A 72,089-nucleotide genomic window follows, 5' to 3' on the forward strand; every position below is an offset into this window, starting at 1 on the left:
GGTTCTTCCACAGTCTGCATTTATACGGATGTCATTGAACACCTTGACAAGAGCAGTTTCTGTACTGTGGTAACCACGGAAGCCTGACTGGAAGGCATCGAAGCGGTTGGTCGTTGTTAGGAAGTTGTTTAACTGCTGAAACACAGCTTTTTCTTTTATCTTACTGATGAAGGGGAGGTTTGATATAGGCCTGTAGTTATGTAGTAGCAGCTTGTCCAAGTTGCTCTTTTTCAATAGAGGTTTGATAATTGCTGTTTTTAGGGCCTGGGGGAAAACACCTGACAAAAGGGACGTGTTTATTATTTGTGTTAAATCAGATGTTATTACAGGCAAAGCTTTCTTAAGGAAAGCTGTGGGTAAAAGATCGAGACAGCAGGAAGAAGAGCTTAGTTGCTGTATGATTTCTTCTAAGATTTTGCAGTTTATTTGGTGAAATTGGGAAATTTTGTCAAAATCAGTTCTAGTTGGAGACAACATTGGTACTGGAGTTGATGTGGATGTTCTGACTGCCCCTCTGATCTTTTGGGTTTTTTCAGTAAAGAATTTAGCAAATTCATTGCAGGCCCTGGTAGAGTGGAGTTCAGATACTACAGTTACAGGAGGGTTTGTTAACCTGTCGACCGTGGCAAATAATGCATGAGCATTGTTAATGTTTTTGCTGATGATCTCAGAAAAGAAGGATTCCCTTGCATTTTTCAGTTGTAGGTTATATCTGTATAGTCTCTCTTTATAGATAATATAGTGAACCTGGAGTCCAGTCTTTCGCCACCTGCGTTCAGTTTTTCGACACTCTTTTTTTTCACTTCTGACTGGTGGAGCACTTCTCCATGGAGACATTTTCTTCCCAGAAACGACTTTCACTTTAATTGGAGCAATTGAATCAATGGTGTCTGAGATTTTAGAATGAAAGTTATCTACCAGCTCATCTACAGTGTTACAGGGCAAAGTGGAGGTAGACGAGTAAATGTGGTTAAAGGTTTCAGCAGCTCTGTCCTTAAAGATGCATTTTCTTATCATGTCTCTTTGGCAAACTGAGTCATTGCAGATGATGCTTTCAAAAATAACCGAAGGAAAAACGACAGGTAAGTGGCACAGTAAACAAAACCGGAACTTCAATGTGAAATGCCTCTTACTAAGAGGGAGTAGACAATCCGCCAGGAGAAGAGGGATTCGGACTGGAGAAGAAGTGAATATGGAGTCAATGATAAGTCCGATGATTTCTTAGTTACTTGGGTTAGAGCTTGGAGTGCAGGCGAAGCGTCAGCGGAGAGGTTGAGGGTGGACAGGTTAGGTTGAAAGGTCTCTGGAGAATCCGGGTCCGGAAGCAGCCAGCCAGGGAAGTTCCAGAGTTTGGCGTCAAGTAGGTGTGTGTGGAAGATCCTTCCTGGGGAGATCCTAGGAGCGAGGCTAGTGTGAAACAAAGTCACTGGGGCCAGCCTGGGTAACCTCCAGGTAGTCGGCGGTATAATTCTTGGAAGGTCCTGGAAAACGTAGTTAGTGTTTGAATGAAGCCACTGGGGCCAGCCAGGGTAACCTCCAGGTAGTTGCCGGTTCAGTTCACTAAGAAGAACAAAGAACAAGTTAAATGTTGTCGAAGACAAAGTACACATAGACTTAGTTAATATGAGGCTGGCTGAGTAGCTACCACAGAGCCTAATACTCGAGCGACGAGATTCTGGCTGCCTCCTGCTTAAGTACTCCAGGACTCAGTCACAGAGATGGTAAACACCTGTCTCCACCACTGCTGAGCACTAGCGCCTACTAGGAGTCAAAAAACACAGACACAAACATACAACAGAAACTCCAGCCCCGACATTACCCGAGGGTACAGCCACGTTGACCTCGTCAGCCGCGATCAGAGGTGGCTGGTACCCTAATGAGGCTTCAAAGGGGGAAACTCCTGTAGCAGATGAGACCTGTGAGTTGATAGCATACTCAATCCACGGGAGATGCTCGACCCAGTCTATTGGGGCAGAGGAGGTCACACACCGAAGTGTGGACTCGAGCTGCTGGTTGAGTCTCTCTACTTATCTGTTAGATTGGGGATGGTGGCCTGAAGACAGTGATACCTTGGCTCCTAAAACAGAGCAAAACTGTAGCCAAACCTGGGAAATAAACTGGGGCCCTCGGTCAGACAGAATATTCTGTGGTATACCGTGTAATCGAAAAACATGCTTGACCAAAAGTTTGACAGTTTGCAACGCAGAGGGAACCTTTCCAAGAGGCACTAAGTGACAAGCCTTGGAGAAACGGTCAACAATAGACAAAATGACCATCATACCCTTGGAAGTTGGTAGCCCAGTTACAAAATCTAAAGCTAAATGTGACCAGGGATGCTTAGGGATGCTCAAAGGTTGTAGTAGACCAGCTGGGGGTTGGTTACTACTCTTGTTTCTTGAGCAAACTGTACAAGCAAGCACCCATTCTCGGATGTCCTGGTGCAAAGAGGGCCACCAGTAATGTCAGGGAAATGGTGTGGCTTACCCCGGGATGTGCAGAGAACCTAGCTGTGTGGAACCACTGAATAACCCTAGACCTTACCGCAGCAGGGACATACGTACGGTTGGTAGGCCCGTTACTAGGGTCAGGCTCTGTCCTTAGTGGTCGGGAGACCAGTTCCTCAATCTCCCAAGACACAGATCCGATGGTCGAGGCAGGGGGCACAATAGGTTCAGGTAGCTTCTCAAAGTCATCTGGTGGGAACTGCCGGGAAAGAACATCAGGATTGATCCCAGATCTGAAAGAGATGGTTAGATTAAACCAAGAAAATATAGAGACCAACGGGCTTGTCTTGGGTTAAGTCTTTTAGCAGTCTGTAAATAACCCAAGTTCTTGTGGTTGGTCCAGACTAAAATAGGGTGAATGGCACCCTCTAACCAGTGTCTTCACTCCTCTAATGCTAGCTTAATAGCAAGGAGTTCCCTGTCACCCACATCATAATTCCACTCAACTTGGCTCAGTCGATGTGAAAAATACCCACAAAGGTGCAGTTTGTCGTCGTCAGAGGAACGTTGTGAGAGTACTGCTCCCACCCAGTGTCGGAGGCGTCGACTTCCAAAATGAACTGTCTGGAGGGATCTGGATGTTTTAAGATGGGTGCCTGGGCGAACTTCTCCTGAAGAACACGGAAGGCTTGATCTGCAGCGGAGTTCCAAAGGAAGTGCACTTTAGTGGAAGTTAGTGCAGTTAAAGGTGCTGCCGTCTGGCTGTAGTTCCGGATGAAGCGGCGGTAGAAATTGGCGAAGCCAAGAAACCTCTGTAATTGTTTCCGTGAGTCTGAAACAGGCCACTCCAGCACAGCTGGGTCTGGGTCTCTGGGTCTGCACGGAGCTGTCCACCCTCTAGAATAAAACCTAAGAAGGTTACAGAGGTCTGGTGAAATTCACATTTCTCCGCTTTCACGTACAGTTTGTTCTCTAAAAGTCTTTGTAACACCAGATGAACGTGATGCTGGTGAGTCTTCAGGTCCTTAGAATAAATCAAAATATCGTCTAGGTAGACAAACAAAAATGTTCAAAAAATCCCTGAGGACATCATTAACAAGTGCCTGGAAGACAGCAGGGGCCATTGCAGAGGCTGAAGGGCATGACTAAGTATTCCAAATGTCCGAGTGGATTCTTAAAAGCTGTCTTCCACTCATCCCCCTGGTGGATCCTAACTACATGGTAGGCATTCCTAAGGTCAGGTTTGGTGAAAACTGTGGCCTCGTGGACAGGTTCAAAAGCTGAAGAAAGTAAAGGAATACTTGTTCTTAACCGTAATGTTATTAAGCCCCCTCTAATCAATACAGGGCCTTAAAGAACCATCCTTCTTGTTGACGAAAAAGAAACCTGCGCCTAGGGGTGATGAAGAAGGCGGATAAGGCCGGTAGCCAGGGACTCATTAATATATTTCTCCATAGTCTGCTGCTTGTGTGTAGAAATGGGATACAACCTGCTGGTGGGCAGGGAATCCCCTGGAAGTAAGTCAATGGCGCAATCATAGGGTCGGTGTGGAGGTAACGAAAGCGCCTTAGCTTTGTTGAACACTTGTTTAAGATCATGGTATATCAAAGGTACCCGGGTAAGATCTGGAAAATCGCTCTCCTCAACAACTGAGTCAGGGGGAACGGGAGTGACTGCAGACTGAAGGCAGGTAGTGTGGTAACTGGTGGACCAGGACTCAACTCTGCCCTTAACCCAATCAAGGTGAGGATTGTGTTTACTAAGCCAAGGAAAACCCAGCACCATAGCGTGCGTAGCTACAGAAAAAATGTAGAAAGAAATTAATTCTCGATGATTGCCAGATAACAAGAGGACTATAGGTTTAGTTTGGTGAGTAATACGAGACAATTCCTGACCATTGACGGCTGTCACAAGACGTGGTGCTGTTAAAGCCACAGTCTCGATCCCAGCTGCTTTAACTAGATCCAAGTCTATAAGATTCTGTTCACTTCCTGAATCAACAAGTGCAGAGAGATTGTGGACCTGTTGGTTAAGTAGTAACTTGGCTGTCAAACAAAATCTGAGGAATTCGGTTGAAACAGTCTGGTCCGCCGGTATGTCCCTATCTACCGATGGACCTGATCTTTTGGCCGAGGAGGACAAGTAGGACAGTCGGCTACAAGATGCTCTATGGAGCGAGAATAAAAACATTGCCTAGCCTGCCAGCGCCTCTGCCTTTCCTCGCTAGTGAGGCGCGCCCTACCCACCTGCATGGGTTCAGTTTCTCCTGCCAGTTCTTGGGAAGGGGGCTTGGGGTTAACAGTAGGCAAAAGCGTTGGCTGGGTCCTAACATAACTGCGTTCATTTCTGGGCTTCCTCCTCTCCCTTAACCGGCTATCTATTCTAATGGCTTTAGCAATGAAATCCTCCAATAACTGGCTCATCCACCAAAACGAGCTAATCCTTTAAAGTCTCATCTAGGGCATGAAAAAATACAGATTTAAGGGCCCGGCTGTCCCAGCCAGATTCTGCTGCAAGGATATGAAAATCTATAGCAAATTCTGTTAGTGTCTACCCTGCTGCTTAATAGTCCATAACTTTCGACCTGAAGCCACATAATCAATAAAGAAAGAAAAATCTCTCCTAAACTCCTTCTCAAAATCAGAAAATGTGCAACCAAACCGGACACAACTACAAAAATGGGACTCAGCCCATCTTAGTGCTTTTCCTGACAAAAGGCCAATAACATAAGAAATCTTAGAGTCATCATGGGGGAAAGAGTGGGGGGAACAATTGAACATTAAAGAACATTGTAACAAGAAACCCTTACAGTCACTGGTCTCACCTGAAAATTTCTCAGGACTGGGGGAAATGACGTCATGGACAAAAGGAAGACGCTGGGTCTCTGAAATGGCTGCAGCGGCCTCTAACGGCTGAGTGGGGGTCTTGTTCATGGATAGCTGTAACATGGCGGTTACCTGTTCAAGCTGTTGATTTGTCTGACGTTGCTGTTCGGCTAGAGAACGTAAGGTGGAACCGTGAGACTGAATATGGTGAGTATGATCAGAAAGAATTCCCTTGAGCGCCTCTGCTGGGTCGGGTTGGCTCGAGTATTCTGTCATAGTGTTACGTATGGCTTTGACCCACATGCAGAATCATGCTCAAGGGAAACGGGTACAAGTTTGAAAAAAGGTTTATTTAAGGAGAATGGATCGGTATGGTGTGCAGGAACAACTGTAAGGAAAAACGACAGGTAAGTGGCACAGTAAACGAAACTGGAACTTAAATGTGAAATGTCTCTTACTAGGAGGGAGTAGGCAATCCGCCAAGAGGAGAGGGATTCGGACTGGAGAAGAAGTGAATATGGAGTCAATGGTAAGTCCAATGATTTCTTAGTTACTTGGGTTAGAGCTTGGAGTGCAGGCGAAGCGTCAGCGGAGAGGTGGAGGGTGGACAGGTTAGGTTGAATGGTCTCTGGAGAATCCGGGTCCGGAAGCGGCCAGCCGGGGAAGTTCCAGAGTTTGGCGTCGGGTAGGTGTGTGTGGAAGATCCTTCCTGGGGAGATCCTAGGAGCGAGGCTAGTGCGAAACGAAGCCACCGGGGCCAGCCTGGGTAACCTCCAGGTAGTCGCCAGTATAATTTTTGGAAGGTCCTTGAAAACGTAGTTAGTGTTTGAACACAATCACCGAGATGGAAAACATCTGTCTCCACCACTGCTGAGCACTAGCGCCTACTAGGAGTCAAAAAACAAAGACGAAAACATGCAACAGAAACTCCAGCCCCGACACTAATAGGTAGTCTAGGCCGTGTAGGTCTTAGTGTGGTCTAATTTTATTATATCTAATGGTGTATTATTGTTAGATTTTTACTATGAGCGAGTGAACATAGAAAGGACAGCCATTGGCAAACTTCTGAAACATGCAAACCTTTGGTCACTACTACTTAATTTACTTTGCTTCTTGTGATCTCAATTAGTTTTGCTTAGTTAAACATTCCAAATGGGATACTGGTGATCAGGGGGTCTTCACAGTTTTTAGTTATGCTCTATTAAAGGCAAAAAAGTATAGTCAAATAGTTGTAAATGCTTTATCAGTTTTCCTCTACATCAATTGTTTACTCTGTCAGTAAACCTTTAGATGAGGAATTTTTACAAAAAAAATGCTAAGGTTAGGATTTTTTGTATTAAACCTACATTGATTAATGCATATTTGTCTTATTTGCTTAAACAAATGATCTATATGTTTTTTAATGAATATTCTAATTTCAGGAATGGAAGCATGAAGTGCTCCAAAATCTCCTGATAGCTAGCTGCATTGACCCTGCCCTTGATAAAACACAGTGGACCAACACCAGCAGCTGACACGGCACCCCAGACCATCACTGACTGTGGGTACTTGACACTGGACTTCTGGCATTTTGGCATTTCCTTCTCCCCAGTCTTCCTCCAGACTCTGGCACCTTGATTTCCGAATGACATGCAGAATTTGCTTTCATCCGAAAAAAGTACTTTGGACCACTGAGCAACAGTCCAGTGCTGCTTCTCTGTAGCCCAAGTCAGGCACTTCTGCTGCTGTTTCTGGTTCAAAAGTGGCTTGACCTGGGGAATGCGGCACCTGTAGCCCATTTCCTGCACACGCCTGTGCACGGTGGCTCTGGATGTTTCTACTCCAGACTCAGTCCACTGCTTCCGCAGGTCCCCCAAGGTCTGGAATCGGCCCTTCTCCACAATCTTCCTCAGGGTCCGGTCACCTCTTCTCGTTGGGCAGCGTTTTCTGCCACACATTTTCCTTCCCACAGACTTCACACTGAGGTGCCTTAATACAGCACTCTGGGAACAGCCTATTCATTCAGAAATTTATTTCTGTGTCTTACCCTCTTGCTTGAGGGTGTCAATAGTGGCCTTCTGGACAGCAGTCAGGTCGGCAGTCTTACCCATGATTGGGGTTTTGAGTGATGAACCAGGCTGGGAGTTTTAAAGGCCTCAGGAATCTTTTGCAGGTTTTTAGAGTTAACTCGTTGATTCAGATAATTAGGTTCATAGCTCGTTTAGAGACCCTTTTAATGATATGCTAATTTTGTGAGATAGGAATTTTGGGTTTTCATGAGCTGTATGCCAAAATCATCCGTATTAAGACAATAAAAGACCTGAAATATTTCAGTTAGTGTGCCATGAATCTAAAATATATGAATGTTAAATTTTCATCATGACATTATGTAAAATAATGAACTTTATCACAATATGCTAATATTTTGAGAAGGACCTGTATATGCTTCCAATAGGTCAAATTATTAGGCAGCATGGGATAAATTTTCACTGTTACGCTGATGATACTCAGCTTTACTTATCCATAAATCCTGATGAGCCCAACCAGTTAGATAGACTACAAGCATGTTTTGAAGATATAAAAACCTGGATGACGTTACATTTTTTGCTTCTAAATTCAGACAAGACAGAAGTTGTCGTCTTTGGACCGGAGTCTTTAAAAAAGAAACTGCTTAGTCAATCACTTAACCTGGATGGCATTAAATTGACCTCTGGTAATAAAGTAAAAAACCTTGGTGTTATTTTTGACCAGGACATGTAATTTAAATCCCATATTAAACAGGTTTCTAGGATTTCCTTCTTTCATCTCCGGAACATTGCCAAAATTAGAAATATCCTATCTAGGAGTGATGCTGAAAAACTAGTCCATGCATTTGTTACTTCAAGGCTGGACTATTGTAATTCGTTACTATCAGGATGTCCACAAAATGCAGTTAAAAGCCTTCGGCTGATTCAAAATGCTGCAGCAAGAGTTCTGATGAAAATTAAAAAGAGAGATCATATTTCTCCTATTTTAGCTTCCCTTCATTAGCTCCCTGTTAAGTCCAGAATATAATTTAAAATTCTCCTCCTCACATATAAAGCCCTTAATGATTTAGCTCCATCATACATCAGAGATCTGATTGTTCCATATGTTCCTAACAGGGCACTTCGTTCTCAGACTGCAGGTTTACTGGTGGTTCCTAGAGTCTCTAGAAGTAGAATGGGAGGCAGATCCTTTAGTTATCAGGCTCCTCTCCTGTGGAACCAGATCCCAGTTTGGGTCCGTGAGGCAGACACCTGTCTACTTTTAAGGCTAGGCTTAAAACTTTCCTTTTTGATAAAGCTTATAGTTAGAGTGGCTTAGTTTATCCTGAGCTATCTTCCTTATTTTTTACCTCCGTCTTCGGCCCTCCCTGTTGGTTGGAGTAAGGGGGAGTCAGGTTTAGCCTAAACCGGCACAGTTATGGTTGAGGTGCAAACACACCCTCCATTTCTGCTACCTGTATGACCGCTTCTCTTTTCCAATGGTTATAATCAGTCTGACAGAGAGAGGTATCCCAATCATTGTGGTTTTTAGTATAACAATGACCATCAGTGGGACCCTTTGTGAGGTGCCTTGAGATGACATTGTTGTAAATAAGCGCCGCTTAACTAAATAATCTGAACTGAAACTATCTGTGTAGTTATGCTGCTATAGGCTTAGGCTGCTGGAGGACATAATGACCACTTTCACCCTCTTCGCTACATTCTCACACTACTCTCCAATTTTGCACTGTTTGCTGTTATTTCAGCTTTTAACCTTGTTCTCTCTTTTCTCTTCCTAGAAGCTGTGACACCTTTCTGGAGAGGGGAATCGTCCGAGCTTCTGCTGGCAACAACTTAATGCTCACCCTCTACCGATGATCCACATAGCCCTGTCTTTTAGTGTTTAACCCTTTCTCTCTCCTAGACATGGAAATTGACTGAGCTTTTACTGTAACTAATTATATGTGCTTTCTTTCAGACTCTAACCTTGAAAACTGGCTCAGAGTTTATCTGTTCTTTCTTTCTAGGTGAAACGACTAAAGGAGCTACATCCGTTAACATTTACTTTTCCTTCCCATAGAAAGTACTTCTGGATCAGTGCTTCTGTGTTCTTTTTGTGTCTCTGCTCTGTTCTCTCAAACCCCCAGTCGGTCGTGGCAGATGGCTGCTCACACTGAGCCTGGTTCTGCTGGAGGTTTCTTCCTGTTAAAAGGGAGTTTTTCCTCTCCGCTGTCGCTACATGCATGCTCAGTTTGAGGGATTGCTGCAAAGTCAACGCCAGTGACTGTCCACTGTCTCTACATGCTCATCCGGGAGGAGGGAATGCTGCAAGTCACTGACTGGATGCAATCTGCTGGGTTTCCTTAGATAGAAAAACTTTTATCCAATTTGAATAAAAATCTAACTCCGACTGCACTGTTCAATTGTTAGGATTAATTGGAATGTATGTATCTGATTGTTGTGAAGTGCCTTGAGATAACATGTGTTGTGAATTGGCGCTATATAAATAAAACTGAATTGAATTGAATTGAAATATTGAAGGAGACTGTTGTGTCTGGATGGACAGTAATGGAGTGTAGTCAAGTTTGGATGCAGGGTGGACTTTTAAGTTGAGGCTCTTATACTTTTCTAAACTTGTCTAACATTTGAAGGCATGCTGTAAGGGAAGTTTTATTGATGTGCAGATATAAGTGAGCGTCCATGGTAAACACAATGCAATACTGAGCTGACATTTAAAGTTAAATGAAAATTCAAGCTGGAAAGATTGAAGCAAATGTGTGGATATGTTGTGGATGCAGAGTAATGCAGGTGTGAACCAATGGGTCTCAAAAAGGTGGCCTACAGTTTCTCTACATTCTATAAAGAAGACATTACTTTGGAATACTGTCTAAACACTGTGTGTGAATTCAACATTCATCCTTCAAGGGCATGAAGATTGAATGTTTTCCTCCTCTACAAGCGATGAAAAAAGCTTTTGACCCAAGTCTTAAGGGGAACATATTGGGCACAGCTGCAGTTCTTCTCAAGCCAGATACTTTTTTTCCTTATGTGGGTCACGGCATAAAGGCCTACAACATTTCCCTCCTTTTCCAGCTTTGCTCTTTGAGCTTAATCAAAAGGCACAAACTGCTTCTAAAGATATACATGAACACACAATACCGGTCAAACTTTTTACAATGCCTTTCTAATTTTAATGATTTTCTTAATGTTTATGACTATTTACATTGTATGTAGATTCTCTCCAAAGGCATTAAAACAGTGAATGAACACATATGGAGTTATGTATCAAACAAAAAATTGTAAAAGAACTTTAAATATGTTTTATATTTTAGCTTCCTTAAAGTAGTCACCCTTTGCTGTGATGACTAAAATATTAACCCTTGGACGTCTCTCAATACACCTCTGGGAAGTTCTTTTAAGACTCTTTGGAAAACCATTTGAGGTGACCATCTCATGAAGCTAATTGAGAGAATAAAAGAGAGCAAAGCAGTCAACAAAGTAAAGGGTAAAATATTAAAATGTTTAGAGTTATTTCACACTTTTTGTTGCTACATAATTCCATGTGTGTTCATTCATAGTCTTGTTGCCTTGGTGAAAATCTATAATGTAAATAGTCATGAAAATAAAGAGACCCATTAAGTGAAAAAGTGTATCTGAAACCTTTGACCGATTGTGTATATATAATGGCAAACCCTTTAGCTGACCAAGGAGAAAAAGACTGTTTGAAACATGTTCAGTCACTTCTCAGTTCTTTCTATTTTATTTAAAAAAGGAAAATGAAAATCATTTGCTGAAAACTTAAATAAAAATGTAACATGGCAGACAAAACTGGAGAGCAAGAAGCTTGACAGACAATATTTGGCATGAACTTTTTATAACAGCGTGAACTCACTTTCAAAATTTTTCTTGTTAATTGTTTATGAAGTCCTGTCAAATACTTATCCTGCTTTTTTGTTTTTTCACTTAGATACTGACAGCCTTTTTTTCCATTTCTTTATCAAGAAGACCTTTTATGGTGTTGTGGAGCCAACACAGGACTGATTATGTTTTGTCATGTGTTTTTCCGTTTCAGGTTTTCTTCAGTGCAGTGGAACTTCTAAAATCTAAAGCAGGTGCCAAACAAATGGTTTCCAGATGTTTTTTCATGATGTGTGGACAAACAAGAGTTCTCTGCATTTATAATTCTTCCAGTTTTGAACATCAATGGTTAGACCTCAGCTGAAAACTTTGACAAAGTCTGCCTTATGTTTCACATATAGCTATGCACAGTCCCCTCTTGTACAGTTCTTTGCTGATCTCTTTTACACATAATGACATAATTCAAAGCAAAACACTAAGGCACATGATGTCATTGATTTTACGTCCTGTTTTTGTGGAATTTGATATATTTTCGTTTCTTTAACAGTTTGTTGACAGCTACTCATCAATTCAGCATAATTTCTTTATTTCTTATCAAATTTGATGAAAAGGAAATGGATAAAAGAAAGATTAGGTGCATACTTCAGATTTTGCACCTGGCTTAGGGTTGATTTTTTTTTCCTGTTTTTCAGATATTAAAATACATTTTAATATCAACAACAGCCTGTAGTAAATAGAAAATGCAGTTTTCAAAGGATAATTTTATTTATTAATAGTAAAAAGCTATCCAAACCACCCTACCCTTATGTGAAAAAGTAAACCACTAATAACTGGTTGTGCCACTGTTGGGGGTCATCCTTTGTGCTGGACAGACTGGCTGGGCTGCACAGTTCGACATGCGCAGCTCAACAGACATCGGAGCTCAGACGGCACCCAGGATTATAAAACCTGCGGGAATCAAACTTTTGTTGCCATTTCCAACGTGTCTCATGGGACGACGCAACAGAGGCGCATATCTGGACAGACAAAAGCGCACAGGCAAACTTTTCCTCCACACGGCCATTCCTGGAAGAGCTTGATGGCTGGAAATCTGTCTGATACAAGAAGGTCAGAAGATTCATAACTGATCGAAGACCCCGCCGACACTCTGGCGTAGGTGGAAACCCACAGAGGTTTTATTTCCAAGGAGACCCCTTTTTGATTCAGTTGACTTCAACGGGTCTTTCACATTATCCCTGTTCTGGAGGAATGAAACGTTGACCGTTTTTTTTTTTTTTTATTGATCACAGACGCGTGATTCCCCCACTTCCCCTGTTTTTCTTCAGACCTGACCCATCAGCCGGTGGAGAGAAGAAATCAATGTCAAAGTAATTTCGTTTTTTTTTTTTTTATATTAAATTGGATAGGTACATTTAGAGGTCTTGGCAGATTGAAGCATAGTTAAGTTGTTGCATGCAATACTGATTGAAGTGTTTTATGCTGAGCTGTTTTGATTTGCTGTGCGAGTGTGCACAGATGCAATCCACAAGGTGCGTGTGGTTTGTCTGGCTGATCCCAAATCAGCCAGGAGATAGAAGTTGGACTTTTAAAGTTTTTCATTTAAAGCACCTGTGGTCTGGGCCTTGTGGCCTGACCACTCCTTTGTCCCAGTTTTATTACTGGAGTTTTTCCACTTAGTTCCCGCCCCAGAGTTTTATGACCTTTTATTCGAGATTTGGGGCAATAAGCTGCTAGTGGTTAAGGGCGCAGCCCACCGTCTACCAGCCGATCGCCGGAAATCGAGACATCAGTACACCAGGAGGGCTTCTCTTTCCAAGTTAACCCAAAATGCAAATTTTTTCCATAAAACTGCTGGTTTGATCTTCATAGACACTCAATGCGCATATATATTCTTTTATTATTATTGTGAGGTAGTCATTTTTATCCCCTTTGTGTAGAATAGTTCTTGTTAGTTAGGTGAAGGTTTTTGGACCAGAGTAGTAATTATATCAGGGCTATATGGTTTAAATAAATTTTATATATATATATATATATATATATATATATATATATATATATAGAAGAAGCATTTGTGTTTATTTCGTGTGAGAGTGATTTATCTGTCAAAATAAGGTCAAAGTTCCCCCACCTTCGATGAAGCGGTTGAATAAACAGTGACATTTAATATGGTTTTGGCTAATAATTATCAATTATTAATGATTATTTAATAATTGTAATTATTCAGGGCTTTGAGCCCATAATCACAACACCAGAGGACATCTCTGATTTCTATTTGTAAGTAATGATATTTGGTTAAGAAATAATTTTTCTTAATTATGATTTTTTATTATAATGTTTGATACATATTAATTAATCAATACTCATAATCCTTACTCCACCCTTGGCTGCAAAAACTGCCATCAAGCATTGAGTCTTACAATACTGAGAAGTAATTTCTGTCCAATTGTCATTGCAGAATTGTTTCAAATTCAGCCACATTGGAGGGCTTTTAAGCATAAATAACCTGTTTAAGATCATACCATCGAATCTGAAACAGATTTAGGTTTGAACCTTGACTAAGCTACCCCAAAACTCAAATATCTTTAGCCATTCAGAGGTTGAATTGCAGGTGTGCTTCAGGTTATTGTCCTGCTCCATAACCCAAGCTTGAGCTGAGGGTCAGAAACTTCCTATGAAACACTCTCCATCAGGATTTTCTGTTCATGATTCCATCAGTTATAGCAAGTTGTCTAGGACCTTAGAAAGCAAAGCAGTGCAATACCATCGCACTACCATTACCATGCTTCACTCAAGAGCATTATTCTGAAATGCTGTGTTACTTTTACAGTAGATGTCACAGGCTGCAGACCTTGTTAAAACTTTTACTTTTTTTAATTTGTCCACAAATTATTTTCTTAAAAGTCATGGTGATGACCAAGACGTTTCTTAGAAAATATGAGATGGCCTTTATTTTCATCTTGGCTAGCAATGGTTTTTACCTTGAGGCTCTCTCATGGACACAATTTTTGCCCCATCTCTTTCAAATTGTTGAAATGTGAACACTGCTCTTAAGTGAGGGAAATGTGATCTACAGTGATTTAGATGTTGTTCTGTATTCTTTCATAACTTCCTGAGTTGTCAATATGCTCTTGGATTAATTTTGGTAGACCAGCTTCTCTTTGGGAATGTTTGTCATTGTTGGATGTTTTCCTTTTTTGTGAATAATCGCTCTTGGCTCAGGTGGAATCAGATTATTTATTTATTTATTTATTATTTGTGTGCTATTTAAATATGTTTTATGGTGTAAAACATTCTAAGACACGAGGACAAAATGCAAAAACAGAATAAATCTTAAAGGGACAATTATTTATTTTTTATCAGTGTCTGAGAGTCATGGGAAGGGACAATCATTAGTCAAAGGTACACGAGGATATAAACACATTTAGCCAACTTCTCCTGTATGTATCCATATATGTGGTCAAGACAATGACCACTTTCTGCAGCTTTTTTTTATTTTTTTTTATCCACGCTCATCTACCATGCACCTCAGCAATCTGTGCTTAGTTCTGCCTCCTAGCTTTCTCCAGCTGAACACATAGACGGAAACTACAGAGCAGAGGTGAGGCGTATAGAGGATTGGAAGAGTCTGTTTTTAAAGGTGTCAGCACACCTAACTTCTGCATAATTCATATCACACCTCAGAGATGATCCATTAGCAGGTCACACCAAGAGAGCTGAGCAATAAGTTGGCAAGATGCACCTCTGGAGGACATATGCAGACTGACGCATCTCACACAAGTAGATGTACATGAAATATCTTACGAGCCAGAGAAGAGGGTGGAATTTTCCATTTGGGGCAGCATCTAGTGTGGCTACATTTTCAATCCCTTTACAGAACTGACTTCTGGGCTTTGACATTCGCGTTGCTCAAAGAGAGTGCTAAATCTGTGACGAAAAATGAAAAGAGAAATAGGGTGAAGGATAAAGACAGAGAAAAAAAAGCATGGGGAAGGAGAAATGCAAGCTACCACACCCGTCTGCACTTCCAGACGCTGATTTATAATTTTAATATCTCTAATTTCCACAGCAGCACCCGTTTTCCAAATGTCATTTTCCAATTTATGTCAAACCATGTGACCATTTTTCTTAATACAGTTTATGACAACCTCTGTGGCAAATCGGATATGCGATTCAGATTGAGTGTTTTACAGGCATAGTGGCAGACACACTAGGGTGTTTATGTGTTTATCTTTATCAGTGTCTGCTCAGTCTTTTTTTTACACCAGGAAAAATTAGGTTTGCTGCAAAATATGTGCCCTCAGGGAATAAAGCCATAATTCGGTCATAAATCTAATAATTGCGGTTAACATGATAAGAATTATAATAGTAAAAATGATAACGTATTAAAATATGAATAGGAGGCTAAAATTAAATGTGGGCTACTATTTAGACTATTATATGAATATTGATGTTAATTAAAACAGAACACATGCATAACACTATGTCTTGTTGTAATGATCTTCAGCTGCTCAAAATCTTGGCCCAGATGGAGGAACCAGTCATTACTGGTGTCTCTACTATACAGAAGTCTTTCGGAAGGATTTTAGGCTAAATTGGTAAAGAGCTTTTTTAAGCAGTGATACTTTTAAAATTGTGTTAGTCCAGAAGGTATTGACAACAGAAAATAACTACACATTCATATTTTAAAAAGAGAAAGGCCTCAGTGATTTGCATAGTAATCTGGTGATTAGTACTCTTACCTTACAACAATATTTTACTGCTTGAAACTCATTGTTATCAGTTGTTTTCTAATCTTCCATGGTCTACTCTGCAGCTGTCCTGCAACCATTAACATTTATGAATTAAAAATAAATAAAATATAGAGCAATACAGTTTTTAAAACTACTGCCTTTCGGCATTAAGAAAAACATGTGATGACTTTTTTAACATATGTGATTGATAAGTATTGATTGGACTTCAGTAGGACTGCAAGAGGGCTCATGATAGAGTCTAGTCTTACCAGCATATTTCAAATATTAATATGTACTTTGGATTTCAGTTTGTCTTGCTGTTTTATTCTGTAAGCAATGCTGTACAGTGAATGTAGATAAGAGCAAAACTTTAATACCTAAATACTTTGTAATATCCTGCTTAGTTTACTAGAACAGAAATCTACTACTATAATAATAATAATCATATACACACAAACAAATTGCTCTACAATAAGTCAACTCTGTTCAGGAGAACGTCAGTAGTAAACACCGGTATAAATTTTAACCTGATTACAAAGTGTCACATTGCTATATTAACAATGAAGCGCCAGTATATTTACGTTCCATATAGCAAACGACATCATTCCTGTCCCCATGTCAGTCAAGTACTTGGCAGCAATGTGCTTTTTCAGTTTGTTTTTTAACACTCAGAAGAGAAATAACCACAGTAAGAACATAATTTACCTTTTTGACTGTAATTCATGTGGCAATACAAGTAAAAAACATTTGGCATTATGTCAAGCAGTGTTTAGTGTAGTGCAGGCATATACTGATAGCAGCTATACCACCAGCCTGCACTCAAATCCAGCAACATGTCTGATAAAAGCACTGGCCTAGTGACATACCCAAGGTTAATGGACATGCACATAACAGAAACAATCGTTATTGGACACCCGCTAAACCTATAAATTCAGCATACCGATCATTAGAGAGAAAACATTGCATAGTTTTTGTGTTATTATCACAGTGCATGTGTTGTATAAATTTCGTTCACTTAAAAACTACAGTTCTACTGTATGACTGTTTAAAAAGGTGCACCCTTCTACACATACCCATTTCTTGTAGCTTTACACTTTTGCTCTTGCATCCAGTTGTTTAACTTTGCGTTACATTGCATCACTATTACCACTGTATTTAACTAAAGGTACCTTATTTAGTAAGTCAAAATGTACAACATCATCATCATATGGATATATGTTAATTAGAAAAAGCTGGGTAAAATGTTATCAACACACCAAGATGACATGGTGAAGGTCGAAATGTCATTTAGCTTCTGGAGCAACTTCAATAATATCACAGTGGATTGTGTTTGAGAGGACCAACCTGCAACAAAGCGTAGTATCCAAGATTTAAAAAAAGGCTGTACCCCTTATTTCCTGCAGTAATACAGCAAACACAAATAAATCTTATTTAGCTGTATAGTTGTAAATTTTGTTCATGCAAATTTGAGATTGTAATTTAACTTTGAGTAAATATCACAAATAGCAAATGACCTTTACAAATATGTAAGTCAGTTGATCAATATTTTTATTTAGGTTGGATGGTTCAACACCACATCTGTTTGCCAGAATAACTGGAAGAAATGCCTGTCTGACTACAGGGACACATCTTTAGGGTAGCTGTGAGAATGGTAACCCACTTGCTTCTCCTTGATAACTCCGACCAACAAAAGCCCCAAATTCCACAAACATGCTGGTAACTGAATGAGAAAGCATATTGGTCTTAAGACGTGACTAAAGTAATCTAAAGAGTCTCACCTTTATCCCTTGACTCCCCTCTGAGCCAAACACTTATCGACTCTGAGTAGCAGCCTGCCAGCGCATGTTCCCAACTATTGAAAGAAAGGGTAAAAATAACAGGAACAAGTTGTTGGAAATGAAATTTCAATTCATCCAGTCCCTTTATACACTGGTGCGAGAGCCTGTCGTTGAGAGGGGGGATCAATAGTGTTTAGACAGCAGGGCAGATTTTCTAAGCGCCGGATCAATAGGAAGGAGAGAGGAAAAAATACCCTGGCTTTTCTCTGGCTGTTGTAGTAAATACGAACAAATCAGTGGCCTTAGGCTAAATGGATTGACCAGCTGTTTCCGAGTTCTGTGTTGTAAGTAAAGATCCATTCGGAGGTGTGAAACTGAGGCCCAAAGGCACAAGTGCTACTTTACAGGTTGGACTTCCATAGGATGAGCAAGACCACACAAATGTCTTGATCAAAAGGTGAGCTGTGATGGAAACAGACAGAGGAATGGCCAACTGTCTGTGGGGAAAGCATCAAATTCAAATGCTCCTGTGACACTATTGCTTCATTAATGTTTTTGAACTTCCTGTCAGAAATACATAAGAGATCACAATATTTATATGCCAAAAGGTTTTTAGAGAATTTATTGTTTTTATTTTTTCAGGAATGTTTTAGAGAAACCCAAAACCTGAATGAGACTGAAATTCTTTTTTTTGCATATGTATGCGTCTTAAGTCTGTCCCCAAATGCTCCTTTCAGCTGCCTGAAAGGACATAAAATATCATTTAAAATTCAAACACATAGCAGACCAGCAGACCAAAACACCACACCTATTAGTGCCAGGTAAAACAAAAAGCACAGCAATCTTAAAAAATATAGGATTTTAGCTGAGTAATGTAAATCATTGAATGAGGAATAAGACGCGTTCATGAGGTAGGCAACTATAGCAATCAGACTGTTAGATCCAGACAGTATGACTGATGGTCTGCTTGCTTTACTTCACCTTTGTACTTATTAAAGAAAAACACCACAGGCAATGCAATCACAGAACTCATTGGTCAACCATAGTGGCAAGAATGATAGGTGAAATCCATCACAGAAAACCCTTCAGACCAAACAAAACAAACACCGGTGAACGAAGTGACATGAAAGTGTGTGGGCATTACAGTGCTGATTGCTTCAAACTCAGGGACAAGAGATTTCATAGGACATTGGTTTATGGAAAAAGATAGCTGCTGACTCAGGCTTCGGGGCTGACAAAGAAAATTTGGAGTGTGTGTGAAATCTGAGGATTATATCGTTTACTGGGCAAAGACAGCAAAAAAGGCCCCTCATCATAGCGTTTGCTTCTTGCATTTAGAGTAATTGCTAATCAGGAACAATAGAGCTCTTTTGTTCTGCATAGATAAATAACACTATTCTGGTTAAAGAGTTAATTTAACAGCATTCTATATGGATAGAAAATTAAAACAGCTTGACAGTTTTCGTGCAACAACTGCACAGACAAATCCCATACACAATGCACATCTGCTTACTTTTGTAAGCAGATGCAAGAACACAACCTCTGCAAGAACAAAAATGGCTAGGCACGTCATATGGCTCATTTGAGAGCCATTTCATAATGTAATTGAAGCATTTTGTGTATGTTTGTGAGTGCTGCATCTCACTGATTAAGAGGTGACCTTACATTGTGCACTTACTGAATCTCAAGCTGAGCAGCAGAGGTTAGAGCACAACTCATTGGTTTCCTGAACACATTACCTCAATGATGCCATTCCTCACACCTCCATTTTAACACATTTAGCGACAGAGAAGTTACATCTATCAAGACATTCAAATGTCTCCCCCAGCTATTTATGCACAAAAGGGTAACCAGATTTAACAACATTGCTGACATGCCTCCTATTCCAAATGCACAAAATATATAGACAATGTCATCATGTAGGAAGGGTTATTAAAAATTTAGATAACACTTTTCTTCCTTTCCTGAAAACTCCTATATTTCTCTGCTTGTTAATGTGGTAAGATTAATATCAAGCTGTTCATTATGACATGTGACAAGAGAGTCGCTCTAAAGGCTAGGCTGGTTGTTCTTCTGTGCTTCTGCTCCTGGCATCTAAAGGAAAAGTGCAATTATTAACCCCATGTCTACCTCTTGTAAGGAGAAGAATGTCTGCCACCTACACATTGTATATTTGGCGCAACACAGTACAAAATGTAGTTTTCCATGTTTTGGATGTCAACAATGCCAGTTACACACATAAAAAAACAACATGCAGTAATACAAATGCTTTGAGGCATTAAATGTTGGTTACTTTCTTTTCCTCAAGCAAGAAAAAATGTTTTTAGTACTGATGAACATTCAGCAAAATGCAACTACTTTCAATACTTTTGTGGTAAAATAATTATACACACATCTTGATGCAGTGGTTACAGGTTCCACCATGTATAAAAAAGTCAAATGCAGGACAGATCATCTTCCTAATCTTGACCTTTTGTCTTTCCTATCCAATGAACTTTGCCAGCAAGTGACTGGTCTTTAAAGGGGTATGTCCCACTAGACTATCTGTTCTATATTAAAGTCTGTGTAATAGGTTTTTTCACCATTTTGAGATATTTGGGCTATTCTTGAGAGGAGACAAAGGCTACTGAGAATGTTTATGTTTTCTAGTGAGTACAGCAGCTTCTAATGTGTAACGCAGGGCACTTCAGCATTCAGACGCCTGGGGCTATTCTTTAAGTGGTCTTTACTTTGAAAATGCAGGTGCCCTCCAGGGGTTAAAGAGTGGTTTGTTGCGTGCATGTGTCTGTGCATGAGAAGACAGTGGGCTGGGAGGGGAAAAAAAAGAGCAGCATCGTTCCAAGGCCTATGCAGTGCACTGAATTATATATCCATACATCATCAGCCCATGTCAGACTTTGATTCAGTGCGTTGGTCTTACAGAAACCACTGTGCTATCATCTTTAATAATGCAAACTGGGATTAGGTGTTTACTCTCTTCTGGTAAATGCGGGCAAATGAGTTAATTCTACTGATGCCCTCTAAGCCCCCACAGGACTCACATAGATCTAAACACTAAGCTTAAATTTCTTGTTCTTCTTCTGTATATAGCAGAACTGTTTTTACGTCCCAATCTGAGCTAAAGCAATTTAAAACACATTCGTTGCTGCTGTGTAAGAATTCAACGTGACTTTTGATGTTTGACAATCTAATAAGTTCTTGAGGAACCAAATACTTTCTTTATCCAGCTTACTGCTGCTTTGTGCTGTATAACAAAATAAATATTTTTTCATAAATGTAATAAAAACATTAGGCATGTCTCTCACTTTAATTACAGTGAGAGACATGCAACCCAGCAACTATGAGAAAGTAAAGAAATAACACTGTAACATGTATGCACTTGTCATGTATATACAATGTAAATATGTCATTTTCTGACAGTGCCCTTTTGGAAAACCAGCTAAAATGAGGATTATTAAAGAAAATAAGATATTGGTGTGCACTTCAGAGAATTTATGTCAATGTAACACTGACAGCAAGGCCTCATAGGCATTTTTAAAGGCATTAAACCACTTAGCATATTTCAGCTGGTCCCAATGCCAGTGACCTTGGTAATGAGGAGCAGCTGGTACAACAGTCATTAGGCTTCGCTTTCTCTGCCTTCAGGAATCTTTTATTTCCATAAAACCTTTTATCCATTTCTGTCTGTGCTGCTATACAGTCTCAAGCCAACCCATGTGAGGCCATTAACGACTACAGCAGTATAGTAAATGTCATTACATTGCTTGTATCATCAATACTTCTAAAAACAGAACATCAATAGAAATGGAGGCAGGGCTGATACAATGTGTTTCTGGTAGTTCCACAATCTTGTAGGTCTAATTAAGCTGGGTTTTACAGAAAGGCAGAGCATAAAAAGAGAAGGAAAGGAGAGGGTGACCCAATTAAAACCAAAATGAAACTCAGTCACTCTAAGAGAAACCTGAAAAAAACAATGGAAACAAATGTTATTAGTTCCTAGTCTAATAATAGACTAGAATGCTAATGCATACCTTCTTTTTTAACTTATCAATATCTTTTTACTATATATATAGATATATATATACTTTAGATATGTTTTATATTTTAGATTCCTTAAAGTAGCCGCCCTTTGCTCTAATGACTGAAATATTAACCTTTGGCCGTCTCTCAATGATCCTATCAAGAATTAATAAATCACTGCAGAGAAACTTTTGTGAAATCTGACATAATAACCTTGTTTAATTTTTTTGTATTTGCCTGACCAAAAATGTCTACCTGAGATAACACTTAAATAATTTTATTAAGTGAATCACAAAAAAATCAAAATTGTAATTGACAGTGGATAAACGCTAAGGTTATTATCATTGCTATTATAATAATTAGAATATGTGAATATGCTTTTATATTATTGTAACTTACAAAAAGGTAATCAAAGGTAAAATGCAACATACAGAAACCCAGGGTTGCCATTGATTGTAATGCTGGAGTAAAATATGCAAACAAAAGCATGCAAATAAAGAAATAAGACCAAACAAACTGAAAAAAAAAACATCCCTGTAGAACAATCATGGATGTAATCAGAATTTTCTGGATGAAGGTACAGCTCTCCTCTCTCACCACCGTTTGCATCATAACAGGGTGTGGGAAATTAATTTCTGAGTTTACTGGCAATTGGAAGTTCAAACTATGAAAACCATTAAGGACCCAAACAGGAAAGCAATTTGCTGTCACATGGATTTGCCTCTATTAAAAAGAAACATCTTGTTAGCCATTTGGAATTAGAGTCATTTGGCAAAAGGCTGCCTGCTGTTGATCTCTGGTAAAATAAGTAATTATGCTATTTCTTTCTTCTATCCCTCTCTTTCTTTAATTTGTGCGAACAAAGTGGGGAGTGGTGGATGGAGCGGGTGACTGGATGCAAAGGTAAATAAAGTAGTTGGCTATCTGTTTGGTTAGAGTAGGGATCAAGCCTGTTGAGAGCTTTAGAGACAAAGAGCAAGATAAGAAACAAGTCTACCAGCTTCCAGGGTGCTCCAATCTAGTCTATTTATGAACTATTTCATTCTGGCAATCAACAAACTAAAACCAAAACAATCAATCCAGAAAAACTCGGATTAACATTTGTTACAAGCTTATCTCACTTCATTTTGGGTCGAATGAAAAAAATCTTGTTAGAATATGACATGATTACTGTTTAAATTAACCCACCTCTGAAGATGTTTAAGCAGATTACATTGAAATTACTTTGCCTGCTGTGCATTTGTAGTGACCACGACCTTTCACACAGATTTAACTGTTTAACCATTAAGTACTTTTAGCATGTCTTTTACAGTTAGCCATGAAAACCTCTTATAAAATTATGGCATAAATCAGTCTTATGAATGTTATTATGACCCTGAACTGTTTTAATTAAAAAGTCTTTCTGAAACTTTCTACATCTTAAACTATCTGGTATATGAATGGTTTTATTTTTAATATTAGAGAAATTCAGTACTCGATTATAACAATTCAATAAACAAATTCTATTAGATAATTTCTGGGTTTGGTTTATATACTTAAGTTCCACTTAGGGACCTACAAGAAGCTGCTGTAAAACAATTTGTTTTACATTTTCATTTACAATTAATATCAACAGTCAAATAAACCAAAAATAAACAATAGAAATGCAGTTATTTATTTTTCTCAGGTGACTTATTTTAAACAATTATATATTTACTTCCCACTCTAACTGTAAGGGGATCAGACAGTGGCGGCTTTGTGCATGTATGATATATTTATAGTTTGGACATGGAGGGAGCTGGTCTGGAACCAACTGGCAAGCGACGTCTCAGTCGGAGAGAAGAGTAAGAACAACACATGCTTTCTTAAGTCTCCAGTTTCCAGTAGCACCACAAAAATAGGGATCTAAAAAGGTACTAAATATAGCAACAAAGTTGTTGAGTTGGCTACTGTGTTTCAGTTGTCAAAAGAAGTGGAAGAGAGCATCAGTCAGGAGACATTACAATGTTGGGATTATGATTATTGATTAATTAATATTTATCAAGAATTATAATTAAAAATCATAATTTGAGAAAATTAATTTCTTAACCAAAAATCCTCATTTATGAATCGAAACCAGATATGTCCTCTGGTGTTGTAATTGTGGCCCAAAGCCCTTGATAATTACAATTATTAAATTCTCAGTAATACTTGATAACTATTATTAGATGTCAGTGTTTAATCAACTGTTTCTGCCGAAACGTGGGAAACTTTAATCTTATTTTGACTGACAAATCACTCTTGCACAAAATAAACACAAACGCCTTCTCTTTATCTACGTGAATATTTATTAAATCAACAGCCCTGATACAACTTGCTCTTCTGATTCAATAATCTTCACCTAATCAAACATGCAAAGTTCTACACGAAAGGGTAAAATATCTAACTAAACAAAATAAAACAACAGCATTGCATGTGTATGAAATCAAACCAGCAGTTATGGCAGTTATGGCAAAAATACAAGAGGAATATGGTGTTGAAAGAAGCTTTGGAAGCGCCACTTCCAGAGAGAGAGAAGGGGGTTAAGAGTTTCCATGCATCCGTGGGTAACTCAGATGGGGATTGGTCTGTCTTCGTCCTCTCGGCCTCCTTGCCGGAAAGGTGAAGAATATGACGGACTGTCACTAGTCAACTGAAACAAAAAAAAACAAGGAGAAAAAATTGCGACTCCTTGAAACCTCCGTGGTTTTTTTTGGTTACCTGTTAAATCCACGCCTTCGATCAGTAAAGTTGAAAACTCCGGGCCTTCCTAGTCCTGGAGCCTCTTTTATGAGTTTGTTCTCATTGGCCAACGGGGAGAATGAATGAAAGTCCACATGGGATTTCCTTCTCCAGAATGATGCGCTTCAGATGCCGGTAACCGTGTCTCGGTTCCAAGCTGAAAAGCAATGGTGGGCCGTCTCACACTCTGTTATACAGTTGACTGTGGCATCAGACCTGCGACGCCCCCATCCTATCGGCCGCGGTGCCCGCTGGGATTTGTAGTAGCGGACTGTCCTGGGATACAAAATGGCCGACGATGCCATAAGGCCTGGTGGCGTCAGGCAACATGCAAATGGTCCAACATTCAGCAAACAAAATGGTCCAACAACAAGATAACAGCATCCCTGGTAGTCTGTAATCCATCTCAAAGAACTATTTTGCAGTATTTCTTTTTTTTGCAGTTTTCATCCCCTTGAAATATTGATTTTATATTTCAAAATCATTCCTCGAAAACCCTTTCTTTAAAGTACAGAGAGAGAGTATGGAAAACCTAATGAAATTACAGATTTAATACAATAATATTTTTTATATTATATTTCCTACCGTAAAACTCCCCCTCTTTTGTTCTGACAGAAAGTAGCCTGTGGATTCATTTAATTACTTTTCTTTCATTTTATTGATAAATAAATCTTTAGGTAGATAATATCCAGAGTCTTCCCGCTTCTTTAAAAGTGTGATAAAATTACCAAACTGAATGATACAAATGATTAATTAATTATTATTTAAATTGAAAGATTTCACCAAGCCCAACCCTCAGTATAATTTAACTCTTGTTTTCCTCGACGTTCTTTTCTGCAAGTTCCATTAGTTAAACATAAACATATGTGATATCCACAGAAATAGTAGAATCCTGGTTAAAACTGAAATCCAGTAAAAACTGAAAGGCAGTTGAATCAGAAAATAAACATTCGGCACAAAATGACGTAACCACAAAACTCAGTCTCAGTTGTTCACCACACGGCGTCTACACACAACCAGCATGTCTGCTGTAAGCAGAGAGCTCACAGATTCTAAAAAATACATTTTGTCTCAATCCACCCTGGTTTACTCAAGAGCAAAGGAAGGCCAGAATTATCATTCCCATTTGAAAAACATAATTATTAACATAGTGATTGTTTAGATAGAATATGTAGATTTTCAGAAATATTCTGTTAGATTTGCACACGTTATTTTGAGCTCAAACTGCACAAAACCCCTTTGGGCTTAAGAGGTTAAACTGAAACACAACAATGTGGGCATAAGTCCTATAAGACACACAGTAGTTTTTAAACATACATTTTATAATTGGGCTGCACGGTGGTGCAGTTGGTAGCACTGTTGCCTTGCAGCAAGAAGGTCCTGGGTTCAATTCCCAGCCAGGGGTCTTTCTGCATGGAGTTTGCATGTTCTCCCCGTGCATGTGTGGGTTCTCACCGGGTACTCCAGCTTCCTCCTACAGTCCAAAGACATGCCTGTTAGGTTAATTGGTCTCTCTAAATTGCCCTTAGGTGTGTGCTTGGTTGTTTGTGTGTTGCCCTGTGATGGACTGGCAACCTGTCCAGGGTGTACCCTGCCTCTCGCCCATAGACTGCTGGAGATTGGCACCAGCTCCCCCACAACCCACTATGGAATAAGCAGTAGAAAATGACTGACATTTTATAATTTTGAAATTGATAAAAAAAAAGCTTAATACAAACAAATTAATAGTATTCTGAAGGAAAAAGAAGCTTTGACATTTCAGCACTCGGTAGTTCTTCTTGTCCATATATTTAAATGATTTATTTCCTACAATTTACATTTAAATAATGATTTAATTTGCAATTTGCCAATTGCATATATAAGTTATTCACCTTAAAAAATAAACCATTATCTACTCATAATGGTTTTCAAAACATTTGTTTTCCTGTACTAATTTAAAAATAGATTTTTTAAGTAAGGTTTTATGAATGTATTATTCATAACAGTTCCCTTTCCTGTAGAACACAGATGACATATTTCAGTAAGTTTGTAGGAAAATAGTGGAAGGCTAAAAGCTAGTGTGACAGGATCCCCTGCTTCAACTCACTTTAGCGACTTAAACAACTTAAACTGAATATGTTCATTCCAGTGGAATACAACGCTAAATTAGGAGGACACTAGTGGATATTACCTGTCGATACTTTTACTAGAGACCGTTAAGTTTGTGTTGTTTTGAAAGCTGAATGCAGTCCATTTAATTGTGCAAAATTACACTGGTGGAGGCTCCCAGCTGTATCAATAACCTGATCAGCTGCTTAAAAACAACTACAAGACCTGGAAAAGGACCGTAATGCATCACATTCATTGCTATTGTACAACGTTAGTATTTTAAAAAATCCCAAAGTTTACTTTTGGTCGACTTAGAGCAGACTGAAATATTCCCACTGATGAGGTGGATTCATACAACTGGCGAATATGGCAAAAATACTTTGGCGTAGTACTGCAGACATGGTTAACCTGAGAAAACTGTGACAAAATTAATAATAGTCTTATGTAGAAGTGAAGAACGTTAATATCCTTTAATACAGTGTTGTGTTCCACTGATATATTTAGTTTGAGTTGTTTTAAATTGCTAGAAATGTTTAAATTTGATCAAATCAGTCTGACAAGCTGATACCCCTTAACTGCACAAAAAACATATTCACTATTGTAAAAACCCATGTTGGTATGACATTTGTCTATTACATGCAAGAAAGGTACTACTGGTAATTTCACAGAACTACATTTCAAGTAATCCAAACTATCTTTTAAAAGTCAACTGCTACACTGAACTAGATCAGTAGTATTTTCTGTGGAGTGTCATGACCATTACCAATTACAATAATACCAGCTCAGTGGGTTTTCTGTGCAACATACACTAAGCTCACCTAACTCTTTCAAAGGACTAAGAAAAAAAGGGATTTATTGGGTTGCATGTACAGCCTCTAAGGTGTTTTATGGTTGGACCAGGAGGACCCATTTACAGTGAACTGCATGCTCAGTCTTGACCACAGGTATTGATCGCCAGCAATGGTCATGGCGTGGCTGACTAGTTAAAGCCGTGCATGTGCCCTCAGTGGGAGATGAAAATGAGGTCTTTGTGTGTAATGATCTGTGTATGAGCAGGGAGAAGAGGCCACAGAGACAGAGAAGAAGAGAAATGAAATGATTCCCTTACTCTTTCAAGAGAGGACCTGCACTGAGCCATGCATGGCTGCTTAATGTGAGATTTTGTTTTTGAGAGGAAAATTTAAAAGAGAGAATGGAATGAGATGCAGATAGGAGGAAAGAGATAAATGCCTAGATATAGAGGCAATAAATGAGAGCATGCAATTGGGGACAGAGCTGCCTGGAAACTGACCAATAAAGGTCCCTGCATTTCAACCCATCACATGTTGTTTCTGCTGGTGGAGATACAACCACAGTTAATGCTAATTGACACAAAACAATAGTCCCTAACAAGAAGAAAGGAAGGGGAAAACAATGAATCAAAGACTCCTTATAAAGTATTTTTCTTGTTTTTAAAGTACCAACTGCAAATGTTTTTCTCTTTGATATGAAACTAAGTCACAACTTACAAATACACCATGAACAAAAGGACTGAGTCCACATAAACCGTGCAGCAACACCTAAATCTAGTTACTCCATGCTATCTGGGCAAGCTTCACTACATCACTACTTTACAGTAAGATTGCAAGTCACAAATAAGCAACACAATTCCACTGTGAATACCACTTCTATTCATGGTCTGAATTTGTGAGTAGTCTGCAAGATGTGCGAATTGGACAATCACGCATTGTCAAAATCACTTGGAAATGGGCTGTGTTCAAGAATAGAGTAGCACTTTCTTTACAACAACTGAATGAAACAACTTAAACAGCAGTGATGATGGGTGTGAAAATGCCAATCACAGAGAACTACTGACAGTTGCTGTACCCACGGAAGAAAGTCAAATAAGGCAGAAAAAACACTTCTGCTAATCTGGAAATAAACAAGTAGAAATTTTCAAAAGATCTGCAGTTAGCTTAATGACACTGCAGGGAAAGAGTTTATTTAAAGACAGAGTTAACTTTAATGTAGCATAGGAAGTGTTACATGACCTCATCCCTAAAGCCTCTAACTTCCAACCCACAGGGACAAGTGCCTGTTCATTTCACCACAAAGGCCTCATTAACACAAACCCTTGCCATCATTAAGACATTTGCAGTAAAACTAATTGAAAGACAGATTAAAAATAAATTAAGAAAAATGCATCGCAGAATGCCTACGTGCACTTCATAAATCACCCTGGCAAAGCCAGGAGCTGGCTCCCCATAATTAACTGCAGACTATTTATTTTATCCTGACGGTATAAATTAGAATTCAGACGCACTGATTATATTAGGGCTGTCTGCCATGCGGAACTGCTGAGGGGTGTGCAGAATATTTTAAGGATACAAAGAGGAGAACAGAAAGAGTATAGGAGAGGGAAAGATAATATGCAGAAAGGCAAACAATATGTAAATGCATACAAAGCAGAAAGATAACATTTGCGTCCCATAGTGAAAGTATTTATTCAGACACTGCATAAAGAAACAGGAGACAACACAATTAAGGGTGACAATCAAATGCGTGATTAAATGAAACAACACACGCTTGATTAAATGTTCCATCAACTCCTTATCGTCAAGAACAAGATTCAAATTCTGCTGCAAGTTTAAGGAAGTTTGAGGAGTGTTGCTAGCATGAAGTCAGTGATCAGTAATAGGCTAGTGACATAACACTGCCTGGGAAATTTCTCTTCATTCATCCCTGCTGCTTCTTGCTCTACTCTCCTGCTGCATTACAACCTGGCCATTTCACATGCAAATGCAGACTAAACCTTTCCTGCCATTCAGCCTCAGACACCCCCCTCCCTCCCACAGGCACACTTGTGATCTACCAGCATCGCTCTTGCTATCTGTACACCTCTCAGTATTACAGTCAGCGTTGACCACACACTGCCTCCTCGTGGGCACATTGCCCATACTGGCACAGAGCCAGAGCTGCTGTGCCACACTTGACGGGCAAAACACACCCTCAGCTGAGATCAACACTTTGAAAGTATGCCCTCCAACCAGCCTGAGAAAAAATGCTACCACTCTAGCACTAGTACTGCAAGGGAACCAATAAAGCCTATTTGAGTTTGTGGCTATTATGCAATCACGCAGAACATGACACAAAGTTACCTTTGAACAATGTTACACCAATGCATTGAATGAGGTTTCAGGTGTGGAGATGGGTATTGTTAGCCACTGAGAGGAAGTCAAATTTTATAAAAACTAGCAAAGTCAACATTAAGCACACAAAAATACTATAACATTATGTGCAGTGGAGCAACTCAAAGCCGACAAGCACAAGTAAAGCTTCACTATTACACCTTAATATGAATAAAACCTTCTAAAGTCATACAGTACTTTTTGCAACATTTTGTTTCCAAGTTCATTTTAAAATAGTGGAATGGCTGCATTAGAATCATTTTTTCTAAAGACAACATTAGATAATAAGGTACACTCATAAAGGTTGCATCATACTTGTATGTCAAACCTGCTGCTCGGTGTTTGATATTTTTAAGATTACTGTAATTTTCCATTTCTCAACCAATTTGGTTACTGTTTAATGAATGTTTTCTAATTTGTAATCGATGAATTGTGGCAAAAATAGGGATTAATCAGAGGATATATGGACAAGGACAAAATTAGACAGTGTATCTTTAAGAGTTAATTTTTCTGGCTTGTTCTGTGAACTTGCACGTGTCCCACTGTGACAGCCTCGCAGAAGGAGACTTGTGTTCTGCGCTGCTCCCAACACAGATTCCATTTAAATCCTACTGTTTCACAGGGTTAAATCTACTTCCTCTCTGAATGTAATGTCAGTTCCAGCAGCATGTGCATGTGTTTGTTGCATATTTCTGTGTTTTAAGCTTCAAAATTCCTGCTATATTTTTTCTGCCTCAAGACTGGAGGGGCAGTGTGAAGGATGAGACATGATCCAAGTGCTGATTCTGGCGAGCTTGCTTAGTGTTAAACATTTAAGGGATTTTTAAAAAAGTAAACCTAATTAATAAGCCATGAAAGATCAGCATTTTGACTGTCAGCGTTGCTGCTAAATCGACACTCACCAAACTCTACCCGGGTCAAACATGACTGCATACACAGCAGTCATGTTTGTTAAGATACATGGCTAGTGCTGGCCTTTCTCTAAAAGCACAGGGGAAAAAGAAAAAAAACGGTAAATTACCAGAAAATAAAATAAATATATACTTATTACATTCTGAACACTGCAAACATTCACCTCCTTTACATATTGCACAGGCACAGCACAAATGTGCAGTGCTGCACATGGGCAAAACATGGTATGAAAAATGACAGCAGGGAGGGGTAACTGCAGACTGGAATATAATGGTGCGTTGGAGCGAAGGAGAAATAATCACACCTCATGCATGGGGGGAAAGTGGGGGTGAGAGGAGCAAGAAGAAGATGAGTCTGCCCTGTAGCAGGGAAATGGAGCTCCACTGCTTGGCTGCTGGAGTCCTGATTACCCAGCAACACAATACACGTATTTCCTTCAGAAAGGGGCAACACTATGTAGCATCTGTTTTCTACACACAAGAAAAAGAAACCGCTACCTGTACACTTCAGAAGCAGAGATGGTATGGATGCTCTGGAATGCTAGGTTATGTATCATATTATGTATGCTTTTGTTGCATAGATAATTATGTAAACTCTCAAATCAAATTACTGAACCAATTTCTGCAGTGATATCTCAGCCATTTTCTGTTCTCAAACAATTTATGATCAGTCAAAATATTTCTAGCAGTTCCCTCTTTAGCCGTTAGGTGTCTCTCTTTCACTTCACATTAGTAAAACGCCCCCTCTCTCTCTCTCTCTCTCTCTCTCTCTCTTTCTTTCTCTCTCTCTCTCTCTTTCTCACCGAAAAAGGGATCCTCCACTCCTGAACTCCCATCTACACATAAAATATACCCCACCATTTGAAAATGGCAGCTTTTTGAAAATTCACCTTGATTATCAGACATTAAAAGTGACTTCTCCAGAGCTGAGTGTCTGGCTAGGGGGATGGCTGCAGACAGCAGAACAATGCAGCAGGCTTGGTATTAATGCCTGGTTGTGGTGTGCAGGGAGGAGAGAGGAGCCAGCCCTTTGTTCTCTCCTACAGCCAATTATTTTTTACGTGTGCCTCTTTTCACAACAACAAGAGAGAATTTAATTTTAATGCACTTTCTGGGAAGAAGGGGGAAAAAACGTCTACAGTACGAGATGGGGACTAGCGTCAGCAGTTAAGTGTATATGCACACATTTCTGTATGAGGCAGAGATGGATAACAGGGGAAACAAGAATGACATGCACCCAAACACACAGTAGCAAGAATCATCTCATGCAATATGCTAAAACATCAACAGTCTCGGTCCGAAAGCCATATCAAAACATAACGGTGCACCATTTCACTACCGTGAAACAAAGAAGAATAAAAACAGCCAACCCAAATACCCAAAACAGCATAAGCATAACGCTGCTTACACGCAGAGCGTATTATCATGTTCATACCGAGAATGTGATGACAAAAAAGCGCGTTGCAAAAATAGCAAGAATTCCTAATCAGGAGTCAAAAACAATAAAAACCTAGGATTGGTGTTGGTAGGTATGGGCCCAAATATTTTTCTAATTGGATGGGCACTTTATCTTGCTGTCAGAGAGGTAGTAAAAATCAGTGGTGTTCCCAGAAGGAGAGACACAAAGCTTGCTGGCCTTTTATTAGTGCTGGAGCTCTGATATATGCCTCTGCTTGAGGCTTTCATCAGAAACCTGGACCTAAACACATAAGCAGACACGCATATACACACAAAGCATTGTTACAAACTGGCTGCAGTGAAAAGCCAAAGTAACCATTGTTGAACAATTCAGCTGCTGCTTTTTTCCCCTACACACACCTTTCAACAAACACCAGAAAATTACAACAAAAAATGTTGCCAGCAGGAACAGAAGATATTTTTCAAGGTTTACAGGTTAAAGCAATGATAAAACATTGGGTAACAAAATACACAAGGATGAGTTAAAATCCAGCAACAACAAAGCAGTATGAAGAAAGAAAATAAAAACTTCAGCACAACCTGACAGAATAAAATAATGCAGAAACCATGCAATGTGCAATTTTTAGGTCACAGGAGAAAAGGAAAACACAAAATACAGCAAGCACAAATATAACAGCACAAACATTTATATACCCATCATGCAAAGCTTTTTTCTTTTTAATTGCAGCACTTTAAAATACCAGACTCATGCCAGCAAGCTTAAAGAGAAGCGTGCACATGTACACACAGGTTTGCACACTCACATGCAACCAGAATGGCTATACACAAGCTAAATTAAATTTCAGTCCTTGGGCAGACAACTAAGCTGCTTGTGTGCACCTACTCTCCAGCACGGTAAAACCAATTCTCTGGAGATGGTGAAATTAAAGGGCAGATTCCTACCTGCTTATGGTTCTCACTCTGTTCGTCTCTCAATCAAATGTTTTATTGGCAATCATTTGGCCCTAAAAGTCATTTTCTTGTGAGGCAGCTGGCATGGTGACAACAGCTGCTGGACAGAGAACACCCCACTCCCAATTATTTACACCTGCATGAGAAGGCAGTAAGAAGCTCTAATTAACCCTCTGTAGAAAGGTTATAGCGGCCTCTTGCTCCTGTTTTGTCAAAACTTGTATACTGCTTAAAAATATATTTTAAACCCCATTAAAACTTGTTATTAAAAAGATCACAAGGAACAGCCAACATTGTACATTATTTTTATCAATTTGTACTCAATCTTGTAGGCAGGGGGTGTCTGGAGCTGACTCAAGAAAGGGGAAATTTGAATACTACTATTGTTACCCCATTAATGCAATAATGATTTAAAAATAAAATGTAATAAATGTACTGTGCACTTCTTCAGCAACATCAGACATCAGTATTTTGTTTTTTGTTTTGTGGTCTGTGCAGCTGTATATATATATAGATATAGATATCTATCTATCTATCTATCTATCTATCTATCTATCTATACATTTTTATTTATTTTTTTTTTATTTTTTATTTTTTCATATTGTGGATATCTATTTTCGTATAAAACAAATATTTATATTTAATATTTCTGTTTCACCTTCTGGGTATTATCACAAGGTGATGCCCAATCGGTTCATGGAAATAAACATAAATAAAATACAACAAACTAAACCACATTGTTTTAATGTTATATGCAATTATTATCCAATTATTTTGAATGTTTTAGGTTTAAAAATTTAAACGTATTGTTGTTACAAAATCTGCACACTCCTCTATTCCTCTGTATATTGTATCAGTGAAGCATCGTTTTCTGCCCTGCAACCCCCACCCCTCTCTGCCGCTCTCTCCTCTGGTGTCTGGCAGCAGTTATCTGTTCCTTAGCTAGCGCTGCTGGGATTAGGTAGGTGACTGAAGATAGGATGTATGCATCATGAAGGCTGAGGGGACAGTGCTGCAGGACGAGAGACAAAGTCAACAAAGGTGACATGGAGGGAGAGGAAATGGGTATCAGTGCGTGTGCCCACCACACATACACATAAATGCACATCTGCTTAAATAAAAAAGAGAAAAAAACTGAAACAAAACACAAAATCTAATAAGGGGCACAACAGAAATCCTCCTTTCTTTTACATATAATGTTCTAAACTTCAAGTGAATAAGAATAATGTGGTGTTGCCATAATTTATGTCTTAGAGAGGGGAAATACACTAAACCAGAGGCACTAATGCAAAGAAAAATAAATATACTGTAGAAAGATATCGTCAAGAATGGCTCTGAATAATACAGGATGTCAAGTTAGAACTGCTACCTCTTTACAATGCTCCAGATGCACCTCATTTTTGTTTGTTTGTTTTTTGTTTTAGGGGAGGGGGTGTTACATTACCAGATGATGATGCTATTTTGCTGGCAAATGAAAATAAAAGAAAATCAACGAGTTATTAATGCAGGATATAATCAACCCCCCACAAATTACACCATTGGTGGAACCGCCAATTTCTTCAATAACAGCTGCAAGACTTTTAGGGTATGTTTCTACCAGCTTTGCATATCTAGTGACGGAAGTTTTTGCCCATTCTTCTCAAGCTCAGTCAGATTAGATGAAGAGCATTTGTGAACAGCAGTTCTCAGATTTTGCCACAGAGTCTTGATTGGGTTAAGGTCTAAACTTTGACTGGGCAATTCTAACACATTAATATGTTTTGTTTTAAGACATTCCATTGTAGCCCAGGCTTTATGTTTAGGGCCGTTGCCCTACTGGAAGGTGATCATCCGCCCTAGTCTCAAGTCTTTTGCAGACTACAACAGGTCTTCTTTTTTCCAAGATTGCCCTGTATTTGGCTCCATCCATCTTCCCATCAACTCTGACTACCTGCCCTGTCCCTGCTGAAGATAAGCACCCCCAGAGCATGATGCTGCCACCACCATTTTAGAAAGTGGGTATTGTGTGTTCAGAGTGATGTGCAGTGTTAGTTCTCTGCCACACATAGTGTTTTGCATTTTGACAAAAAGTTCAATTTTGGTCTCATCTGACCAAAGCACCTTCTTCCATATGTTTGCTGTGCCCCCAACATGACTTCTGGGAAACTGCAAATGGGATTTCTCATGTTTTTTGTTTTTTTTAACAATGGCTTTCTTCTTACCACTCTTCCATAAAGACCACATTTGTGCAGTGCACAACTAATAGTTGCCCTGTGGACACATTCCCCCACCTGAGCTGTGGATCTCTGCAGTTCGTCCAAGGTCACCATGGGCCTCTTGGCTGCATCTCTGATCAGTGCTCTCCTTGTTCGGCCTTGTCCTGTTAGGTTTACAGTGGTGCCATACTCTTTCCATTTCCGGATGATGGATCGAACAGTGCTCTGTGAGATATTCAAAGCTTGGGAAATCTTTTTATAGCCTAAGCCTGCTTTAAACTTCTCCACAACTTTATCCCTGACCTGTCTGGTATGTTCCTTGGACTTCATGATGCTGTTTGCTCCCATATATTCTCTTAACCAACCTCTGAGGCCATCACAGACCAGCTGTATTTGTACTGAGATTAGACGCAGGTGGACTCTATTTAGTTATTAGCAATAATCAGGCAACTTCTGAAGGCAATTACTTGCACTCAGTGTAAAGGGGGCTGAATACTTTTGCACACTGCACTTTTCAGTTTTTTATTTGTAAAAAATTTTTTAAATCATGTATAATTTTCTTTCCACTTCACAATTGTATACCACTTTGTGTTGGTCTTTCATATAAATTTCCAATGAAATATATCTATGCTTGTTGTTGTAATGTGACAATATGTGGAAAAGTTAAAGGGGTATAAATACTTTTACAAGCCACTGTATTTTCAGAAAAAACATCACTTTCCTATGCACTGTGCATCAAACTATTAAGGAAGCACGTGTTTTTATCTTAATATTTCAAGGAGCATTTTGAACTTCAAAGAGCAACCTTGAATGCTTATTGGATCCAGTCAGGGAAATATACATTTCTGTAATGAGGAAGGTTGTAACGTAATATGGGTAACATTTAATGATACAGCATAGATAATTATCTCCTTTGGTAAAATAGATGCTTTTTTATTCTTAAAAACACCACGTTTGAAACATTTACTAATAATGAAGTTTTTAATTAAGAAGCAAGGTGACAATATACACAAGATATGAAAATATGTTTGAATATTCTCAAATGACCCAATGCCTGTTCGTGAAAATCTCCTCAGGAAAACTACGTTTATTTTTGGCTCCATGAGCTGTGAATGAGCTTTCTTTTTAAAACACAAGGACATAATGGCCTTTGGTTATGTATGGAGGATTGTAGACAGTTTGTTGTGGAGGAGTCCTATTGCTCGGTGAGATTGGACAAATTGTAGTGTGCTTGGAAGGGCTGGCTAAAAGAGCCATTAGCCAAGCATGATAAAAAGCTGACCTCCAGGAAACATCTATACCACTGCTTTTGCCTGTTAGTGTTCATCCCTTGGATAACAGATATTTTCAGGGGAAAGTACACAGATCCACAGACGGCTGGATCTTTAGCTTTTCACTGGCTCCACAGCAACTTCTTAAAATCTTGCTGGACACACTAGCAGTGCTAGGAGCTGACATCCTTCCATCAAGACAACACAGCAGTTGGTTTTCTGCAAAAAAACTATTTCCTGAGGCTTTGGTGAATGATTAACTTAAAACCTTTTGCAGTTTTGGAAGTAGTGGAGACTACCTCCACCCATCGGTCAGTTAGTTACCACAAAGACTGAAGGTGGACTGACATTATAGCTATCCAAGAGGTTCCTGTGACTTCTTCGGAAACTTCCCCTGCTGCCTGAGCATGTGACAGGTGCTGCCTTCTTCCTAACTGCTGTTTGATCTGAATATGAACTCTGCTTCATTGATAACACAATGCCAATTATTGTATATTTTCATACATATATAATATGAAAATAATGACTCCTGGTTTTGGGAAAAAAAATTAAACACCAAAAAATTAAACACCAATAGAAAGCCATCATCTTTTATTGTCATAACATTCAGAACTGCTGGCATCAAATATTTGGAGATATGACCCAGACAGTGCAGGTTGAAAGAGAAACATGTTTTGCACATCAATAAAACAAAAACTTTTAGAGAGCTAAAGGAGAAGGTGCAGTTAGTCACCAGCAGGATCGAGAAGTATTGTTATTTAGACCATTAGCATTAAATATTAATGGCTAGGTCAAGTTGAAAACTGACCTAAAATCAACTCCAAAACTATTTGCCAGGTTTTGGTACCTATTTTCTTAAGACTGTTAACGCAGGAAACTATCTGGCACAAGCATGTACCCCATGCAATACATGAATAAAGTTGAATAAAATGCACCCAAATATTAATTTGTTCAACAGCACAGCAAAACTAAAGCTTCTTCATTTAATTTACATTTTAATTAGTTTTTCTTTAACTTAGGACCAGCATTGGGGGAAAGAGTCCACATGTTTAAACCCAGGTTCACAATGTGCGATTATCATCTGTGTTGGCCAAGTTAGTGGTGAAAGAAAATCTTGTGCGGATGAATGGCTGGTCTTGGATTATTTAGTGTGACAGACGCACAGACAGCTGATTAGTGCTAAAATAACCAACAACAAAGCAATATAATTTTCAGGGAAATTTATACAGGGTGACTGCTGCTGCCATTGACATCTGATTCTTGTCCTCTTTACCTAGCCATGAATGCTTCTACTGAGTCTCCTGTCCCTAATCGTCTTCTCCCTCTTTTCAGTGTCAGACTCTTATAATAAGAGCATCATCACCCTTAACTTGCTATCCAAGTACTGATGAAAAGGTATGTCTCTTAAAAATACTGTACACTACTGTAATGCATCATCAAGTTGTGCAGTATTTATGATTTTTGAAATTGTACAGGATAGTCGCAAGTTTGAGAGTGCTGGAAGGGTGGGGATAGCATGTGAGAGAAAGCTCATGACAGTTCATATACTTCATCACCATAGTTCAATTTCCTTATACTTTTGCAGTGCCCTGATTGCCAGATAACTGCACACATTTAATTTGTCACATTTAATCTGGAATAAACCATATTTTAAGCTACAGAAAAGCTACCTGATCTGTTGTTAGTTTGTAAGCCTCTACTCTGACACAATTAGCAATAAATATTCAAAATCACTATAAATGGTAACTTTCTAAACATAAAACACAGTTAAACCAAAAAAATCCAGGTATAAAAACAAAGAATAATGATTAGAATCGACTAAGACTTTAACACAACTTTTATGTAACAATGAAATCATATAGAAAACATTTAGAACTACATAAATTATTTAAGACAAAAATAAGAATAATCTGTATAGCATGACAGTGATATATCTTTGGAGCAACTGATCCTCATTTACATGAACGATCCGTTCAATCACACAGTGATAAATTCTGCTTGAAGTAAAAATGTATCATGACTTCTAAACTTAAAAACAAGACCTAGGTAAGTCTATAAACTTAAAAAAAGAATTATACATATTAAGTAATAGAAATAACTTTTTTTTATTATATCTTTAAAATATTGACCAAAATTGAGACATCAGATTTCCATCACTGTGCATTCTTATATATGACCTGTGTTCAGCTTCATTAGCATTGAGTGGTCTGACAATCAATGTCAATTTTATTTATATAGCACATTTAACAATGACAATGTTGACCAATGAGCTCCACAAAATGGTAAAAACAAACAAAATAGGCTCAGGAGACAACCATAAAACCAACAAACACAAACAAAAACCCTAACAAAAATAGGATAAATGAAGACTAAAGTATGAAAACACTACAACCTAATAGGTCTGAAGGAACTGAACTGAACTCAAGTTAAAAGTCAATGTGAAAAAACTAGTTTTCAGGGGGGATTTAAAGGACTGTACAGTCTCTGCTGTACGAATATCCAGGGACAGTTTGTTTCATAGACCAGGGGCTTCCACTGTAAAAGTCTGATCCCCCCTGCACTTTAATTTGGCCTTCAGCTGCACTACTACTCTACAATGTCCCTCCATATAAAAAGGGAAACTCTGAGACAGATATATGTGATATAAAAAAAGAATTTAAACATCCACAGACTAACCTGCAAAGATATGAGGAATTCCACTTCAGCCACATAACATTTATATAATAATCTCATTTCCTGACGAGAGAACATGACGAGAGAACATGACCTTCAAACGATAAAAATAGGTATTTCTTAACCTGCCTTGCTCTAAATCTGCAAAAAAGGTCAAGTTCAATTGATAAAAAAGCTGCAGAAAAGTGCAAAAATTGTCACAGGTGTACCCTTCTCTGTAGAGACTACAGTCATGTAAACTTAATTTTCAGCACCTGACATTTTAGCATGATTATAAGCTATAGTTGAGACATTAGGAGCCTAGAAAAAGCACAACTGTATTTTGCGAATGTAGGGCAAAATGATTAATGTTTTATTAATTCATGTATTATATGATTTACATGTATATGCCTGTTGTGTATATATTGCATTATATTTAATTACCCTCTATGAAAAGCACTTGATGGAACGTATTGTAAAAAATAAATTGTCATTTAAAGCTAAACAAGAAACAAAGAAAAAAGCTGTAACATTTTCTGTAATCGATGTTTTTAAACTCTCCAGATACACTGATTTCAGCTGATCAAACTTTATTATTAGTAATCCACCCACAGAAAGAAAAAACCTTTAGTTTCTCTGCTTTCATTTTTACAGTACATCTTAAGTAGATTGCCACCTTGATTGCATCACTGCAAGGTCATTATGCAACGTTGTGGCCAAGGTAGATTTAACCTGTTGACCTAAAATAAAGCTGTCATAGCTTTCGTGGATTGTAGTCTGATTGCAAAACATGCGTTCTTACTGATGGCAAATCATGTGGTAAGTTATTCATTTTTCATCTATGATACTTAAGTTTTACCAGTCATAGTTTTGAATACTACATCATCAACTTTCTTTTAACTTTTGATTATTGAAAACTTTCTTTGTTCATGTTTTTTTTTTTAACATTACTAGTATTTAGCATCAATAAAAAATAACATTTCCTTGTTACAAGGGCTTCATGATAGAAAAATATATAATTGCAATACTCCTGCTGAAAACTGTCATGACAATATTCATTATGGTTATTTCACAGTTTTCCAACTTTTCTTTCTTTACTATTACCATTTGCCTTCATAATGCTGTGAGTTTAAAATGTGCATCTGGCATGGGTATTAAGGGCAGTTAGAGCCCATCTGCATCCAACTGGCTGACTATATTACCGAAATGCACAGCATAAATGCATGACATTTGTTATACCTCATTCCAAACAGCCCTTTGAGAGTGACAAACTTGACACACTGAAATGCAATGATGGTTGCAATTTGATATACAGTTCTACTTGCCACATGTTAAAAGTTGTATATTGAGTTTATATTTTCTTATGCTACATCAAATAGGGGCTGAGTCACTATTCAGTCCACACTATGTAGCAGCATTTACAACCAAAGCTAACTGCGTAATTATAAAAAAGAACTGGCCCTTAGAAAAAAAAGAATCTAATAATAAATCGGTGTCATACCAGAAAAATTTTAGATTTAAAGCATTACAGTGCATAATTTTTAATTTCTTATGCTTCTCTATTGTTTGTTTATTATTCCACCTGTGTACTCTTGTTGAGCATGTCCATGAATGAATGACAGTCAAAATGTATGGTACTCAATTGTTCAACATGGTCTTACTTGAACTGACTGATTGTGCTTAAAATTGTTTTAATCTATACTTCCATCCAAACATTAGTCCTATTTATTCTAATGCAATTTCTGGATCAGTGTGTTGTTTAGACTCTCAGAGGTGAAGATGGTGGCCTGTCATGAAAATAACATTTCCCCAATCAGTGACAATGAAGGCCATTTCTATTCTATTCTAAATGTTTCCCTAAAGAGCAACTGGATTATAGAGAAATTTAGAGAATCACGATCATGGCCAAGTTGTGTGCCAGAAAAAAAACAAAAGGTTCAGACCACTTAGTGCCTTATTCTGGTAGGTCCAAGTGAGTTTCAGGTCTGATTTTAATCAATAATTGCATCTCACATTTATCTCTTGGTTTTGCTCTGTTCTGCAAGCTCTGCTAAGAAATTATGGATTGGTTCTGTCAAAGAAACTGTCTGCAACATCAGTCAAACAGTAGCAAATAAAGACAAACAAGTCATCGGGTATATTCTATGAACTTTTACTGAAATTACTGCAAAACAAACAAAACCACAAATACCAAGGAGGAGAACCTAAAAGAAAAAACACTAGTTGCCTGCTCCAGTTCTGATTATGTATTATCATATGAGGGGAAAAAAGAGAGAGCTGTTACGCTATCTTCCCATAAATTATAGTCAAATACCTGGGGAAGTCTATAATAGTATATATGGAAGACAAGACATATTGTACATCCCTACTGAAAAGCAACACATGCTGACATAACCACTTGTTACAACCAAGGTAAGGAGAATACTCCATCTCAGAGCTCACAACATCCCAAACATTGATGCAGCAGAATATCACACCTCCACAAAATGATGTCCCTCCTTTCACCTAAAACAGGAAACTGAGGGTACAATTTGTAAAGGCACGCCAAGATTTGCCAATAACACATTTAGAAAATTTTGCCTCATCCAAAATTCAGATGGTAGGTTCAGAGTTAGGCAAAAACAAGATGAAAGCATGGATCCATCCTGGTTTGTATCAACAGGTTGTTGAACTGTTTAATCTATGCCATAAAGTATTAGGACAGTTCTGAAGGAAATGGGTCCAACCCATTATTGGCAAGGTGTACATAATAAAGCAATTGGTTGTAATAAGTAACTCGGATTTTCAGTCAGTCATTGTCTACCACTTCTTCCATAGTGGGTCGAGGGGAAACTGGTGCCTATCTCCAGCAGTCTATGGGTGGGAGGTGGGGTACATCCTGGACAGGTTGCCAGTTGATCGCAGGGTACAGATATCCAACTTTATTTTTTGTGTCTTAGATAGAGTATTAATTCAAAACAACATTAACTTCAAACCATGACTTACATAATAATGGATTTTCAAAATACAAAGCAACACTACACTTTGTACATTACAAACAGTAACTTCAATTGCTTGTCATTATTTGTTTGACTTTTATGCATTGCATATGGATATCTTAAAAAACAAACAAAAAAAGGGTAAAACTAAAAAAATATAATTTTCAAAAGGAGTCAGAAACACCACAGCATTTTCAGTTTTTCTGTGTATTTTCTGTACAGCTCTGTGAAGGTTGGAATAACATATCTGAACACCAGAATCAGTCTGCCTTGAAGCTTAGCAACAGGTGACACATCCACCACTGATCAATCGAGTCTCAGATTGGTTGATTATCTTTCTCTCTTAAAATACTCTGTACCATATTTATTACTTCCAAACATCACAAAACATTTATCTTTTGTCAGAATATTGAAGACATTTGGTCTGTCCATTTAACATGAAGCATATTTGTTGTGATTCCACTAACTGAAGCCACTGTAGCCTCATTGCTTTTGATAATGCTTTCTCTTTCTATGAAACATTGCAGTGTAAAAAGGTGTACTGCTCAAACTGCTGTCCTGCTCTAAATCTACCAATCTGCTGTAGATGATACTGAATCTGAGGCCTTCTGAAAAAGATGCTTGCTTAGCAGTAAACACTGTACCTCTCTCTGCTGCTTTTAGGCCTAGTTGAGCTCTGAACTTGCTTCAGGTATTGTGGCATACAGCTGGTCCTTATAAGATCCATGTAGCTCGCCAGCTGGTCAGGCATCAACTGAGAGATATTTGCTTCAGGATGTCCAAATGCTGAACCACAAAGGAGGCAGGGTGTCGAGAAGAGGAGAAAAATCAATCTGAAACAGAGAGGCTACTCTTTCTGTGCAGCAAACTTGCTTACTCTGTTAAGGCTACGATGAACAATAGATCCGCTAAAATGAGATTCCCAAATAAAGTCAAGAAGTTAAATCCGTCAGAGGCAGGCCTAATGTATTCATTCATTAAATATGTGTCATGTAATTAGAAGAATATTAAGACAAATTATAGATAAGGTAAGAATACAAATGACACACACACACACACACACACACACACACACACACACACACACACACACACACACACACACACACAGATATATATATATATAGTAATTCAACATATTTTTGATCTTTGATAAAGCTAAAAAAGTAGATTCTCTGAACTTTACTACTCTGTGTTTTGTATTATACAAAGCTGCAATAGAAAACTAGAAAAGTCCTTGCAATTCTGCACTAGTCTCAAAGACATCCAATAATATTAAACAGACCAATAACTTATACAAATCACCAGAGGTAAATCGCAAGAGAGGAAGGGATGGAGGGGAAGAGCGTAAGCATAAGACAGAGAAAGAGAGAGAGGCAGAGGAGAGAGGTTGGGTGAAAGGAAGGGAGGATAGCAAGCAGAAGACGAACAGACCAACCTCCTGGTTCAGTTGGACGAAGGCTTTGTCCGGTGAGCCCGATACTGCTGCAGGTGTCCTGGAGACACTATTGACCCACAAACAGCTAGCAGGACAAAAACTCTTTAAGCATCTGTGTTTGGACTGGCAAATGCTCCATGAAAACAACAAGAAAGAAGAAGAAAAAAGGCAATTCTTTCCCTTTCTGTAGTGCTCAAAACCTTGTTGTCAATTCAGCGTCCATCTTTGCCTCCCACAACTTGTCACACAGTAGAGCCTGGCTGTAATTCCTAATTTAAAAATGCAGTTTATGCAGAAATCCATTTTACGGAATCGCTTAAAACGTGTCTCATCCGTTAGCAGTCTCTTTCTTGTGTGCGATCCACACGATAACCCTGGTCTAGCTTTCTTTCCCTCACAATCGCTCCCTCTCTCTCCATTCTCCCCTCCTAAACTGATCAATACTTCATTTAAATCATGACATTAACCCACTACTACTCAAGGAAAATGTAAGAATAAATACAAATGGGTGAAGTTACTCAGTAAGTGATAATTTGGGTCTAAAAAGTTAGTGATTTCTTTAAAATATGATGTCAGAAACAAAGAGTTTATTTAAGTGTGCAGGGTTGCAGTGCTGTTTAGATTTGAGCTCCTAAGCTTTTCTCTGATCAATACACATTTAAATTGGGGCTGAAGAATGCTTTCACAATGTCTCAGAAAAAGGCAAACATGCTATCACAATTATCATCTGAAATGACTAGCTTTAGGGACACAAGATGGATGCTGATAGAAGCAATATTTCATATTTATTCAGCAGAAATTTTACATTAGTACACCATTGTATAATTACCTAATTTATATGCACACTCACACTTTTATCTATTCACATAATTCACAATGAACCAAATCAATACTGAGCTATCCTCATAAAGTGTGTCTACATTAGATCAAACAACAAGCCGTTCAGAAAACTTAAAACAGGTCTTGCTAATTTCCCAGCGTTCTTTGAAATTGGAGGCTGAAGTGCATGCCTAATCCTTCTGTTCATCATTAAATCCGGATATTTAACTGAGTGGACTTTGAGTCATGGGCCTGATTTGAGAGATGTACCTTTTTTAGATGGTCTAGTTCCGCTGAGACGACAATGGCAAAAAGCTGATGAGGTCAGGATTTCTCCATTGTGAACATGGACGAACATAGGCGAGAATGAAGGAAAAGAGAAAATAGGATAAGAATAGGCTGTGAGCACAACACTAGAAGGGCAGTGGATGGAAATGGAGCCAAAGAAGATCATTTGGGGAACATCACTTTCATATAGTCTAGCACTGATGTTGACCAATAAGCAATTAATCAGACAGACAAAAATTATTGATCAGGGGTTCAGACTCTTTCCTGTGGGCTAACTAGCCTGCCTGAGGTTGTGTGACAGCTGCTACAGCTGTGGACTGCGACAAGGAAGGTGGGAGGAAGGGCAGAGAATGTTTTCTCCTCAGGCCCTGATTTTGGCAATGGATATCATTTAGGCAGCTATTGATTTATACAGGCTTAATAAACCATCATATTGAGCAGTCACACAATGGCAGAAAGGCACTTAGAAGAATTTAAACATCCAATCAAAAGATATTATGGAAAGTAAATAGTTACTCCTATTGATACTTTACAGAGTGGTTCGTTATCCAGTATTCAGGAGATTGGGAATTTTAAACTAGGAAACAAATAACGATAGACAACAACAAATGTATGAAGTATCAGCAACATGAAAAAAATAATGTGTATATGTATTGTTTTAGCTGGTAAGGAAATACAATGCTTAAGTCGCAATGCTAAAATTGAAAATTGAATATATGTGTTCTTAAGAAAAAGGTGCAGTTTTTCAAATCATAGAACAGCAAATAGGTGAGCACCATCTCTTGGATTGGAACAACCATGATGAGTTTTACTAAATACTGTAGAGCTTGACAAAAAAGTTAATTAATAGGGATAGGCAACATGGAGTTAAACCTTTATCAGATTATTTTGTGGGCTTTACGGTGCTAAAAAGTATTTTAAAATTAATCACTCATCATCTCAAACTCAGTCAGTCTTGTCATGATAAAAATGACAAATCCTACAATAATTCATTGTTAAAAATCACTGTTAATAATATATCTGGCCAGTTGGATGGAGTTTCACTGCCTTTTATGCCCACACCTTATGGATCTTAGTGACTAAGATAGTATGGCTTAAGGAGAGTGGTGGGGTCATTGCAATAACTTAAAGAAAAGAAAAGAGTAAGGAAAAGAAAAATCCAACAGTAAGTAATGAGAAACCAAACACCTAAATACTGAGGTGGGGGTGGAAGTAGACAAAGGAACTAGTTGAGTTAATCGAAGGAAATGAAAAACAGTTCAGACAGAGAGAAAGCAGAGAAGCTGAGGGGAGGAGACTAATTAACATTAGTGAACCAGAAAACAAGGAAATGAACTTGAAACCTAAGTACAAAAGAATGCACTAATAAGGCTTAATGATAATGAACACTGAATATCGCAGGAACAAATGAACAAATGAATATGGCAGGAACAAATGACATTAATAAACAACAAGGAAATGGTGCGAACCCAATTGACACCCAAGGGTTATAACAAGACAACTCCCCCCCAAAACGTGCAGATCCAAGAGGCGGTGGGGGCCTCGGAAGGAGGGCAAGAAACAAAACACAAAACCAGAGTTCAGGCGGACAACCCGGAGGACGTCCCAAGGAAGCACAGAGTTCTGGAGGATGACCCACAGGTCATCCTGAGAAGGCACAAGGATCAGGAGGGCATCACCAATGGCACAGGAGGTCAGGAGGTCAGGATGCCAGCGGAGATGACGAGAGAGTTCTGGAGGCCGGTGACAAAACAGGCCTGAAGGTTGGTTGCGCGGGAATCTTAGAGGTCCATGGCAGTGGAGATGAAAGTGGAAGAGGTTTTGAAGTCAACAGGGATGCATGGAGAACCCAAGGAAAACCTTGTCAGAAGGTGGTTCAGGAGACTGGAAGCGACCCACAGGTCATCCTGAGAAGGCACAAGGATCAGGAGGGCATCACCAATGGCACAGGAGGTCAGGAGGTCAGGATGCCAGCGGAGATGACGAGAGAGTTCTGGAGGCCGGTGACAAAACAGGCCTGAAGGTTGGTTGCGCGGGAATCTTAGAGGTCCATGGCAGTGGAGATGAAAGTGGAAGAGGTTTTGAAGTCAACAGGGATGCATGGAGAACCCAAGGAAAACCTTGTCAGAAGGTGGTTCAGGAGACTGGAAGCACCCACGGAGAACCTTGTCAGAAAGCCAACTGGGTGTGAGGAGAGTTCACGGTGGAGCTCAGGAGACTGGAACCCATGGTGGAAGTGAGGAGACTAGAACCCATGATAGAACCCTGGAGACTGGAACCCACAGTAGAACCCAGGAGAGTGGAACAAGCTCAGAAGACGGGAGCCCACAGTGGAATTTAGAAGACTAAGACCCCCCGCTGTAGAAAGGGGAACACACAGAAGGGCTCTGGAGAGTGGCGTGGAAGCCAGGAGAACCCTCGACAGAGTTCTGGAGAGCAGCATGGAAGACTTGGTTCTGGGGATCTCCGGCTGCAAGGAGCATGAGGCGGCATGGTTCGGATTCTGGGCTGGTGAGGGGCAGGCTCTGGTGCTCTGGGGTGGGCAAATAAGGGGCTCTGATGTGTGCTGCAGGGTGCTGAAAGGAGCTGGAGAGGCTGAGGGTGACGCGTAGGAAAGAGAGAGGAAGTCGACCAGTACCTCAAGAGCAGAAGTGAAGGTCTTGTGTTGGTGGGGGTGGCAGTGTTGGTGGTGGCGGTAGCAGTGGCGAGAGGATGAAGTAGTGACGGACAAGTTGGCAACATCGGTCGGATCCTCCGGGACAGAAGAGAATGCATTGGCTTTATCTTTAAGAACAGGAGCGAAGGCATCAGCCGTATCCTCTGGGACAGGAGTGGAGGCATCAGCTGACGGCACCATCTGAGTCGAGCAGAAGAAGTGGATTGGCTGCTCCACTGGTTCAGTAAGAACCACCTGAAGCTTAACCTGCTCAAAACTGTGGAGATGATGGTAGATTTCTGGAGCACTCCCCCACACTTCTTCCCCTCACCATCCTCAACAACACTGTGTCTACTGTAGTCATTTCCGCTTCCTAGAAACCACTCTTTCTCGGGAACTGAGGTGGTCCTCACACATAGACACTGTTCAGATGAAGGTCCAGACTGTACTTCCTGTGGCAGCTTAAAAAGTACCTTCCACAGAAGGTGATGGTTATCTTCTACACAGCCATTATTGGGTCTGTCCTGTGACATCCATCACTGTACGGTTTGGCTCATCCACAAAATAGGACAGATCCAGACTGCAAAAACAATTAGGTCTGCAGAGAGAATCATTAGGGTTGACCTTCCCACCATCCGTGACCTGTACATGCAGAACCCCGCCTCCATAGCTTCTGCGTAGATTGAAGTCATCCAAGCTCTGGCCAAGATCCAAGCCTTCCAAACTCGGCCCTGGGTCCAGGTCTCTTGACCAGTCTTCAGATAAGGTTATTACTGGGTGCTTCTGTTTGCCTGGTTGGCAGGATTGCAATGCCAACACTGACCTCTGGGAGTGTGCCGACGCTGGCCTCCAAGGTTCTTGCAACGCCATGGTCGACACCCAAGATTCTTCCCTAAGGTTACTGCACCTAATCTGCAGCCAACCACTGTAAGATTTATGATTATTGATTAATTAATATTTATCAAGAATTATAATTTAAAATCATAATTTGAGAAAAATTTATTTCTTAACCAAAAATCCTTATTTATTAAGCGAAATCAGAGATGTCCTCTGGTGATGTAATTGTGGTTCAAAGCCCTTGATAATTACAATTGTTAAATTCTCAGTAATAATTGATAACTATTACTAGATGTTACTGTTTAATCAACCGTTTCACCGCAGGTGGAAGATCTTCGACCTAATTTTGACTGACAAATCACTCTTGCTCAAAATAAACACACAAACGCTCTCTCTTTATCTACGTGAATATTTATTAAATCAACAGCCCTGATACACCACACTATTTCGATTCAATAATCTTCACCTAATCAAATATGCAAAATTCTACAAGAAAAAGGGGTAAAATATCTGACAAAAAAAAATAAACAGCACTGAGTTTGTATGAAATCAAACCAGCAGTTATGGCAGTTATGGCAAAATACAAGAGAAATATGGTGCTGAACGAAGCTTTGGGGTGCGGCCCCCACCAGGCGCCAGGTATCATAAAACCCCCCAAAGTTGTAACTCAGTGAGACAAAAGATCATAAAACTTTTGGCGGCAACCAGTAAAACATAAAGGTGAAGACAAAGAAAAATGGTTGAGTTTCACCAAGAGGTTATTATAACAGTTCAATTTTACAGTACACCTGCGCTCAGGTTTTCACACCGTGAGACACACGCACACACACACACACACACACACACACACACACACACACACACACACACACACACACACTTCAAAGCTTGGCAGCTTTCAGAAATCAACAGCAATCAAGTTTCAATGAAACGTGGCAAGCACATACAATTTAGAACATATTGGACTATAAGTGGCGATTCTAAATCACCCTAAAATCCTACTCTATCCTGCCCAAGCTATTTCTAAAAAAACAAAAACAAAAGGGATTACTTGATGCTGTCTCATCTGAGCAGAGGGAGAGAAGGAGGGTAAAAGTTTCCACGCGTCCGTGGATAACTCAGGAGAGCGGTCAGTTTCGTCATCTGGCCTCCTTGGCGAAAAGGAACATAATGACGGACCGTCAACAGTCGACTAGAACTGAAACCTCTGTGGGTTTTTTTCTTTTGTTACGTGTTAAACTCATGCCTTCGATCGTTAAAGTGAAATTTCTGGCCTTCCTGTTCCAAAAACTTCTTTCATGAATTTTTCTTCTCGTTGGCCAACGGGGGAGAATGAATGAAAGTCCATGTGGGATTTTCTTCTCCAGAATGATGCTCCAGTTGCATGGTAACCGCGTCTCGGTTTCCAGCGTAAAAAGCCAAGCTGGGAGGTCTTTCATATGTTATATAGCCCATTGTGACATCAGCGATGCGACGGCCCTTCCTATCAGCCGCATTTCCTCCTGGGATTTGTAGTAGCGGACTATCCTGGGATACAAAATGGCAGATGGCGCCGGAAGGCATAGTGCCATCCAGCAACGTACAAATGGTCCAATATTCAGCAAACAAATGTCTTTGCCTCTGCTGGCCTCCAGGTCCCCATCTTCGCCATTGCTGGCAGCCGTAAAAGTCTCTACGCCCCTGCCAGCCCACTGGGGTTCATCTTTGCCACTGTCAGTGGCCGCCAAAGTCTCTATGCCTCTGGTCCACCTGGCTGAATTATATACCCACACAGGACACCTCTGGGTCACCTGCTTGTTTGTTTTCATTTTGTTTCCTTCAAGCCCTCCTTACAAGGGCCCCTCTGCCCACCCAGTTCGGGTTGTCTTGTTTTGTGTTTCAAGTCCTCCTTGAGAGTCCCCCTCCAGGCGCCCTGTTCGGCAGCCCTTTAAGGGCACCTGGTAACCACTCTTCAGGGAGGGATTCTGTCACAAATTGAATCTCGTCTCTTATCATTGTTGATGTTTTTCAGGTGGTGCTTTAGTTTTATTTCTTACTTGTTCTGTTATGGTTAATTTCAGTTTTGTTTGCCACTGCTTGTATCCTGCCATATCTATTCTCTTCATGCCACATCTACCCATGTTCATCCCTGTATTTGTTTGACCACACTCCATGCTTCATTCTTCTCATGCCTACCTGTTTTTCCTTTTTATTTATTAAACCTAGCTGCTCCTGCCTGTCTGCATTTTGGGTCCACTCCGAAAACCACATCCTGACACCATAACCTAACATGCAAGGATCATAACACTAGCCCTTTCTTGTGTTTTGGAAATAAATTCTTATGTTTTAAAAGAGATAGAGATGATAATAAAAAGGGCACCAAAAAAGTCTCTCTGAGGCAGTTGCTCATTCCGCACAGCTTTAATGGCCTCTGCATCAGGACACCTTTAATATTTGGACTTTCACGTCACTCTAGGCTAAATCCCTAGCAACCACCATAGCAACATACTCAGAGTTCAACGTGAATTGCATAGCAAGTTGCCTCTTGCCACCAACCAGAGAAAAGAGGAGAGAAAATAATCACAAAAAACAGAGACATATGTGAAAATGCCGAAAGTGGGTAAAGATTTAAAAAAGCAACACACTAAAGATGATATAAAAGAGTAACCAATGCAAAGATTTCCTAGTAGAATTGCATTTGTTTTTTAAGAAGAGTTTATTTCATTGAGATAAATTTGAAAATTGTACAACAGGTACAGTTTAGGATAAAGATCATATGAATTATTGCAAGAAAAGGGTTTCTGAAAATTAATGTTATAATAATAATAATAGGATAATAGAGCAGAAAAACAGAAACAATATGTAAACTGTTATGAGACAGAGCAGATGAGCACCCAAATATAGACTGACAGCCAAAGGTAAACAGGTCACATACACAAATACACTATAACTAAATCAAGACTATAAGAGCAACTGGACAGACAATTATAAAAAACTGGAATACAATATGGTAAATGAAATACTTGGAACTGGAGGAAAAACAAGAAGAAAATGGAAATCTGGGAATTTGTATAATACAGAACACAGGATAGTGACAATTTGCAGTTTGTGCAATATAAACTGAAACACATCAGTAAACATCAATGAATGGAGAACAAAACAAATCACATCCTAACATCAGCCTTACATTTTGGAAAAAATTACTCAAATCAACTGACTAATCAAAAACAGTCTCCATGGCTTTCATATATATATAAATATATATATATATATACAGGGGTTGGACAATGAAACTGAAACACCTGTCATTTTAGTGTGGGAAGTTTCATGGCTAAATTGGCCCACCCTGGTAGCCAGTCTTCATTGATTGCACGTTGCACCAGTAAGAGCAGAGTGTGAATGTTCAATTAGCAGGGTAAGAGCACAGTTTTGCTCAAAATATTGAAATGCACACAACATTATGGGTGACATACCAGAGTTCAAAAGAGGACAAATTGTTGGTGCACGTCTTGCTGGCGCATCTGTGACCAAGACAGCAAGTCTTTGTGATGTATCAAGCGCCACGGTATCCAGGGTAATGTCAGCATACCACCAAGAAGGACGAACCACACCCAACAGGATTAACTGTGGACGCAAGAGGAAGCTGTCTGAAAGGGATGATCGGGTGCTAACCCGGATTGTATCCAAAAAACATAAAACCACGGCTGCCCAATCACGGCAGAATTAAATGTGCACCTCAACTCTCCTGTTTCCACCAGAACTGTCGTTGGGAGCTCCACAGGGTCAATATACACGGCCAGGTTGCTATAGCCAAACCTTTCAGGGGTTGGACAATGAAACTGAAACACCTGGTTTTAGACCACAATAATTTATTAGTATGGTGTAGGGCCTCCTTTTGCGGCCAATACAGCATCAATTCATTTTGGAAATGACATATACAAGTCCTGCACAGTGGTCAGAGGGATTTTAAGCCATTCTTCTTGCAGGATAGTGGCCAGGTCACTACGTGATACTGGTGGAGGAAAACGTTTCCTGACTCGCTCCTCCAAAACACCCCAAAGTGGCTCAATAATATTTAGATCTGGTGACTGTGCAAGCCATGGGAGATGTTCAACTTCACTTTCATGTTCATCAAACCAATCTTTCACCAGTCTTGCTGTGTGTATTGGTGCATTGTCATCTTGATACACGGCACCGCCTTCAGGATAGAATGTTTGAATCATTGGATGCACATGGTCTTCAAGAGTGGTTCGGTAGTCCTTGGCAGTGACGCGTCCATCTAGCACAAGTATTGGGCCAAGGGAATGCCATGATATGGCAGCCCAAACCATCACTGATCCACCCCCATGCTTCACTCTGGGCATGCAACAGTCTGGGTGGTACGCTTCTTTGGGGCTTCTCCACACCGTAACTCTCCCGGATGTGGGGAATACGTTAAAGTGGACTCATCAGAGAACAATACATGTTTCACATTGTCCACAGCCCAAGATCTGTGCTCCTTGCACCGTTGAAACCGACTTTTGGCATTGGCATGAGTGACCAAAGGTATGGCTATAGCAGCCCGGCCGTGTATATTGACCCTGTGGAGCTCCCGACGGACAGTTCTGGTGGAAACAGGAGAGTTGAGGTGCACATTTAATTCTGCCGTGATTTGGGCAGCCGTGGTTTTGTGTTTTTTGGATATAATCCGGGTTAGCAACCAAACATCCCTTTCAGACAGCTTCCTCTTGCGTCCACAGTTAATCCTGTTGGATGTGGTTCGTCCTTCTTGGTGGTATGCTGACATTACCCTGGATACCGTGGCTCTTAATACATCACAAAGACTTGCTGTCTTGGTCACAGATGCGCCAGCAAGACGTGCACCAACAATTTGTCCTCTTTTGAACTCTGGTATGTCACCCATAATGCTGTGTGCATTTGAATATTTTGAGCAAAACTGTGCTCTTACCCTGTTAATTGAACCTTCACACTCTGCTCTTACTGGTGCAACGTGCAATCAATGAAGACTGGCTACCAGGCTGGTCCAATTTAGCCATGAAACCTCCCACACTAAAATGACAGGTGTTTCAGTTTCATTGTCCAACCCTTGTATATAAGCTTATTAAACGACCAGTCCACCAAATAAATTCAAACAATTAAGAAATTAAGAATAGTACTCATCCTGATTGTTCCCATATGATGCTATTGTCCCACATGTGCTATTTTCCATAATTATTCAAAATTGTCCTGAGCTAAACAGCACAAGCGGCAGCATCAGTCTGAAGATGGCAAGCTGTTACATTCATTTTGCAACTGTACACACTATATTGTCAAAGTGTGAGTTAATGCAATGAAAAGGCAGTGCACATTTAAATGTAAATCACATAGAATCCTTTGGCCAAGCATTTAGCCTTTGAAATGACAAAGTCTTTGTGCTGTAAAAGGTGAGAAGGGCTGAAAAGCAAAGCCTGAATCAGCTAGATTGCATCCAATTTTAAATGTAATTAATGACTCTGACAGAGGAGGATTATGCTGACAGGATTATTTTTGACAACAATGCAGCCCCCGCTGCCAGTCACAGACACACATACTTGCTATTCATGCAAACATTAACCCTCTTTAATCCAAGATCACAACAGCTTTCTAATGAACCCATGCACATGGCTTTATAATAGTGGGGTGTCCTTTTAAAGTGACAATGTAAATATTTTCATTGTTACTTTCACTGGTTATTTTCTTCATATTGTCTTTGTTTTACCTGATTCCAATTCTGTATTTTCAACTTTTTACGAGGAACACAAGTCTTTTAAGGTTTTGCCAACAATAAACTAATCCTCAAACAGTAAAGTGCAGGGAACTCAGTCACGTCCTGTGAACTTTGCGAAAGACCATAAATGTTTTCTTTGCTCTGACATTTGATCTCACGGCCCTGACAAGGATCTCAAAACTGTCTACAAGCAAATAAGAGCTGTCTGGTGTTTCTCAGGGCAATGCAAAATCAAATTAGTAAAAAGCCTTGTTAATTTCATGTAGCCTTTCATTAAAAAGGAAAACATGATCAGCAACAAAGAGTTAATGTCTGTCTGATTAATCTAATAATGCTTAGTTTGTTTGCTTTAATCACATTTAACAATTAAGCAGTAGAGACAGGTCTAAGTCATCTAGACAGAGGGATTTCATAATCTGCTTGTCATGGCAACTGTCTGATTTCCTGCCATTCGTCACAGTATGGATGGGCGGGATGAGCGGATGGTGTTCCAACACTCCACTTGCCCTAGAGAGTTGCTCTAGCCTCAGGATAAGACTGCTCATCATCAGACGAGGAAGCTAAGGTATCAATTTACTTTAAAGAGTCTAAATTTTCTGCCAGCATGAAATTCTGATAAAATACGGTAAAATAAACATGTAAGAAATAAATTTATCACTGAAATAACATCAGGTCAGTATCTCTCATACTCTTGATGCCAAGCTGCATCAACAATTGCTTTCAAATGTCATTTTCAGTTTAGCTCGTATACATGGTTGGGTCTTGAAATATCAGCAACTAATTATTTATAAATCCTACATACTTACGTACACAAATGCTGGCAACTTCTGTTAGCAGGGCTGTTTATAAATAATTGTCAAAGGTCAGAATTGATGTTTGTACTGTAAAGAATGTTAAATACAATACAAGAAATTCAGAACACAACAAAGTGAGGATCAAAGTTTTAGTGGATGAGCTACAAATATTTTAAATGTTGTAATGATGCGGGTCTGTGATGGCTCTCTGGCTGTTTGAAAACAAACTAGTTTGTGCTGTGTTGCTTTAGAACCAGACAAAACAAGCCATTTTATAAAGCTAAACCTGCTTTATTAAGAGTAAAACGCGGAAAGAATTATGGTGGCAAACTTTTCTTATCATTCTAACAAGGCTGAATTAATTGTATGTGTAACTTTGAACGAATGTTGTCAGTTGAATATACATTAATACTTTCACCATTAAAGATATGGATTGCATTTATTGCACCCAAAGTTTGTTGACTTTGTTGTCTGTGTGTTTAGAAAACCTAAATAATCGTGACTCCAATTCTGGAGAACATACTGTTTGGTAAGTGTTTTGCTGCATTACAAAGATTTATTGCAGCTAAACTGTAAAGGGTAGAGTATGCTGAATAAGGGATAGGCAATGAAAATACTTATGTGGAAATTTTAAAGGGCTCATCAGATCCTCCTCCCTTAGGGAAAAATAAAAAAATAAAAACTCATTCCTCATCAGTGGGTGCTATCACTTGAATGGAATCAATCAATTGTGTTCCGCTTGGCTTTGCTCTTCTTTGCTCTTCGTTTCCAAATCCAATCTCTTCCATGTCATCTCAGAGCACATTTATAAGGGCCCAGCTTCTTGATTATCTCCCTCGCTCACCTCAACTCCCCCGCTGCTGCATGCTCCAATGTATTAAATTAAATGAGGTGTCTGTCCAGGTCACCCTTTACCCGAGCTTCCAACACCCCCCACCTCGCTGTTCTCACTGCTGGTAATCAAGGGAGAAGACCCTCCCTGCTAGTTTTGTACCAACCTGGCCGCATAAATTAGCATTAATGAGAACTGAAAAGACCTGCACCAAAGGGAGGGAGAGAAGGACTGAAAGGAACACAAACAAAACAAGGGAAGAGAAAACTCCAGCTTCAAACTGAACACTCACAAAAGGTTACATTTCCATGTCACCATGCCATCTTCTTTCTTTTCTTTTCAATCTGTCCATTAAAAAAATTCTGTACAATACTTTTTCTTTTTCTCTTTCTACAGGCTGTCTCCTACAGGCAAACACCGACAAAGCTCTGAGGGACAAAAACAGCTGTGGCCTGGGTTCTTGTGATAAATTAATCACAGATGAGGCTTTGTGAACACCGTTACCATAATCCCATGGCTCGAGCTTAAAATACGATGGGGTGCAAACGTTTTTGTTGTTCATCAAATATTGATGCATACATAATTATTTGACCATGAGTGTGCAGATTGTGTGAATATGCAGATGCATGCCAGTGGCAGAGCCATTTTCAGTTCAGCCTTTACAAAAGAAAATCTGATTCAGGTGGATTATATTAGACTTAATCACCCTGGGGATGGATATAATTATCTTGTCATAACAAAGCATTGAACATGTGATGTGTTTTGTATCGACAGTATTTATATGTATTCAGTTGACTGTGATGCATAAAACACTGTCAAAGCAGCACACTAATAAAGGCCACATTGTTGCTGCTGACTCTTCTCTCCCCTGCTCAAGTCTTATAATCTGCAATAGCTATGATAAATATAGGAAAGATTCACTGCATCACATCATTCTGCTGCTCCATAACTTTAATTGCTTATTGCATCCTTTAATGCAGCACAACTCTGCTTCTCTTATTTTCCCTCCATCTCAATTTTCCAACTTTCCCCTCCTTTTACTTACCTCCTCCACTGCCACCTCATTTACTACCAAGATCTTCCTGGTAATTAAAGTTGAAGTAAATGTCAGCCTCTAGTATGAGGATGGCAAATTGGCACAATCACCCAATAACTGCCCAGTGCAGTGTTTTCTCAAGTGTCACACAGGAGCGACTTCCAACAAGATTTGTAATTAGAACCAACTAGAACACCAGGTTCCACATTCAGTTCCATATCCAATGAACCAATGAATGAACCATACATAATGTGTATATATATATATATATATATATATATATATATATATATATATATATACAATACATTGACACATGTGGTACACTATTGTATTATACTTTTATTGTATTGTATTGTATTGCATTGTATTGTATTGTAATGTGTTAGTATTTCACACAGATTAGGACCTGCAATGAAAGGCAGTCTGTCCTCACTGTTACCACCTTGGCAGTGAAAACAAATATTTTAAACCAGTGGACGGCACTTCGGATCAACACCGCCACTTAGTCTTTTTTAAACACAGTTGTTAGATTTTGATAAAACACTTTTAATTTATATCATTTTACAAATTCAAGCTCATTTTGAGCTAAGTAACGTTTCAAGGCTTTGTGACACTAGCTTTACATTTTTTTTTAGGATTCAGGGTTGTTGGTCATTTGTTTTGAGAGAACAAAATAGAAAAGAAATGAAGATAAAAGGTTTTAATTCAGGCATTTAGATCTTGAACATGTTCATGATTCATATAGGAGTTAAAAAACAAAATGTCCTCTTACGCTGAAATACAGAGAGAAGCTTTAAAACTGACAATGCCATGATTTACCACAGTTAAACACTACTCATACTGACAAAAATAGGGCAGTATGGTTTTATGAAAACATGACATTGAAATATTGTTGTTGAATATTCTGATTTGCAAATGGAGTTTAAACGAAAATTCAACATGGAAGACTCACCACCCCGCCACGTCCAATCACTCCTCACTGGCTGCTCCAATCAACGGGAGGTCCGCACTCCTCCTCGGCCAATCATTTCCCAGGGCATCACTTTTAAAGACCTTCCACATGGAAGACACCGCTCTTCTGCTGAGCTTCAACCCTCCTCCACCCCTTCTCCACCATAGGCTCCCAACTCCTTCCAATATACCAAGGCCTACGCCACCACCAGGATCGGATCCCGGGGGCGGGGGGGGGAGACGTACCTAATCATAATCCTAAAATGTTTATTCAAAACCCACTTCATCCTCAGCGTTTACGTCTTCCTCAGGGGTCCAAGCGCCAAATAAATAATCTTTCATTAATAAACTCTTTAACCATCTTCTTGTTGTTTCTCCGTTATGTGAGTCTTTCCAGGTTGAATTAACCTACACTATACTCATTCTTCACTTTGTTTTTAATTTTCATAATGACACCACCACTCTGCCAGAACTTTGCATCCTGGTCACAAAGAATTCTACAGGACTGTATTTGAAGACCGCAATATTAATGTTAAGAAGACTTTGAATGCATTACATCTGAAATATAATTGGCAATCAAATACAACAGTGTTTTGTGATTGTTATATTACATACATTAATATTGTGCATATGAAAAAAAAAATACTTACTTAGGGGGCAGATTTGTGTGATCTTCAGAGAAAGTCAAGAAGTATGCAGTTTAGATCAGAATTAGTAGTATTGTTAGGTAAAATTAAAAAAAATCTGTGCAGTATGGATGTAAAAATATGTTTACTTCACAAGACAATACACATACCGAGTTCAAAAGAATGAGACAAGCCAGAATTTCACTAAATTATTTTAAGAAAACTAAGAATCCTTTTTTTTTTTATTAACAAAGGATTCATTTTATTTTTGGGCTGCAGTTTTAAGCAGGTTATACTAATACTTCCATGGGTACAGTAGTGTATACGGGGCATTATTTACTCAAATGCTCTAGATTCAAAATTCCTTCCCTAACAATTTTGCCAATGACTATTTTAAAACAACATTAAAACATTTGGTGTAATAGGTTTATGCTATTCTTATTAGCTCCACATTTAAAAATTGGTGATTTTGATCTTTCAACCTCTTTGAAATGCTTACTTTTAAATATAAATTATAAATTTAAAATATAAATTATTTTAAGGGCTATCTGGAGAGACATGTTTTCCCATACTTTATTGTAATCAAGGCAACTAGTACCATTAACATGCCTTTAAAAGAGCTTGCAATTAGGTGACTTTTGCAACATTTCCAAACTTTCATAACTGTAAACAGAGATTATTAGGTAGGGGGAAATAAGGCAAATAAGGCTAGTACGGCAGTCATAAACCATGTAAACAAAGGGTAAGACATGATCATGTTCGGACTTCAAAGTATATGAAACAGGACTGAAACTGGGGTCAAGTTAAAACTGAGAACAGAAAAAAAAACAAAAAAACGTTTATACCGTAATAGGGGGGTATCATTAAGGCTGCAATTGACTTTCTCGAGTGTCTGTAACTGTTTCCCTTCTAGATAATGCGCATAGAACTGACACTGAAAGCTATAGTAAAATTAACTGAGAAATACGATATACTTGATAATTGTTCAAGAAGTGCTAGAGTTCACATAAAATAAAAAAAATGGAAAATTGGCGGAGGACTGAAATATAAGCAAGGGGGAGGGAAAAGGTTAAGAAATCGAGACAAGAAATTAGGTTATGTATTTTGCTGGCATCTCACACATGCACATTCCATCTGAAATCCCATCAGCTGTCAAATGGGGAAAGGAATGGTGATTTGGGAGTGGCAGGAATCTCAATAAGGCTGGGACTACGTACACCACTGGGACCTAATCAAAACACAATCATGTTTGGCGCCTGAACAGACGCACACCAGCCTGCACCAATACCACTTAAAGTCTCCACTCACATTTACACCCAGGCAACTCTGAGGTCACTCTTTTTTATCACACACATAGTCATTCATATGCACACAGAAAAATATTAACTTGTAGTCACACATAAGCAAACCCATTCTGCCCCACATAATCATAGTTTGGTCAATTTCAAACTAACCACTGCTTTAAGGTATCGAGATGATGTATGAAATTTCCTAGTTAAGGATGGGCTGCTATCACTCTGTATGACCTGTGACTTGAGTTTATCTCCATTATGCAGTGGTTCATTTCAAAACCTTCACCTGTGTTGCTGGTTGTTGGTGTGGCAGCCATAGATAGGAACTGCAGCTGGATATAAGAATAAGACCAAATGCTTCTTCAACTGAATTTACCTGACCCTTCTAATTCCCTTTCCCTCAAGACAGCCCTTATGTGGCAATAGTCAAGGCCACAGCCCACTCACTGAGGCGTGACAGCCTCACGACTGACCGGCTCCCTGGTCAGCATTCCCACTGTTAATCCACACAGATAGGCCAAATGCTGACCACTAGCAAGTAATTGCTTGGAGTAGGCTCTGGCAAAGCCACTTGGATGTGGGAACAGGTGTCTGAAAGGAAAAGAAGGGTGTTTGTCCTGTGATTTTCTCCATTCTGCTGATCTAAGAGCTTCCAATGGTTAGATGTCAGTGATAAAATTAGATGTGCAATGGTATACATTTGTGAGGTAGGCTTTTGTGATTATGCCTCAGCTTTAAAACACATAGGGAATGTTTACTATTCGGTCCAAGAGGAAAAGTAATCATATGGTATAAAAATGTTTGTTGTTCTAATGGGAAAGAGGCTCAGACTTTCAAGTCTTTTCTTATTTACCACCTCCTGTTGAATTCAGCATCATTTCTTGAGAGAACAAAGAGGGTGAGTTTTCAAGGCTCAGCTGTGTCAAGAGCCCTATCATGTCCTCTAGACTTCAGCACCCAAAAAGAACAGTGGTGAGAAGATAAACCAATGATATGATTGATGCTCTTGATTTTTTTATTTCAGAAATGTAATAAATAACTCAGAATATACTCTTAAAAGGAAATTTAGCAGATGTATCCCCTGCTGTCTTCCTCTTTACATGATTTACTTGCTGAAGTTTTAACGATGAGTGGATTTGACCACTGATGAGAAAACATTAGCTCGGATCCAAAAACACAGATATTTTTATACTAGGTTTACGCAGTGTGCACTGCTGCAATTAGAATAAATGTCAGTGAGAGAGTAGCAACAATCTCTAACAAACGATTTAACGCTACTGCATAGAATGATGGATTATTCAAAAACATTGACTAATAGTCACATAAAGGTCAACTAAAAGATTTTTTTTAAAATCAGCAGTTATAGCTGATCTTCAGAATGACAGCAGGTGTTTAGAACAGGCAGTCTGAAAGAAGGGATAAATGCTGAAACCATCCAAAGGCTTCAGGGGGTCTTTTGGGGCCAGAGAGCAGACTAACAACACAAGGGAATTGGAGGAATGAGGAAAAGAAGCAAAAATACTTGGTTTGGTAAAAAAAAAGAGCAGTGAATTTTGAGCACACAGACACTCAGCTGTCCTTTTGAGAAGGATTATGGGGTTTAGGTGCTACAGTGAGGCTTCAGATATACGAGTCTGCAGACAGAGCCCCAAAGCTTGGTATCAACTTAACACTGACAGACCACACCATGGCTTCAGAGATTACATGGTGGATAGATGTGCCATTTTTGACACAAAGTGCAGTGGTGTATACTTTAACACTCCTCTTTCTCTTCATTTTCTTTTCCTCTCATCTGCTCTTGTCTCCCTCGCAGACCCTTTCTGTGAAGTGGCACAGAAGAGAAACAGCTGAACGCCTGTGTCGGCTTACTGGGCCAAGTGAACATTTGAAGTGACAGAGGGAGATGCTGGCTTGAGTGCTGGAGAAAATGCCTCTGAGCTAAGTGAAGGACCATTAGGGAGACAGTGATAAGATGCATGCATGTAGACAGGGCACACAAAATGTTCACCTTGAACTGTTTGGTTTCATCTGCCTAGGAGAGCTCTCACATGGGGAGAGTGCAGCATCAAACTCCAATCAAACTCTATCTCAGCTGACAACAAAATCAAACTGATGTACACTCATGTCAAAAGGTGCAATGGCCCACACAACCTGTTATTACTCATGCACAGTGGCTAGCTATTATTAAGATGCCTTCTCACTTTTGTCGGCTTTTTGGTGTTTAGCCACTCAACAGAAACCTTTCAAGAGTGACCACAACACTGATGAACTGAGAACTACTTGTCAAAAAGCAACACTTCAAAATAAAGGCAAAGAGTGAATTGATGTTATATATAGATATGAGACATTATACATCCAACCTTCACTGCTCAGATAAACAGTTTTTTTCTAACACATTTTGGAAGAAAATGTCTTGTTGCTATTTGTCATGTTTAAACATACAGGAACAAGTGATAATCTGCAAAGCATTAGATTGTACTATTTTATGCTAAAGCATAAGATTTATCAAATCAAGGATTAAAAATAGTGAAAGCTTTCCGAGCCGGTGCATTTGGCCAAGAACAATCCTGTCAGAGTAGATTAGAAAACGTGAGAAAACCTACACACACCTGAAAATTGTTGACTAAGCAGTTTGAGAGTTGTGGGATTCTGTATAAAAAACTGTCTACAGGGAGTTTAACAAAAAATATCAAGGTATTTGAGTTCAGGGACTTTATTTCCTCCTTCTATATTTGAAAGAGGCTGGAGGTTTAAGTGAATCAGGTCAGTTAGGCTGCTGTTTGAAAGAAGACAAAGAAAAGAAAAGCAGAAAAGGAAAAGCCTCTGTCAGGATAAAGTCATCAACAGATTTTTAGCCTCTTTGCAGCTGAGGCTAGGAATCTTTTTGTGAAGAGGTTTGGGTTTAAAGAACCCAAAACAGCTGTTGCTCTAAAAAAATTGAAATTGGAAAAGACTAACTGAGTGATATTCTGGTAGTAGATCAAGCCTTGTGGGCATTTTACGTGGTAAATCATTTGTTTACCCAATTAAACTGTGATGAAAATTATTTTAGATTCTCTTTTTCTGTTTCTGCACAGTTATAATTACCAATTCCCCAAAACCTCAACACACATATATTTTATGTGTTAAAATTAAAACAACAATAGGACAGTTAATGATAACCCATGGCTTTGCTTTTTTAAAGAAATTGTAAATATGCATATTTCATTAATATTGTTATTGTAAATTGATCTGTCCAGAGAGGTATCTACTGCCTCCTGTACGGTGAACGCTAATTTTCTGTTCTAGTCTCCCCACTCCTGACCCTGAACAGAATTAAGCAGGTACAAAAAATGAATGAAGTTATTTGACAGTAAAGTTTGTATAGGTTATATTTTAGATTTTTTAAGCAATAAAATGATAAACTGGAAAACAGCATTGTAATCAATATAGCAACACCAGCAAAGAGATATAAATGAAGCACCAAAGGCCTATCCATTTTGTCTCTTCTTACCAGTTTTTGCAGACTTGGAAATCTCTTAAATAATTTATGCTGTTAATAACCAACGTGCTCTCCCTTGACACAGAGCAGTCTTGTGCAAATATAGCAGTGTGCCTTTGTGTATACTTGTGATGGTACAGCAAAGTGAAAATGGAACTGTGTTTGAACAGTGCAGTGAAGGTGTATGTATGACTGTGTATGTGATTGCAGTATGAGTTATCAAAGAGTAGGCAGAATTGACTGATGTGATAGTTGATGGTGGTTATTAGGTGGGCTACTGAGTCAACATGGGGGACATCACAGATCCCTTCTAACAAAGGAAAATCTCAAGGTCACAGCTGATCTGTTTTTGTAACCACCAAGTAGTTGGAGCAATGACAATGGTGCATTCAGACAGCTCAATAAATGACAAACTATAGGAAAAACTTAACAACTGGAATTCAAATCTCACTTAATAAATCTCTCATTAATGTCGTTGCTGGCAACATCATTATCATCTGGCTTTATTCAAGGCTGTTATTGTTCTGTATTACTTGTATATATTACATTCTCTTTGTTACAGCTCAAAATTAGTTTTCTTGTGAGCTCACCATTTTTTAAGTCCATCTGTTTCTCAAATAAGGAAAAACAGTAACAAGACAGGACACATTCTCTGCAAAGTTGACCTTGGAGCATGATTTGCAAGGAGCTACAATATCAATAATAATGAAGGAATTAATAAGCTGGTGCATTGGCCTGGGGTCCAGACTAAAAGAGGCAGTAGAAGGGGGCATGGCTAGCAGAAAAGAGAACATGGAAAAAAGGTTGTGGTGGTGTGCAAGAGGGGTTGGTAAGTGCACGATTTCCTTAGCAGCAGTGTGGTGCTGCAGTCCATGCTGTCACACGTCAAAGAGGGAGCAAATCAAAGACAGCTCTTTTGATGAATATAAAACAGAGAGTCATGCTGAGAAGCACTCTCCCTCCCACCCATTCTAATCACACAGCCGCAGAGGAGACTGGCTGCACCAATTCAGCCCCCCGCCCGCCTATACCCCACCACAAAATGAAAGGCGAGAAGAAACAAGGAGAAGGGGACAGCGAGCACACACAATCACAACAAAGGCTGCTTCACAATAGCAATAAACACTTGTTCTCCCGAGACATCTGCGCAGAATTTTGGGTGTGGTGTGGTAAGATGCAGGAGAAGCTGAAATGGCATCAACAATTTTTCACCACCCATCAACCCTGAAAAAGGTTATTTTTTGACAAACAATCCTATATTTCTCTATGTATGAACTTTACATTTCTCCAAGTCTTAAGAGAAAACATCTATTTTATATTTGCTTCAGAGCAACTGGACTGCTAACAAACAGTACTATATTTAAAATTGTCACTTTAACACCACTAAAAATGCTAACACATGTCAAAAACATTTTCCACTGACAAGAAACCCATAAATCTTTCTACTAACATAGCTAATTTTGGCTTGCATCTTAAAAAACAAGTTAATGAGTATTGTGTTTTGAGTGTTACATATTAGAGAATATAATTGCGGAAGATCATGTCATTTTACATAGTTTTTATTTATCATTTTAGGATACAGCTCTAAATAAGAATCTTCCCTGGTTTCAACCAAATTTAAGTGTGCATCATGGCTTCTATTTCCCTGGGAATTTCTCCACCATTGGACCCCAGGCAATACTTGTGTGTGACACCAACGCCCACTCCCACCCAAGTTCCGAGCCCAGAAAGCGACACATGCATGGGTGTCGCTGTCGTTTCACCTCCTGGCTGCTGAGGTATGAGGCAATTTCCTCCGAGTGGCGCATGGTGAGAGAGAGTGTAAAGAGCTAACCACAGCCCAGCTCTGCTGCTCTCTTTGATACTGTCAAGGAAGAGTAATGGCTCTCTGCAGCAACAGCCACCACCAAACTAATGTCGTGTGACTTTGGTTCTCCTTTCCAACAGATTACCACTACAGTGAGGAGGAAGAGGATGGGAAGATGATGGCCAAACTGTGAAACATGTAAGGAAGAACAAAAAAATTGTTACAGGAAAGGCCAGAATACTCTCACAGTTAAGATGTGCATTTCTCAATCTCTTACTAACCAAGCAAGATCTAACTCCTGTTAGTCAGAACAGTTTAGAAATAATTTGTCTGAGGGATGGCAGCACAAGCCCCAGCAGCAGGCTTAATCTGTGCAAAAGTTGGGTCTGGTCAACTTTAGTATTTTATCTAGCAAACATGGAAGACAAAAGGATTGACATTTTGATGATTGTTTTACCCTGCTAGATGTGGAAAACATACATGAGACTCTTCTGATGCTCTTAAGTTGCTGTGGATCCCACACCTTTAGCACCCAAGATAATTTTATGTGGACAAGGGAACAAAATAATTAGCATGTGAAGGGTAAACACATCACATTGTAGGATGGCCTAAAAGTTATGGTAACCGCCTAGTTATGCTGTTTGGTCTTCTTGAGAATGTGCCTTTACTATATCAATCATGTTCTGGTATATTGAATAAAGACCTTGCACTAAGGTTGGGCCAAAATCTTTTTCTTCATCTGCCCCAGCCTGTTGTGTGGCCGTAGCACTCAGGTTTACCTGGCTTACACCAGACAATGTCTGTTACAGTCATCTTGTACTTAATACATCATGTGAAAACAATACTTTTAAAATAATTTATTAAATTTTTGTCTTCATTCATATATATTGCAAAATATTGTAGAAGTAGTAGGAATTTAAGGTAGAAACTAGAAAGCTTTGTTCTTGACTTGGCAACTTCTAAAAAATTATGTAATTTTATTGTAAATTTCCAAATTGCATCACATAATGCTGGTCTTACATACAAAATCCTTTCATGTATTATGTTACTACTAGCAATAGTGGTAACATAACAGGGCAATTATACAGGTCCTTCTCAAAATATTAGCATATTGTGATAAAGTTAATTATTTCCCATAATGTAATGATGAAAATTTAACATTCATATATTTTAGATTCATTGCACACTAACTGAAATATTTCAGGTCTTTTATTGTCTTAATACGGATGATTGTGGCATACAGCTCATGAAAACCCAAAATTCCTATCTCACAAAATTAGCATATCATTAAAAGGATCTCTAAACGAGCTATGAACCTAATCATCTGAATCAACGAGTTAACTCTAAACACCTGCAAAAGATTCCTGAGGCCTTTAAAACTCCCAGCCTGGTTCATCAATCAAAACCCCAATCATGGGTAAGACTGCCGACCTGACTGCTGTCCAGAAGGCCACTATTGACACCCTCAAGCAAGAGGGTAAGACACAGAAAGAAATTTCTGAATGAATAGGCTGTTCCCAGAGTGCTGTATCAAGGCACCTCAGTGGGAAGTCTGTGGGAAGGAAAAAGTGTGGCAGAAAACGCTGCACAACGAGAAGAGGTGACCGGACCCTGAGGAAGATTGTGGAGAAGGGCCGATTCCAGACCTTGGGAGACCTGCGGAAGCAGTGGACTGAGTCTAGAGTAGAAACATCCAGAGCCACCGTGCACAGGCGTGTGCAGGAAATGGGCTACAGGTGCCGCATTCCCCAGGTCAAGCCACTTTTGAACCAGAAACAGCGGCAGAAGCGCCTGACCTGGGCTACAGAGAAGCAGCACTGGACTGTTGCTCAGTGGTCCAAAGTACTTTTTTCGGATGAAAGCAAATTCTGCATGTCATTCGGAAATCAAGGTGCCAGAGTCTGGAGGAAGACTGGGGAGAAGGAAATGCCAAAATGCCAGAAGTCCATTGTCAAGTACCCACAGTCAGTGATGGTCTGGGGTGCCGTGTCAGCTGCTGGTGTTGGTCCACTGTGTTTTATCAAGGGCAGGGTCAATGCAGCTAGCTATCAGGAGATTTTGGAGCACTTCATGCTTCCATCTGCTGAAAAGCTTTATGGAGATGAAGATTTCATTTTTCAGCATGACCTGGCACCTGCTCACAGTGCCAAAACCACTGGTAAATGGTTTACTGACCATGGTATCACTGTGCTCAATTGGCCTGCCAACTCTCCTGACCTGAACCCCTTTAGAGAATCTGTGGGATATTGTGAAGAGAACGTTGAGAGACTCAAGACCCAACACTCTGGATGAGCTAAAGGCCGCTATCAAAGCATCCTGGGCCTCCATAAGACCTCAGCAGTGCCACAGGCTGATTGCCTCCATGCCATGCCGCATTGAAGCAGTCATTTATGCAAAAGGATTCCCGACCAAGTATTGAGTGCATAACTGTACATGATTATTTGAAGGTTGACGTTTTTTGTATTAAAAACACTTTTCTTTTATTGGTCGGATGAAATATGCTAATTCTGTAAGATAGGAATTTTCAATAAAGTATTATATTTTGGTATATACAATGGTAATGTAAAAAACCTTATTCTTTTTGCTGTGTCCTGTTTGTGGTTGCAATGAAAAATAAATTGTGCTTGACTTCACCTTCACAATAATTTTAAGGGCATGTTTTAGATTTCATCGCCACTTATCGAAAGGACTTTAGCCAGTTATCGAATTTACTGTTTCAACTGCTGCTAAACTTAATTCACAGTGTTATCCTGTAATTCATTAAGCAAAAAAAACACACACACACACACACACACACACACAAAACAATCCTCCTAATTCTTGCGCAGTTACCAAGCTAATACAAAAGAAGCAAAAAGTGGCTATACTTAGAGGCTTGTGTACATCTCTGGTTAAATGTGTACCTGCACTTAATCCAGTACAGAAATGATGGAAAATTAGGATTCATTAGAAGTACATTAATGTCATCAGCCTTGGGCCAAATGCCAGGTGTGAAGTGATGTCAAGACAGTTGGTCTTCAATGAAATCTGAGGAATGTTGTTTTTTTTAATATATATATACAAATAGATCGCTATTGAGTTTGCTCTTGGTTCCAACACTAACATGTACCACTATTAGAAAAATATTGAACAAGCAACTTTATATAACCCCAGTGCCTAAACCATAGTAATTAAATATTTTGCAAGGAACATATCTGCACAATGTTTGCATAGAGTTTGGACTATTTCTAGCTTAGACATTGTGCCACAAAAATTAAGATGTCTGTTCTAACATTTGTAAAGTGTATGTTTTTATGTGCAATCTATGCCTATAATGTTTAGTCATAGTACAATGATGATAATCTTAAAGTGATAATTTTGTTTAGAATTGAAACAAGGTACATGTCAATAATATTTTTTAAATCGCCTTGTTCAATAGACACCTAAAACAATTCCTGATCATTCGCACATTGTCCCTTTTGCTAAAAGAGTTTAAGAGTGCTTGTGTCGAATGAATTGAAATGAATATACAGACTACAGAATATATATAATTTAAGTGTAGGTTTAATGTATTTTGTACATCACAGAATATCATATGCATTAAACATTTACAAAGACCACTTAATGGCACCTGGACTAAATAGATAAATCTGGTTCAAGCTGAAAGTGTAGTTTACACTTGTTTCTTTATGTCAAATGTGCTTTCCTTTTAGATTGTTGTATATGCAAGAGGCATTTATGTTTCTTTTTTGTTGTTCAAATTCATACATTGAGGTTTCTTTACTATAATTCTATAATAATAATATAATAAAATACTATAACAAAATCTAGTTTTTAGTTTATCCAATGGGTTACAAAAGGATTTTTCAGTTTCTGAAATAGGGATTGTAAGGTACTCATAAATAGCCATTACCTAACATGAAGTTGGCAGTGGGCTCTATATAGACTGAAACACATTTATTCTTGAACACTTCAGAGTCAGAAATAGATTGAATTTAACAGTGATGAAAATAAAGAAACAAAGAGAAATGGAAATGGTTCAAAGGAAAATCGGATGAGGTGAGTTTAACAAGGCAAGGGTTGTGTGAAGCATGTGGCCCGGGGCATTGCATGGAGAGAGATGAGTTTGTGTGAACACTGCAGGGTACCGTCTGAATGCTGGGGCTCCTCTAACAACTATGAAGGCCAGGCTTTCAGCACAATGGGTCACAACCTGCAAAAGTCTGGCATCCTTAGCCATGTGTTTCAATAGGTCATTAAAAAAACAGAAGACAGTAAATAGAGAAAAAGGAAACGAAGAATCATCCAACAGAGGAAATAAACACATCACAATCAATGCATGGCAAAATTGCTTTTCCATTTGCTGTAAAGCAAACATCTTTTCTAAAGCACAGCCTTCCCAGTACCCTCAAGACTGTTTTCCTTTCTCTAACCAATGTCGACGCCCACCTCTGTCAAGGCCTTCCACCCACACTTTATTTGTTCAGTGTTGACTTGTACAACACTGTGACCTGTCTTCATGTATACCTGGGCTTCTCTTAATCTCTTGCTTCCCCGAGGATAGCTTAGTAAAGCTTCACTTTCAATGCATAATGTCCATATTTGAAGAGTTTTACATTTTAAAAGAGCAATTATACAATGCTCATTATTTCTGACCTGCTACCCACAGCAGGCCCAGCACACTGCCTTAACTGGGTGTTCTAGATTTCCCTAAACATCAGCATTAAGAGGCTTCTTTGATCTCTCCACTGTGACAAAGCAAAAGCACAGTCTTCCAAAATGAACCACATAGAATTAATGCAGATCCTGTATGAACAAATAAAAAGGAGATTAGATTAAATCACCTGGAAGCAGGTGTGTTATTCAGAATCACTGAAGAACAGCCTAATACATATATTTTTTCACAAACTGCACTTAAAAATCAGGAGTTTACTTCTGATTTTACAGGGGTTTAGCGTCACCAATTAGCAAGCTAAACTCAGATGATTCTTTTAGTAACAGTTCCTGACCAATACTCTGATATATATTACTGGACTGGACATTGCAGTTTGCCACTATAGATATTGACGTGTGCATGCAGGCGACATTGCTATGCATTTTGTCATGTCAACCAAACCATGCTCTTCTGGCGTGGGATGAGCTTACATTTGTTAAAAATAGTTGTTGTGCGCTTATTTCTAATCCGATTTTTATAAAATATAGCTCAGATTAAAGCTGGGAAAATTGCTGATGTGATGATACATAGAAATATATATGCTCCCTAAACATAAATCTGCCATGCATATTAGCGTTGCATGCATACCTACTATGCTACAAAGATAGCTACGCTATCAATTGATTTTTACCAGCTCAAGCTGCATAGTTGTGATTATTGGATCACTGTTTGTTGGTTTTTGGCCTTTATGCTGTAATTTCTAAAATGATAGAGGGGTTCACATGACTCCTGACACTTAGGTCCAGGGGCGGACTCGCCTTAGGGAGCATTTCCAGATTCAGGCGGGACCAAAGACTCAGCTGGTGTTTGATTTTTTGAAATGAAGCATGACCCAATCCATGCCGTTTGTGCGGCTCACTCGGGTATCTAACTCGCTAAAGCTTCCAGACGACCCCTTCTTTCTTTTTCTGAGGATGTGTGTCAAAGCACTGGATGCCTATGCAGCAAAGTGCTGTTGATTAATATTTGTTCGTAAGGGACCAGGTAAGACATAAACACTTACAACACAATAAGCTTAATTTGTTAAACCAAGTCAAACTGACTTCAATTTAATGGCAGCTTTGTCCTTTTCTGTAGCCAACCTCAAATCCAAACTTTCGAAGATCAAAAAAAAAAAAATCGAAATAAACAGACTAAGAGAGTATTTACAAAATATTGGCAGTACCTTGCATTCATTTTAATTGCATTTGCAATTAATGTCTTACTATATTAATAAGGCAACAAAGAAATAAAAATGTTGCACAGAAATGCATAGAAGTAAACGTTACTTCTAATGTAAGTTGATTAAAAAGGACTTTCTGGTCCAGTGTTGCTGACTAAAACTCCAATCATTCAGTTATAAATTTGGTTTAGAGACACATTTGTCTCTTGTAAGACAGCAGGTAGGTCCAAAACATATTTCTAAGTAAAGTGCTGCCTTAAATGGGTGCGATAAAAAACTTACTTGTAACTCTTGTAATGAATTCATGACCTTTCAGAGAACTAGGTTAGATCACATTAGTGTCTGCTGTTATAAGGCAGTATTCCCTCTTCTAATATTTGCAGGCTACAGTGAATTTAACTGATCTAATTTTATTCCACAGACTTCAAATACTGCTGTTTTTCTTCAAAGCTGTTGGTATCTGTGGGTTGTAAACAACCAGGACTTTCAGTTAGGAGCAAAATCCATTAACTAAAAAGGAGAGGTCATAAATGTCTCGTAATGCAGAATTAAATCAGTCCAATTTTGCACAACATTCCTTGTTAGCAATTTTGAACTTCATACTAATGAGCATAATATTCCTCCTAAGTCACCAAACTTTCAGTCATCACCACCTCAAATAGTTTCTTTTCTAACCAAACACTTCAGGGTAATTGCCAGAGGTCACTACTTTTATACTGAAATAAATCAAAAGCATAATGACTCCTTATTAGAAATGACATGTGGAAAAGCACACAAAACATCAAAAGGTTTTGACAGGGTTACTTGAGCTAGTGATGGGGCTCAGTCATTATTTACATCAAAGCAGAAGCTCAAAGAGGACATCCATTGGGAACCCAGACTCAAACTGGTGCAAAAATAAATACATGGATAGCAATTCTGCAATTGGGATAATTCACTCCTCTGAAAATGAAACATATTATTGGTAGCCATTACCAAAGGGAAAAAGCACTTTTAGGGGATGGGTTTATGAGTCCAGTTGAGGGACTGCCAGTGAAGGTAGGTAAAATATAAATGATAGTCACACAGTAAAACGACATAAAAGAACTAATAAAATAGATCACCTAGAGGAACCTCGATGAATGTACACTGGAAATTTGCACTTTAGTAAACAATCAGATGATGTCAATTACAACAAATTGGGCCAGCAGTGGAGCATTTTTATTCGGGCACTGGTGCAATCAACCTTTTGACGGCAGACTGTTAGATGGTATCTGTCTGTTGTCCTCCAATTTGAGTTCCAAACAAATAATTTTTTGCATTTTCTCGGTTTCAACAAGCCAATTCATGATGGCCTGAGAGCTGTGTTTTTTCAAAGATTTCCAGACAATTCTATTGTTAGTCTGGAGCCAAAATACATTTTAAGTTGTGTGGACCCAAGAAGATAAATAATAATAAAAAAAACATTTTCAGTAACTAGAGATTTAGGTAATGGTTTTGACCTCTTTATCAACTAACCATTTTACCTTGGAAAATAGGAAATGTGTACTAAAAGGCCAAATAATAACAGCATGTTATAAAGCATCAACAAATATTACATGCATGTTATTTTTGTGTTTGCAAGTAGTCAAAAGGTTAACAAGTCAGTCAGTCATTTTC

General features: G+C 39.1%; 1 long non-coding RNA gene across 1 annotated transcript; it reads right to left on the reverse strand.

Moving 5' to 3' along the window:
- Positions 1–25,808: 25,808 nt before the first annotated feature.
- LOC124866735 lies at positions 25,809–43,820 on the reverse strand. The gene is made up of 3 exons (XR_007037893.1): positions 43,450–43,820; positions 42,656–42,797; positions 25,809–25,853 (listed from the first exon to the last, which is right to left on the reverse strand). It is a non-coding gene; the product is annotated as an uncharacterized LOC124866735 (long non-coding RNA).
- Between the last annotated feature and the right edge of the window lie 28,269 nt (positions 43,821–72,089).

Source organism: Girardinichthys multiradiatus, chromosome 4 (genome assembly GCF_021462225.1).
Source record: "Girardinichthys multiradiatus isolate DD_20200921_A chromosome 4, DD_fGirMul_XY1, whole genome shotgun sequence".
Taxonomy (NCBI): Eukaryota; Metazoa; Chordata; class Actinopteri; order Cyprinodontiformes; family Goodeidae; genus Girardinichthys; species Girardinichthys multiradiatus.